This window comes from Tachyglossus aculeatus, chromosome 8 (genome assembly GCF_015852505.1).
Source record: "Tachyglossus aculeatus isolate mTacAcu1 chromosome 8, mTacAcu1.pri, whole genome shotgun sequence".
NCBI classification, from domain to species: Eukaryota; Metazoa; Chordata; class Mammalia; order Monotremata; family Tachyglossidae; genus Tachyglossus; species Tachyglossus aculeatus.
Window position 1 is genome coordinate 15649525 of NC_052073.1, and position 72089 is coordinate 15721613.

The 72089-nt window shown below is 42.8% G+C and overlaps 1 protein-coding gene and 1 non-coding gene across 2 annotated transcripts; one reads left to right on the forward strand and one right to left on the reverse strand.

Moving 5' to 3' along the window:
* Window positions 1–5536: 5536 nt before the first annotated feature.
* Window positions 5537–40808, reverse strand: APCDD1L (APC down-regulated 1 like). The gene is made up of 3 exons (XM_038749890.1): window positions 40632–40808; window positions 11290–11839; window positions 5537–8306 (listed from the first exon to the last, which is right to left on the reverse strand). The coding sequence occupies exons 2-3, from the start codon at window positions 11794–11796 to the stop codon at window positions 7536–7538; spliced, it is 1278 nt and encodes a 425-aa protein (XP_038605818.1). The 5' UTR covers window positions 11797–11839; window positions 40632–40808; the 3' UTR covers window positions 5537–7535.
* Window positions 39465–39575, forward strand: LOC119931880. The gene has a single exon (XR_005452185.1). It is a non-coding gene; the product is annotated as a U6 spliceosomal RNA (small nuclear RNA).
* Window positions 40809–72089: the final 31281 nt, after the last annotated feature.

The following is a 72089-nucleotide window of genomic DNA, read 5'->3' on the forward strand; positions in this document are numbered from 1 at the left end:
TTTGATGTGATTCCCCCTTTTAGTTTCTTCTTTACATACTCTAATGTTGACTCTTTCTGAGAACTTCCCGTAAAGATGCAAATGACCGCTAAGACACTGTTGAAACTTCAGAATGTTGCACAAAAGACCAATATGCAAAGCCGTGATGAATGATTAATAAATCAGTTAAATTGCCCATTTTGTGTGTCTTTTATCGGCTTATCTTTAAGCAATTTTTGTAATTGTTTTAAGGAAAAATAGAATCAGATGTTTAGGCGAAATGGTCTTCCGCCTTTTCAAAAATAAAACCACTCAACTAGAATGAGGAAATCATGCTGTGTATGTTTCTCACCTGAGGATTTGTGTGTGTGCGTGTTTGAAATGCAGCAGTGGTCTAAGAGGAAAATAATCTGTCTCGGGCATTTTGGCTCTGAAATTTTACCACCAGAATTAATGGATAAAGCTTGTAAATTGTATGTGAAACTAAAGCAATTTAGGACAATTGGTCCTTCAAAGCTTCCTGCTGATGGCACCTCTATTACCACAGGGACAGCATGGAAGTATACTACTGGAATAGAGCCAAGTTTGCTGTTATCCCTAATTTAGCACAGCCTTCCCAGAGACTAGAGATGGGAATGGTGAAGATCAGCTGAGTGGTAAACTGTGCATCTGTGAAAAACATATCCAACACTGGCCTTACAAATCTCAGCTCCGACAGTGTTCACACTAAGAATGGCCCTCCAGCACAATTCTCATGGAACATTTTGAGAAATGTCTTTCTATGAATGCGAGTGTATTTCACCTTTGTGCTGGGGATGCTGAATTCTCAACTTTGTTTCCCTTGTGAATTCTAATAAGTAGCATTTTGAAAATGTTGAGATTTAATTTATTTTCTTTACAACGGTATTGTAAAAAGTACACAGATCTGAGATGAGTATAACAGTTGAAACCAGAAAGGTGCATAGGGTTATCTTAATTTATGCACCTACAAATTTAGACACTTAAAAATGTAATTAGCTCATCTGGATAATGTTTTCGCTTGTAGGCATTCAAGGGAAAAAAACTACAACAGAAAACCTATCTTCTAACATGCCAGAAATGTTTTGTTATTATGGATACCTTGGAATGATGCCATGTTATAGATTGGCTTGATTAAAAGATGTCATTGGAATAAAATAGTATCACAAGTTAATAGTCTTCTGCTGCTAGATAAATACTAATGTTTATTTTTAAGCTAGGAAACATTGATCCCGTGACAATGTTCTAGTACTTTATTATACCAAAGGCTTGATATATGTTTAATCATTTTGCCTAATGGATGTTGGTGCAATACTGATGCTTGCTCAACTTTTCTGTTATTGACCGCATTCTAATTAGCCAACAGAACAGACAATGTACGCTTCTACAATTCAGATGCTTTTGACCCTAGGATTTTGGTTCACCGATAACATCTATGAATAAGCGATTTTCCAACTGGATGAAGTGGATTGTTCTTTGGGTTTATTTTAAGTAGCGTCAACAGCCAGACCGTTGGTGGTGACACATTTAATTTAGGACCACGTTAGTGTTAATGTGGATCTACTGCCCTTTAAAATAAGAGAAATCATTGTGCATGTTTCACATATCATCTCAACTGTAATACCAAGATCTGGTTTTCTTTATGAAATAACTGCCTGTGGTTCTTCATTTTTAAGATGTAAAGTCAATTCAGCTGTGGCCCTCTCACACAAATTCATTTAAAAAAAAGTTTTGCACTGAATCTTCCACTTGAAAATAAAGGTCAGAATTTATTACAGATAATACTGAGACCATTAGTACAGGGGCTACTTCTTTCAAAAACAGTCGTGCTTTTTGTAAACAGCAATCTGAAAACATCTATCTGAACAGCAAGAATGCCTAAACAGAAGTGACGTGATATAGTATAAAAAGCATACATTTTGTCCTTATTTTTGCTGCTGCTGCTAATGTTTGTCTTTATTATGCCATATGTAAATTGTTACCATTTGGAGCTTGCTATAAGAAATAGAAAAATAATCTGTTTTTTGTTTCTTCCTCTCCAGTCCCTTCCCTCTTTTTAAGTTATTGAGCAATGCAGTTGCTGTTAACAATACTGAATCTGATTCACTTTATTCTGTCTCGAAAATTCCAGGAGGTCTCATGTATTTTCCCTTTTATCCCTAATTTATAACTTTTTTAATGTATATTAACAAATCATTGTTTTGAAATTCAGATATTTTACAGATGCATTTGGATACTTTATCCTTGGCAGTTTTTTCCTATTGTGTATTTTTATTTTATATTTCATGTTCGACAACTAATTTTAAAATCTGTTCAGGGAAGGCCTTTTCCCTTATGTTTTAATCTAGTATATAATACATTCAGGTAGTTAAACTAGAGCTTTATACCTTGCAACTTCCAGTTTTACAAAGCTCTTTACAGCATTGTTTTCACACTTTCTGTAAAAGTCTAATGAAAGCTGCCTGCCAAAAGATAAACTTCTGTACTAGCTGTCTCAGTATTATGTTCAATAAATTCCATGCTCTGAATATATTTAAATGAAACTTCAGTGTAAAATTCTTATTTTGAATGGATGGTTTATGAGTTCCTAGTTCTGGTAGGGATTTTACTTGATTACATTTCTCCATTTTTATCTACATCTGATGACCATGAAGTATGTTGGAATTCATTTTATTTTATAAGAGGAAAACGGAATTGGAAATTCTATCAACTTAGAAAACACCCACAGAAGAAAATTTTTCAGTTATTAATGAACTCATGTATTTATCAACATTAAATGATTCTACATCTACATCACTCTGGCATGAACATCATATTTTACAAAATAGATTCATAAATCAGTGGGAATAGAGTTTGACAAACCAATGAGAAAAGTAAAAAAAAGTGTTATGGCCTTTTAAACAGCCACAGTTTTCAAGTCCCTGTGAATAGCCATGCAAGTGGCAAAATTAATATGACTTCTGGTCACCTGAAGAGCAAAACATAGAAGCGTATTCTATCAGGATGGAAGTCCCATTTCAAACTACACGGTCCCCAGTTGTCTGATGACATCAGAAATAGTCTCAAGACATTCATTGCTTAAATATGATTCTCTTTGTGTTTTGGAAGACACTACCTTGATTCTTCTGTCATAAATTGGGTTGTAAGTCTGGGTCCTTAATTATTTGAGAATAAGCTGTTCTCAATCATCTGACAAGCTGTAGTTTGAAAACATTCAGAAAAATGTTAGTTTTTCCCTTCTTCAGAATGTTATCTTAATGTCTGGCTTTCAAAAAAGCCAGTTCAAGGGAGAAGGCAATGCTAAAAATGTAAAAAAAAAAAAAAGTTTTTGGGAAGCTCTAAAATCCACCATTAGTTCATCAGAACAAAGAAGACTTTCAAGAACTGATAGTGTTAGGTAAACTAAAAAAATCACATTTTATTATATATTCAACCACATTAATTGTTTCAATACTGTTGCATAAATGGTAGTTCTTCAAAAGAATGGTACTGTAGAAATAATTGTAACAATCTCTTCATCCTCTTCAGGCACCTGAGCCTCTACTTGACCTGAAAAGGAAGCAGGATTAGAGGTGGAGAAACAATTTGTCAGGAATAAGAAAAATTAGTGCCAGGTTCCGTGATCCGCTATTCATAGACAGCAGCTGTCTCTAACATGCAGCCATCCCTTCTTTAGATAGCTTGGCTGGTAGAAAGCAAGCATCTTCCAAGCTCTGGTTTCTCAGACTCTTCCAGCCTCTCATCAGAAAAACCAATCAGGCATTCAAACTATGCGATCTGAATTTGTATTTCACCAACTTGAACCTGGTGTACAAATTTGCCATGGCTTACCAGCTAAGCAACCTGAGACCTTGTCTCTGAGTAATGCAAGTTTAAAGTGCTCAAGAAGTTGGGTCAGCACATTTCCTTCAGGCTGTCACTGCAGTCAGAGTGTGTGTGTGAGAGACAGAAAGGGCTCACCTTTCATTAATGAGTTTATCATGCAACAAAGCACTATCCTGACTGCAGGTATTTGCCATCAATCTCCTTTCCCTTCGGTACTTTTATGGATATGATGTTATTCATTTCCTTCCATTTATTGTTGCTCTGTTTTCTTCCTAAAGCTGTTGCCTTATACTCCTGTTATCCAAAAACTGCTATTCAGTCAAACATGGGTTAAAAAAAAAGTAACAACGTCTCAGGGTAATGTTAATCTGTTGTGGGAATGAAGCACCTGAAGAGATTCCTGTGAAAGATAGTGGATCTAAGTATGGTGACGTGCAATTGTAGGGGTCCATAGCATCATCCAAAAACCTAGAGACAAATGCAAGAGTTACTCTAGGCTAAGTCATTCAAAAATTGCTCTGTCAATAATTGTGACTTAAGAGGTATTCGCTTGGGAAGGACACCAAATTGTAAACTGCTTTGTCAAATCAGCCAGGCACTGCAGATTAATAAGAGAGACGAAGGCTGAAGTAACATCTCAACTAGCACCCAGGAAGCCTGGCTACCAAGAAAGATCTTCATTGACAGCAAGGAGTTAAAAGTATCAGATTCTGCCACCGAAGGACTACACAGGCCCAAGATACAGCAATAAACAAGCAAGTAGAAAAATCAAGGTCAGCATATATTTGGGGAAACTTCAACAGGGTGTGGCAATAGTGTGTTATGAGGCTTCATACCAAAATGGTCTTCCATCCAGCATTTTCTGTGGACACCGTATCTGACTCTGAGTGTTACAGTGGGGTCATTTATTGTTCATAGTCATAGTATCAAGACAGTGTCACCAAATGACAAAGTCAGTCTCCTAACACTGAAGCTATGCTCAACTCAACACAGCCTCATTGGGTGGGATGGGGAAAAGCATGAGTGACAGCATATCCAAACAGCATTGTGTGATGAGCTGAAAATGGGAGTCAACAAAATGTTTGAAGAGACATTAAGACAAAGCTTCGGGCAGTACCGCGATCCTGGCAAACAGAACAACTCTTTTTGAGCAAAAGCTCTACCAGGATCATGAGATGAACGGGCTGTACTGAAAATATTACCAACCACTGCAAACAACAAACATGGCAGTCCAACAAAGAAATCTTTGTGTGTGCACAAGTGTGGTCAGCACAGTAAATCCTGCACTAGCCTTTCCAACCGTCAGACATCTTCGAGTATGAAGGACAACTATATGTATGTAGGCGGGTATTTGTGCTCACCAGGTACATATTCTGGTTTACATACATTCAGGTCCTTTACCCTCTGAACTTCCATTCTGAAGGAGAGGGTAACAGGAGTAACAAAAATCAGATCAGGACCATTGACTCATTCCCTGAGTGTACAGTGATTCCAGTAAATACATATTTGCTTGGGGTTTTGTTGTTTTGGGTTGGTTTTTTTTTGTCTAAAGAGCAACTTCTCCTGCCAGGCAGGAGCCTTTGTAAAACTTTGGCATCCAAAAGTCCAGTCTGCCAGCCATTAAGACAATGGAACCAAGACATCTCTATGTCAGAGCTCTGAATAGTAGAAGCATTATTTCTCCTTTAATATCATCATCAATCGTATTTATTGTCTGAAAGAACAATGAAACAACTTCTAAAATCTCACCTAATTCCAAAGTCTATTTAATGAATTTGGGTTCCTGCTGGATAGCAAGCATTCCAAACATTTGCTCTGATTTGGGATTTGAACCTTACTTTAAAGAAACTCCCTGGATTAAAATTAGAACCAAAGCCAGTAGTCCAATAACCAGAAAGAACATTTTTAAGACTGTACTGGTGTTGATGTACATGATTTAAATTTTCTAACAAAAAACTGTAACGTCAAAGATAAAATGATTTGGACCAGAAACACTGATGTGCACAAGTCCTTTCCCTCCCCAAAACTATGAATTTATGAAAACCCATAAATAATCTAAGTCATGTAGCTGAAATATTTCAAACTTGCAAAAAATACTTCATTTTTAACATGGATAGATAGGAAACTTGGATGCATCTAATCTGACAGATGCTTTGGCCTATTATGGCTTTAGGAAAGTAAATTAGCACCAAAGTCCTGCAGGCACTTTAAACAGCAATCATTCACCTAGGGTAAGTAGAGCCAGGGACTGGAACGGGGTACCGTTGGAAGCTCGACACAGCATTTATTGAGTGCCTATTAGGTGCACAGCACTTCACTTGATGCTTAGGAATATATAATAGAAGGACATGAGCCTAGTCCTCAAGGAGCTCCCTGTTTAATGATGAAGATGAGTGTTCACACTCTCAAATGTGCAATAGGTAAAAAACGTATACGAATGTCGATGAGAGAAATTCATGGAAATAAAGTCTTGGCAACTTGGCTCCGCCAGAATTTAAATCATTCCCGGGAACACAAATCAAACCTCACAGTGAACCTTTGGAATACTAGAGTGTACGGGTCCCGAAACACCCCAATTAGAGTGTACAACAGGGTGTTCTGGGGTAGCTGTTTGGGAAACTTAGTACAGTTTTCTGCACACAGTAAGCACTCAATAAATACAATTTAATGAATGAAACAGCTTAAAGCCATAGAGGCTTCTAGGAAGCAGCAACGAGGTGTTCCCTGGTGTAACTTCATGTCGACCCCAGGGTATAAACGTACTTTTCCTGGGAAACCTGGTCCTGTTTTTAGTCTGGTATAAAGGATGATGGATTAATGCAAGAGGTCAGCATGCTGATGAATCAATGTTATGGGTATTATAAGTTAAAATAGCCCTACTGGAAGTATCAGGAAATGGTTAGAGAAGATGCTGGAAAAAGGGGTTCCTTCTTACTTTGCTAGTTCAGGGGTATCTTCCAAAGGTAGTTTACCCAATGGTAAGAGAGGAATAATACTCTTATTTACTAGTGGTTTGACACAGACAATCTCTCCAAGTGACAATTTTCATTGATTTCCAGAGGCTAGACATCTCAGTGAAACTAAATAGATCCATCTTCCTTTAATGCCTTAGAAGTGGCAGGGCTGCCCTACCCAGTTCTCTCCCCAGGTGCTGTTCTTTGTGAACCCTTGCTAGACTCTGCATGTAAGTGGAGGTCCAGGAGAGGTGTGTTTCTTAGGTGGGTTAAGAGATCTTGAGGCCTGAATTTGATAAAAACAGAGAGAGGAAACCCAACTTGAGGAATTAAGCTGCTGACACTTGGGAAAGCAGGTTTCTCCTTGGATAAGGCCCTTAGTTAAACTACAGAAATACTGAAAGCTAAAAGGAATATCCTTAATTTATACATTGAAAACTGCATAGTATGTAATGTAGTTTTGGAAACAAGTGTGCCCCAGATGCACAGTTCACTCTGGCAAATCGGCAGTCCGCAATCTAACTTTGTCCACTGTTGGATACTTATACATATGCATATATATATGTATACGTATATATATAGAGAGAGAGAGACAGTATACATATATGTACACACACATGCACATAGTAGGGTACAAAGTCTTAAGGATAAAAAACACAGTGAGGTCGTTTTGTGCTTAACCAAATATGAAATTAATGCATATGTAAACCTGACTGATTCAGATCCTTTTTCTGCCCAGGATCGAGCGCTTTCACCATTTTAAACCCCGTTTAAAAATGGCAGCACTATGACCGATAGCAGAAAGGTTGCAGGGCTTGCTTCTAACGACGGGCTTCCACCATTAGTGTATTTTTCGAGCCAGTGGCTCTGAAAACTGTGACGAGAAAACACACCGGTGATCCCCGCACATTGGATAAGAGGGGCTTGGTAGGAAGTGGGGCGCTTCTCTGGCCTGTCTGGGCTGGATCCGTCAGTTGGTCTTTCTCCGATAAACAGCAAGTTGCGATCCTTTGAGTCTTGTTCAATCTTAAAGAGCTCATATTCCACATGAGGGAGCTTGATGCCTAAGGGCACACATCCATTCGTCAGCGTAATGTCCCGCTCTATTCCGGCGGCCCAGGAACTGCCATCCCCACAACTCCCTGGCTCGGAGGAGTTCAGCATAGCGACGGTCATCTGATCCATGGGGGTGACCCGAGCCTGGGTCACTCTGAAGACCAGCTCCGTCCCGCCCTTCACCTTCGAAGACGGGACTCCTTTGGTGTAGTGTCCAGAAGCGTAGACGGTGAAGGTGGGCTGCCTGCAGGCAGGGTCGGAGAAGTGGTAATAGTATCCTTCCCACGTGCGGTTGCCGCCATGGAAAGTGAAGAGCCTGGTGAGAAACAGCACAGCCGGACGCACCTCACACTGGGCGCTGGCCCACCTGCCACTGAGCCGCATGGGCAGCGTCACCTGGTGTGGCAGGTGAGGAGGATGATGCTCATCAGATCTGTAGATGATGCCGCAGGCCGGACATGGATGGACGTGATGCTGTCCAAGGCAAAAGTAAACAAGTGAAACATCATTTACATACGAGCAACCTTTAGAGCAGAGGGAGCTGCTTAGCTTTTTCAAAAAAAATTTGTACAAAAAAAATTACACATGGCTTTTTTTTCCCTTCCGCTTCACAAAGATAGATATTGCAAATGTATTTGTCGAAGTCTAAAATGAAAACAGGGAACTTTTATTCCTGCTTTATTTTCTTGCTCTTTCCATGGCCCTTGCAAGAGAACGTGACTTCACCATCTCAATCCAACTTACCTTTGGACTTTCACCATCCCAATCCAATTCCTCACCTTTGGACTTCGGGTCTAAACTCCCCCAACGTTAAAAATGGATAGGGCTTGCTTGGTGTGGAAGTAGACCTTGGGGTGAAAATAAAACCAGAAGTCCAAATCTGAGTCACCAAAAAATGATACAGTGACTCTCCTCACTGAACAGGAAGCACAAAAAGCAAAGGAGAAGGATCAGTCTCCCTATTTTAATATTGGCTGAGATAGCTCGGCAAATCAAGAAATGACTGTGGGTTGAGGGGAAGAGGGAGAGGAAGTGCAGTGATCCCTGCACCGTATCTAGCATCAAATACGGTCAACAAATCTCTTAGAAGCAGCCTGCAATTTGAGCAGGAGTTTGGAAAGCTGAGGTTTCTGTGGTAAGGGCTAAGTGTCTTTGGAAAACCCGGTTGGAACGTTCCCTAAGTTTGTTGCACAAATTTTCCTCAATTGCGAGGAGATTTTCACAAAAGCTGTCAGAGGTAATCTCTTGCCAAGGAACTTTGTTCAGGGCCCAGTTTGTAAAAAAAAAAAAATGATCTGAAAATAAAATGTTCAAAAGACCTCTAGGTCACATGGAGATGTTAACATTTTATTGATTTTTATAAATAAACTGTGTTTTGTTTGGTGTGGGGCCTTTGAAACACCAGTTAATCGTTACTCAACTGTTTGCAAAAAAAAAAAAGTGAGGTTAAATAAATTGGCCATTAGCTGCAGTTAGTTATTTAAATGTTAGTTGATTGGGGTCCTCTGGAATTTAGTCATTTTCAGCTTGCTTTACTGCTTCTATCACACTAACGTGTAGTGACAAGTATGCTGGACATTATGTCTAAAAATTCCTGGAGCTGGCAAAAAAAATCCTTTGTAGGCAGGAAATTCTTTGATAATGGTTGATAATTTGGGGCAAGTGGGGGTTTTTTTGGTATCAGATACGGATTTGGATTGAGAGAAGAAGAGAAATGGTATTTCCTTATTGGTTTGGGGCAGAGAAAAACAAAACCCACCCTGTCTATTTCGTATGAATTACACTCTAGAGTAGCCTAGAGTGCCACATGATAATAAACTGGTTTCCACAAATTAACACATTGTAGCAGATGCCAAAATTTTGGTTTACACCAATTAGGCAAAATTATTTTTTATTCATGACGTCTGGAGGACACATCATATTCTAATGCTCTAGGAAGATGTGCTAGATGGTTAACTGCAGCACTACGTTTGGGCAGTGAATTTTGGTAACTCAAGTAGATTTTTAGTAAGGTTAAAATGTTTGTGTTATGCTTACCATCAGGTTTAGCTCATAACCTGTATGATTTTTGCCCAAGAAAATAGAAATTGATACCTATCTGAATATACAACTTGGAGATTGGTCCTTTTTTCCTTCTTGCATGAATCACAAGGCTGAAACCTTTTTTTTGGGACAAGTTTTTAATTTTAATGCTCTGGTACATCTGGTAGTGTTCATGTACATTTTGGCATATTTTGCCTTTCAATCACCATTCAGAATAGATTAGCTCTGATCTAGATGTTCTGGAAATAAGCCAAATTGGCTGGAAAAGGGGAAGGCAAAGGAGAAAGAAAAGGAAATAACCCTAGTTATATAGAAATGAAATTTTGATTCCATTGATTGATCCAGTGTGTTCCTGGGTCCCAGCCTATCATTGAGTTTGGTGCAATCCTGCCTTTGAAAATTATTATGAAACAAGGTAATGACTTCACTCTGATGCTGGCTTTTTCTCTTTTCTATGCAGGACTTCCATTTGCCAGCCATAAGACAGGACAGGGGATGTGAAGTACACAAATGATGCAGAAGAGTCGGAACTGATCCCCGGGCTGATTTTGAGACTACAAATAGCCGCTATGCTTCCTTTGATTGTGCAGTTTCCACATTCTAAGGTGAGTTGATTGAGAGCCTATTTCCACTGCCCTCTTCGGGAGAAGGTTCCTTCGGCAGCCTGAGGGAGGGCCCCCTCTGAGCCCAGTGAGGTTGAGAGGCAGGGTTTTGACTTCCTACAACCTGATCACCTTGTGTCCTCCCCAGCGCTTGGTGCAGCGCTTTGCACATAGTAAGCACTTGACAAATGCCATCATTATTATTATAGGAGGCCTTCCTAGACTGAGCCCCCTCCTCCCCCTCCCCATCCCCCCCTGCCTTACCTCCTTCCCTTCCCCACAGCACCTGTATATATGTATATATGACTGTATTTATTACTCTATTTATTTTACTTGTACATATCTATTCTGTTTATTTTATTTTGTTACTATGTTTGGTTTTGTTGTCCGTCTCCCGCTTCTAGACTGTGAGCCCACTGTTGGGTAGGGACCGTCTCTCGATGTTGCCAACTTGTACTTCCCAAGCGCTTATTACAGTGCTCTGCACACAGTAAGCGCTCAATACATATGATTGATTGATTGTAGCGCTTTATACACAGAGTGAGCACACAATAGATACTACTCAATGAGTGACTGAGAGCCCAGGATTGCCCAATAGCTCTCGAACCCTTTGTCCGGTCATTCAGTCCGGCCAGAGGTTGGGCTGTCCTTATGGTTTTCAGTTGAACCATTGATAATTGCAAAGGAATCCACGCACGCTTTTTTTAGAGGCTGGCCCCTTGATCTCTGCTGAACTAGGGGCCAGTCGAGAACCCGGGGCAGCATTCCTGCTCTAGGAGCCCATAGCCACCCCAAGCCTAGACCACTCTTACCAGGGCACTCTGCAACGGGCGCTGATATCCCGTTGGCCTGTAGCGGAGCCTCTCAGACCATTCTGTGTGGACATCCCCCAGGTACAGCTCCTCCACCACTCGACTCCCCTGCGGCTGGTGGAGCTGGTAACGTTTCTCCACACGGATCAGGCTGAGCTCGTGCATGGTAAAGCCCAGGGCTGCGGTGCAGTCCCGCTCGGACTTAGCGCTCAGGAGCTCGTAAACAGTTCCGGGGGCCCAGGTCTTGCCCGGCGGGAGAAACCCGCTACAGCCGCTGTGGCTCGTCTCGTTGATTCGGGCAGCCATCTCCCACATGGCGCTCTGGCTGTGGAAGACGATGCCCACTTTGTGGAGGTGGTAGTCCGCCTCGGTGGCCCCTTGGGTGATCCAGGAGGCCTGGCGCAGGCGGAGTTTGCCCTTGATGACCAGGGAGTAGGAGGGGTCCCTGCAGGAGGAGTCCCGGTAGTAGAACTGGTAAGCCTTAAACATGCGGCTGGAGTAGAACATGTATGACCTGGTGAGGAACTCTGGTCCTGGACGCACCTCGCAGCTAAGATGCAGGAGAAAAGGGAGAGACGGGAGAGAGACAAAAAGTTTGAGATTCTGAGTGTCTCAGAGTCTTTTCTGAAATGATAAAAAAAAAAAGTAAATCCTTCACCCGGAGAGAAATGCCAAGTAATGATAACCACACTGCATTTCAGTTATGTCAGTCAGTCTCACAAATAGTTCACAAAAAATCATTCAGCCTTTAAAAATTCAGCTTGGTCTGCAAAACATGCATAGGCTCTGCCTGCATTCCTGTAAGCCAGTGCTTCCCCACTCCAGTGAACATAGATCCTAGATGGAGGCTCACTTTTCCTGGTGTTCTCAAAACAGGGACAGAAAATAATAACAATTGTGGTAACTGTTGAGCACTTACATGTGCCAAGCACAGTACTAAGCACTGGGGCACATACAACATAATCAGATTGGGTACAATCCTGTTCCTTATGGGGCTCACAGGCAAAGTAGAGATGGGTATCAAAACCCTTATTTTACTGGTGAGGAACTGGGGCACGGAAAAGTTAAGTGACTTGTCCAAGGTCACACAGCAGGTAGGTGTCAGAGGCAGGATTGCTATTATCATTGTTATAATGATAATAATAATGTGCTGTTTGATAAGCACTTACTATGTGCCAAGCACTGTATTAAGCGCTGAGGTAGATACAAAATAATCAGGGCGGATGCAGGCCCTGTCCCACATGGGGTCACAGTTTAAATAGGAGGGAGAACCGGTATTGAAATCCCATTTTAATAATAATAATAAGGAAACTGAAGCACAGAAAAGTTAAGTGATTTGCCCAAGGTCACACAGCAGGCAAGTGGCATAACTGGAATTAGAACTAAGGTCTGTGCTCTCTCCACTAGGTCACACTCACAGTCTAAGTGGGAGGGAGAACAAATACTGAATCTCCACTTGACGGATAAGGACACTGAAGTTCAGAGAAATTCAATCACTCAATCAATGGTATTTATTGAGTGCCTACTGTGTGCAGAGCACTGTACTAAGCACTTGGGAGAGTACAAAATAGCAGAATTGGTAGTCATAATGATTTTCCCCAAGTCGCACAGCAGGCAAATGGCACAGACAGGATTAGAACCCTGGTCCTTTGGCACTAAAGACCAGTGAGCTTTCACCTAGGCCACTGGTGCAAACAGTGTCACCCTTCCTCTTCAGGGTTCCCTCACCATCTCCCACTGGATTTGTCCCTTTTCTCTGCAGTCCCTCCATCAACACCAGTATTTTTTCACTCCTCGCTGAGCTACAAATGATCCCGTTTGGGAAAGGGGAGTGTGGAGTTGGGAGTCTGTTTTGCCATGAGGTTCCCTAAGACTGGGGCAGCAGACTTCCCAAAACACAAATCCCTTCAAAATCCTACCCAACCCGGCCAATCCCCATGTCACCGGGCTGGGAACTAAGCATCTGCCTGCATCAAACATACCCAAGTTGTTCCTCAACACGGGTTTCCATGGAAACCAAACCAAAAGGGAAGAGGAAAAAAAAAACACATGGATATATGTGCTTATTTTTACAACTGGGTTATTAAATCAGGAGAGGACATACTTTGGAGAGTGTTACAAGGAAAAGGCCTGAAGGTGAGGGGCTCTGCTACCTTTCCTCATTTATATCATTTCCCTTTAATGACCACTACAAAATGTTGGGAAAAACTTATTCACTGCCACACCCCAGAACAGCTGCTCTCGGATAACAGGAAAGAAGACTGTGTCAAATCCACCCAAAGGAGGAGCTTGGAAATGTTTCCAAACTGACTTTTCTTGAATTCTTTTCCTCTTTTTGAAAGAACTTTTTTTCAGTATTTGTTAAGCGCTTAATATGTGCTAAGCACAGTTCTAAGCACTGGGGTAGAAACAAGTTAATCAGGTCAGGCACAGTCTCTGTCCCACATGGGGCTCACAGTCAAGGAGGACAGAACAGGTATGGAATCCCCATTTTACAGTTGAGGAAATTGAGGCATAAGGCAATTGTGACTTGACCAAGGTCACACAGCAGGCAAGTGGAGAGGCTGGGATCAGAATTCAGGTCCTCTGTCTCCCGGGCCCATGCTTTCTGCCTTTCCAAAAGATTTGCCGATGTACAAATATTCTCTCGGACTCACAAGATAGATGTTGGACACAGACATTGCAGCTTTTACAACAGCCAGCGCGGTTCATCAAGAGAACTGCCACAAACTCCCCATCCTGGCAGACAGCATGAGCAGGACAAAATCAGTCCAATTTGCATCTCACACTCACTTTCCTTCCAGCCTGCATCCTTCACTGCTCCCAAGCTAACCTTTTCACTGTCCTTTCCTCTCAACTCTTCCACCTTCACCTTTACAACCTGCTCCTTTCCACGGCTTAGAACTTCCTTCTCCTTCAAGTCCTCCAGATCACAGCTCTTCCCACCTTCAAAGCCCTCCTGAAATCCCACCTCCTCCAGAAAGCCTTCCCCCATTAACTTCCACCTCTCCAGGTCATGTCATCCCTAAAGCCACCATTAGCTCTTCTGCATATATCGAGAAACAACCACTGATTATTTATTCACTTGTTTATTTATTTTTACTGTCTTTACCAGTTGTATCTTTGTTCTTCCTTTTCCCACTACTTGTAAATCATATTTGGGTACCTGTCTACCCCATTAGCCTGTAAGATCTTGAGAGCAAGGACGGTGTCTTTTATTTCTTTGTACTCTCCTGTTCTCTGCATAGAGTGGGCACTCAATAAACAATTCTGATTGATTGATAATAATGAATAATAGTAATTTTGGTATTTGTGAAGCACTTACTATGTGCCAAGCACTGGGGTAAATATAATACAACACAATCCTTGTTAGAGCTCACAGTCTAAAGGGGAAAGAGAACACGTATTTAATCCCCATTTTACAGATGCGGGAACAGAGGTCCAGAGAAGTTGAGATAATTGATTAAGAAAAGGATGGCCCCCGTCATGCTACACAACTGCAGATTAGCAAGGATCTGTAGCCAGAGGCTACAAAAGAAAGCAGTTCATCATCATCAACATCATCAGTGGTATTTATTGAGTGCTTACTTTGTGCAGAGCACTGTACTAAGCATTTGGTAGAGTCCAGGACAGGTAGTGGAAGTGTAGGAATTTTGATAAAAAATAATAACCTTTCCTGGAAGAGATTTATACAAATAACAGGTGCTCTCTGGCACCAGTTGTCTTTCCTATTAGGTACATGGACAGATGGGATCTTTAAAAACTGTAAACTGCTTGAGGGCTGGGATCATGGGAAGCAGCATGGAAAGCCTGGGCTTGGACGTCAGAGGTCGTGGGTTCTAATTCCGACTCCACCATTTGTCATCTTTGGGACTTTGGGCAAGTCACGTCACTTCCCTGTGCCTCAGTTCCCTCAACTGTAAAATGGGGATTAAGTCTGTGAGCCCCACGTGGGCCAACCTGATGACTTTGTATCTACCCCAGTGCTTAGAACAGTGCTTGGCACATAGTAAGTGCTTAACAAATGCCATCATTATTATTATCATGCGTACCAACAGTACTATAACTCTACCAAGTGCTTAGTACCAGCTCTGAACTCAGCAAGTGCTCGATAAATACCATTAATTGATTAACTGAGACCACCTGAAAGACAAGTAAACGGAATGATTTATTTCCCACCAACACAGCATTTTTTTAAGTGCTGCGAAGTTGACGGGAGAGTAGCACTGTGGCTTAGGGGAAAGAGCCCTGGTTTGGGAGTCAAAGGTCGTGGGTTCTAATCCCCTCTCTGCCACTTAAAAGCTGTGTGACTTTGGGCAAGTCACAACTTCTCTGTGCCTAAGTAACCTCACCTGTAAAATGTAAAATGGAGATTAAGACTGTGAGCCCCACGTGGGACTACCTGATTACCTTGTATCTACCCCAGCGCTTAGAATGGTGCTTGGCACATAGTAAGCGCTTAACAAATACCATTATTATTATTATTATCATCATCATCATCATTATTATTACTACTTTTGGTTTTCCTTCCCGGCTAGCCCCATTTCGTGGTCCCTGACCTCAGAGGAACGAGTAACCCTCTAATAAGTTGCCTGTGCAGCGTGGTTTAGTGGAAAGATCCCGGGCTTGGGAGTCAGAGGTCATGGGTTCTAATCCTGCCTGTGTCACTTATCAGCTGTGTGACTTTGGGCAAGTCACTTAACTTCTCTGGGCCTCAGTAACTTCACCTGTAAAATTGGGGATTAAGACTGCAAGCCCCACGTGGGACAACCTGATTACCCTGTGTTTACCCCAGCGCTTAGAACAGTGCTTGGCGCATAGTAAGCGCTTAACAAATACTATTATTATTATTACTCTTGGTTTTCCTTACCGGCTAGCCCCAAAGTACAGTGCAAGCGCTTACTGCAGTGCTCTGCACACAGTAAGTGCTCAATAAATACGACTGAATTAATGAATTTCGAGGTCGCTGTTGCCAGAGAAACGCGTAACCCTCTAACAAGTTGCCCGAGTGATTTCCGGGGAAAAGGAAATCTGAGACGGCCACACTCCTTGGCTGGCAAACTCCGAAGAGCCCGTTGTTGGGTAGTGACAGTCTCTATATGTTGCCAACTTGTACTTCCCAATCAATCAATCAATCAATCAATCGTATTTATTGAGCGCTTACTGTGTGCAGAGCACTGTACTAAGCGCTTGGGAAGTACAAGTTGGCAACATATAGAGACAGTCCCTATCCAACAGTGGGCTCGCAGTCTAAAAGGGGGAGATAGAGAACAAAACCAAACATACTAACAAAATAAAATAAATAGAATAGATATGTACAAGTAAAATAAATAAATAACTAGAGTAATAAATATGTACAAACATATATACATATACACAGGTGCTGTGGGGAAGGGAAGGAGGTAAGATGGGGGATGGAGAGGGGGGCGAGGGGGAGAGGAAGGAAGGGGCTCAGTCTGGGAAGGCCTCCTGGAGGAGGTGAGCTCTCAGTAGGGCCTTGAAGGGAGGAAGAGAGCTAGCTGGGCGGAGGGGCAGAGGGAGGGCATTCCAGGCCAGGGGGATGACGTGGGCCGGGGGTCGATGGCGGGACAGGTGAGAACGAGGTATGGTGAGGAGATCAGTGGCGGAGGAGCGGAGGGTGCGGGCTGGGCTGCAGAAGGAGAGAAGGGAGGTGAGGTAGGAGGGGGTAGAGGTGATGGACAGCCTTGAAGCCCAGGGTGAGGAGTTTCTGCCTGATGCGCAGATTGATTGGTAGCCACTGGAGATTTTTGAGGAGGGGAGTAACATGCCCAGAGCGTTTCTGGACAAAGACAATCCAGGCAGCGGCATGAAGTATGGACTGAAGTGGGGAGAGACACGAGGATGGGAGATCAGAGAGAAGGCTGATGCAGTAGTCCAGACGGGATAGGATGAGAGCTTGAACGAGCAGGGTAGCAGTATGGATGGAGAGGAAAGGGCAGTTCTTGGCAATGTTGCGGAGCTGAGACCGGCAGGTTTTGGTGACGGCTTGGATGTGAGGGGTGAACAAAAGAGCGGAGTCGAGGATGACACCAAGGTTGCGGGCTCGGGAGACGGGAAGGATGGTAGAGCAGTCAACAGAGATGGGAAAGTCAGGGAGAGGGCAGGGTTTGGGAGGGAAGACAAGGAGTTCAGTCTTGGACATGTTGAGTTCTAGGTGGCGGGCAGACATCCAGGCGCTTGGTACAGTGCTCTGCACACAGCAAGCGCTCAATCAATTACGATTGAATGAATGAATGAATGAATGTACTTTCCAGGCGCTTAGTACAGTGGTCAGCACACAGTAAGCGCTCAATCAATGCGACTGAATGACTGAATGAACTCCTTACCCGCTGGAAATCCAGGGGCCTTCGAGGCGCGGAGGCAGCACAGCTGCAATTCTGGCGCCGTCCTGGAGATGGCGCAGCTGATAGTGACACGGCGACTCCCAGTGCAGCCGGCCGGCGCGGGGCGGCGGGGGCGGGGGCGGGGGCGGCCTCGGAGGGGAGGCCCATTGCGCACCGCCAACTGCGCAGGCTGAAGGCAACACAGGCGCGTTACGAGCTCGCTCATTCATTCATTCATTCAACTCCTCACCGTGGGCTTCAAGGCTGTCCATCCATCCCCTCGCCCCCTCCTACCTCACCTCCCTTCTCTCCTTCTACAGCCCTCCGCTCCTCTGCTGCTAATCTCATCGTCCCTCGTTCTCGCCTGTCCCGCCATGGACCCCCGGCCCACGTCCTCCCCCTGGCCCGAAATGCCCTCCCTCTGCCCATCCGCCTAGCTAGCTCTCTTCCTCCCTTCAAGGCCCTACTGAGAGCTCACCTCCTCCAGGAGGCCTCCCCAGACTGAGCCCCTTCCTTCCTCTCCCCCTCGTCCCCCCCTCTCCATCCCCCCCATCTTACCTCCTTCCCTTCCCCACAGCACCTGTATATATGTATATATGTCTGTACATATTTATTACTCTATTTATTTTACTTGTACATATCTATTCTATTTATTTTATTTTGTTAGTATGTTTGGTTTTGTTCTCTGTCTCCCCTTTTAGACTGTGAGCCCGCTGTTGGGTAGGGACTTTATATGTTGCCAACTTGTACTTCCCAAGCGCTTAGTACAGTGCTCTGCACACAGTAAGCGCTCAATAAATACGATTGATAGATTGATTAAGCCCTCCCTCTGCCCATCCGCCAAGCTAGCTCTCTTCCTCCCTTCAAGGCCCTACTGAGAGCTCACCTCCTCCAGGAGGCCTTCCCACACTCAGCCCCTTCCTTCCTCTCCCCCTCGTCCCCCTCTCCATCCCCCCCATCTTACCTCCTTCCCTTCCCCACAGCACCTGGATATATGTATATATGTTTGTACATTTTTTTTTACTCTACTTATTTTATTTGTACATATCTATTCTATTTATTTTATTTTGTTAGTATGTTTGGTTTTGTTCTCTGTCTCCCCTTTTAGACTGTGAGCCCACTGCTGGGTAGGGACTGTCTCTATATATTGCCAATTTGTACTTCACAAGCGCTTAGTACAGTGCTCTGCACATAGTAAGCGCTCAATAAATACGATTGATGATGATGATTCATTCATTCATTCATTCACTCACTCATTCATTTAATCACTCATTCATTCGTATTGATTGAGCGCAAGACAGACGCGTTACGAGCCCATTCATCCATCCCCTCGCCCCCTCCTACCTCACCTCCCTTCTCTCCTTCTCCAGCCCAGCCCGCACCCTCCGCTCCTCTGCCGCTAATCCCCTCACCGTTAGGCCTCGTTTTCGCCTGTCCCGCCGTCCTCCCCCTGGCCCGGAATGCCCTCCCTCTGCCCATCCTCTGCCAAGCTAGCTCTCTTCCTCCCTTCAAGGCCCTACTGAGAGCTCACCTCCTCCAGGAGGCCTTCCCAGACTGAGCCCCTTCCTTCCTCTCCCCCTCGCCCCCCTCTCCATCCCCCTCATCTTACCTCCTTCCCTTCCCCACAGCACCTGTATATATGTATATATGTTTGTACAGATTTATTACTCTATTTATTTTACTTGTACATATGTATTCATTTAATTTTGTTAGTATGTTTGGTTTTGTTCTCTGTCTCCCCCTTTTAGACTGTGAGCCCGCTGTTGGATAGGGACTGTCTCTATATGTTGCCAACTTGTACTTCCCAAGCGCTTAGTACAGTGCTCTGCGCACAGTAAGCGCTCAATAAATGCGACTGATTGATTGATTCATTCATTCAATCGTATTGATTGAGCCTTCCCAGACTGAGCCCCCTCCTTCCTCTCCCCCATCCCCCCCCCCCCGTCTTACCTCCTTCCCTTCCCCACAGCACCTGTATATATGTTTGTACATATTTATTACTCTATTTATTTTACTGGTACATATCTATTCTATTTATTTTATTTTGTTAATCAATCAATCAATCGTATTTATTGAGCGCTTACTGTGTGCAGAGCACTGTACTAAGCGCTTGGGAAGTACAAGTCGGCAACACACAGAGACAGTCCCTACCCAACAGCGGGCTCACAGTCTAGAAGGGGGAGACAGAGGACAAAACCAAACATACTAACAAAATAAAATAAATAGAATAGATATGTACAAGTAAGGTAAATAAATAGAGTAATAAATATGTACAAACATATATACATATGTACAGGTGCTGTGGGGAAGGGAAGGAGGTAAGATGGGGGGATGGAGAGGGGGACGAGGGGGAGAGGAAGGAAGGGGCTCAGTCTGGGAAGGCCTCCTGGAGGAGGTGAGCTCTCAGTAGGGCCAATGTGTTAATATGTTTGGTTTTGTCCTCTGTCTCCCCCTTCTAGACTGTGAGCCCACTGTTGGGTAGGGACTGTCTCTATATGTTGCCAACTTGTACTTCCCAAGCGCTTAGTCCAGTGCTCTGCATACAGTAAGCGCTCAATAAATACGATTGATTGATTGATTGAGCACTTACTGTGTGCAGAGCACAGTACTAAGCGCTTGGGAAGTCCAAGTCGGCAACATATAGAGATGGTCCCTACCCAACAAGGGGCTCACAGTCTAGAAGGGCATATTTACTATTCTATTTATTTTGTTATTGATGTGCATCTAGCTTTACTTCTATTTATTCTGATGACCTGACACCTGGCCACATGTTTTGTTTTATCGTCCGTCTCCCCCTTCTAGACTGTGAGCCCGTGTGCAAGCTTCTCTGTGCCTCAGTTACCTCATCTGTAAAATGGGGATTAAGACTGTGAGCCCCACGTGGGACAATCTGATGATCCTGTATCTCCGCAGTGCACATAGTAAGTGCTTAACAAAAACCATTATTATTAATGAATGAATGACCATTCATTTTTGGTTTGTTTGTTTGTTTGGTTGGTTTGTTTTGGTTTGGTTTGGTTATGTTTGGTTTTGTTCTCTGTCTCCCCCTTTTAGACTGTGAGCCCACTGTTGGGTAGGGACTGTCTCTATATGTTGCCAACTTGTGCTTCCCAAGCGCTTAGTACAGTGCTCTGCACACAGTAAGCACTCAATAAATACAATTGATTGATTGATTGATTGACCAAAGTGGAGCTGGAGTACCATGCTCGAAGAGGATGCAATGTCTTTCTGGCCTCCGAGTTTTAATTCTTCCTAAGGTGGAACAGCCAGGGCCTTCCTTCACCTGGCTAAAGTACAACGATTCCCCAGAAATGGTCCCAGTCATTTGAAAGATGTCATTTCTGAGGCAGCACAGACATGTTGATTTCGTGGGAACCTTGAGCCAGAAGTCATGGCATCTCTGGATCACAGAGAAGGTCGGTTATCATCCCAAGAGAAGCAGCATGGTTTAGTGGAAGGAGCCTGGGCTTTGAGAGTCAGAGGTTGTGGGTTCTAATGCTCGCTCTGCCACTTGTCAGCTGTGTGACTTTGGGCAAGTCACTTAACTTCTCTGTGCCTCAGTTACCTCATCTGTAAAGTCGGGATTAAAACTGTGAGCCCCATGTGAGTTAACCTGATTGTGTTATATCTCCCCCGGTTCTTAGAATAGTGCTTGGCACATAGTAAGCACTTAACAAATGCCATAATTAAAATTTGTTAAAATTTTCTACAGAACCTGACTGTCAGTACCGAGGTGTAGTCATGTTCAATAATCTTTGCATTTGCCTGGTTGAAAAGTCATTTTAGGTTAAGGAAGCAAAGGGGGAGAAATGGTGTGAGGGATAAGTGCTGAAGATTTTAATAAAGAATAGGGATAGGATTTAGTACTTAGAAGCAAAATCTGGCTACCAAGAAGCAACATTATCGTCCTACTGCTACAATAGGGAAACTAAAGTACAAGATCAAATAATAATGATGGTATTTGTTAAGTGCGTACTATGTACCAAGCACTGTTCTAAAGGCTGGGGTATTCAGGTATTCAGGTTGTCCCACTTGGGGCTCACAGTCTTAATCCCCATTTCACAGATGAGGTCACTGAGGCACAGAGAAGTTAAGTGACTTGCCCAAAGTCACACAGCAGATGAGTGACGGAGCCTAATTAGAACCCATGACATATAACTCCCAAGCCCATGTTCTTCCACTGATCCATGCTGCTTCCCATAAGATCAAATCCATATGCATTTGTCACAGGTCGATAGCAGTGGCTTATCACGTATTCTGCATTAACACAAATTCACCGGTGTTTATTAAGCATCTAAGTGTGATTGTGTATGGCTTATTAGTTCAAAGTTTGAGCAATATCGTATTTCTGGTAGAGTAGGTAGCAGCAACACTGATCTTTGATTTGAGGATGGCGCAGCTGATGGTGACAAGAAAGATATTTCAGGTGTACAGCAAATCTGACTAATTTTGAAACGTTAGAAAACCTCATTTCGAAATTGTGCTTTATTTGAGAGCCTTTGTAAACAATTTCTTCCTAATTGGGATGAAAGTTTGGGTGTTCTAGATTTAATTTTGCAGGTATTATCCAAATTTAATATTTTTCTGCAATATGGACTTCATGGAAATGGTTCTAGAAAAAAGAGAGTAAAAAACAGTAGGAAGGGGAGAGAAAACGAAATAGTTTCAAGTCACACATTAAAATATGTCTCAAAGATGGATTTGGCATTGTTTCTATGAAATAGGTATATTTTTCAAGGAAACAATATATTGAAATTTTTCTCAATGATAGATTATGTTTTATGTACTTTATATTTTCTCTTGCGTGGATAAGATACGGTGTATTTCTTCTTGTGTTATTTATTAAGGTTTATACATCTAAATGTTTGTATTTAAACACTTTTAATTTTTTGTTATTAATTAGGATCGCAAAAGATTCTGGATTGGCAGCTCTAAAAGGACTTCATGATTTAAGAAAAAAATGGAAACTGACCATTAGAAAAAGACCCTAACTGAAAGGCAAAAAAATGTTATCGCCAACACCCCAATTCACACCATATTTGAATTTGTTTTTTTTTTTGCACTTACCCAGGCTTTAGTGTAGTGCTCAACATATAAGTGCTGAATAAATTCCATAACTAACCCCAAACTGACTATTCAACGTTGTGAATATAAAATGTACTGCACAAGACAGACAATTGCACCTTCCCTTATGAATTACTCTAATTCTAATTGTTGAGGTTTCTCCTGATTTTTAGCGAGAAAGTAAAAACCGAAAGCAGATGACTAAACTAATAAAGCCCATCTGGCAATTTTTCATTCTTTTAATATGGATGTGAGGAGATAAAGTTAAAAGCACAAACTGATCCTTAATAAATGATTAACATAATTACTGGAGATTCCCAAAAACAAATCTACTGTATAACTTTTATTTGTCATTAATTAGTACATTTGTACCAATATCCATTAAAACTGTTAGATCTTAAACTATCCACTGAGATAATTCACAGAGTAACCCTATTCCAAAGCAGAGGCACCCATGGTATAAAATCCATGGAGATATAACCTATCTTGTTTGATACCGTAATTTCACATCATCCCAGCCTGATATTCCATCCAAATGCTACAAGTAAGTCTCTCTCAGCCTGCTTCACACCCAGGCTGATATTAAACAATAACAATACATGGATTTGGATCTTGGAGAAAGCGCTGACCACGGTTTGAGTCAGATTTTCAAGGTATCAAAGACACAAACCCCTAAACAGATAACCAAAGGATCTGTTCAGCTGGAGAAGCAATTTAAATTTGAAATAGAAGATGTAGCTGCCTTATTCAGAAATATTGTTGCCCAAAGAAAACATCATGGGCCTTCAATAATCCAGTGCAACACTGCAAAATGCCAAAATCAGTGAGGAAGTTATTGTTCCTCATTATCAGCTAGAATCTAGGGATTTAAAAGTTGGCAGCAATTTTCAAGAAAGAAGATGAATATATAATTACGATTGAAGATCTGCTGTTGTGACTTTGGGCAAGTCACTTAACTTCTCTGAGCCTCAGTTACCTCATCTGTAAAATGGGAATTAAGACTGTGAGCCCCACATGGGACACCCTGATCACCTTGTATCCCCCCCCAGCGCTTAGAACAGTGCTTTGCACATAACGCTTTACAACTGCCATTATTATTATTATTATTATCTACTTTGGGGAACAATCTCAAAAACAGGGCATTGGCATCTATCTAAGCCAGAGACAACTGACCAATACTGTGTTTTTTGTCTCCCCCTCCATTGATTAATGTTTCCCTCTATCTGAAAAGATTTTCCACTGCCCAGCAAACAAAATAAATCTGAAGGGAGCAGAAGCACAGGTCAATGCCCCCTGGATTACCTTCTGTGGCCTGAACTCCCAGCAGGTTCTGAGAGTTTCTGAGCTTGGCTGAATGGATCCCTATCTGGTTTATAGTTAGCTTTCCCCTGTCAGTCTTGACTGCTGGTCCACCCACCTCCCTCCATAAACACCATACTCTCTCCCTTCCCTCTCACCCACAGTACAGGACCCTATAGTATTATGCGTAGATAAGCAAGCAAGTCTGGTCAATATTGATCATATTCTTTTAAGGTTGCATTCTACCCCTCTCTAACCCTTTTTTCTGCCCTGTAGAATCCAGCATTCTCTCCATTTCACTACTGTTTCCACTGCTGCTTAGACCTGGAGAAAGGTCATTGACTCCTCTGTGTTTAAAGTAGGGAAGCTGAACTTCCAAAGTACCCAGGGTAAGTTTGAGATGTACATAGAAAACTGTCAGGAGACTGTGACCTCCCACCAAGAGCCCTAGGATCAACGAGTTTGTAAAAAACTGCATTGAACCCCAGGCTGAAATCGATTTGGCCTGTCCAGCTATAAGCAACACAAAGAGGTAACTAGTTAATTTTGAATAATGGACAGATGTACCCAGCCCAAGTAAACCAATTTCCAATCTAATTGAAAGGAACATGACCAATCCTTGCTAATGGAGCAAGCTCTTTTGTTCTCCAAATAGGAACCATACTGCACTGAACTTACTTGGTCTCTCAGTTAAACCAAGGATTTAGCTATTTGTCCTTCTACACTTCACAAGGCTTTGGACTGAATTCCACAACTAATGAAGGTTTTGGGTCCATCACAATTTTGAAGAATGAAGTTTGATTTGTACTTAAAGCACTAAAATGAGGTTCGTCTATTTAATGCTTTTGAAAGTAATTCTGAACTTTGCCTTCTACCAAGTAATTCAACAAAATTCTGGACAGTTAATACACACCCAAAGAGATTTATTTTCTAGATTTGGGACAGTTCTAACACAAGGCAAGCCAAAAAGTCTTAATGAGGATCTCAGCTCAGAGCTCAGTTAAATGCTATCTTATCCTAAGTTAAAGCTGGTTAAAGTAGAATAGAATCCTCCCTTACAAATGACCTGCTATGTTTTCAAATAAGCCATCTTATAAAGACATGCTACATTACATTTTTAAGCACTCCAAATGAGATTATCATTCAGAAAGCTATAATCAACAACATCAGCTTGGACAAGCAAGAGAATTTTAAAACAACACATGGAAGCCACAGAGTTTATAAAATCTCCATTCAAATACCCTATATGTCCCCAGTTTGCCAGAAACAAATAGTCTAATTCAAGGAACCACTTACTCTGGAAAGCAGTGGAGTAATACAAGATAATCCATTATTTGTTAATTGATTACTGTTTGGGAATAGAGGCATTTGTGCAAGCAAAAATTTACCTTTTTGTATACCGTCTCCGAAGACATATGCAACATACTCGCATGGCCTTGAAACATAAAGTGTTCTGAGAAATCCTAAAGGAAATAAGTAGCTGAAACTGAAGTGCTGGACTCCAGATAAAGAGGAAAAACATTCAATTTGAAAGCTGTGCCCGTAACAAGGCTGGCGGAAAGGCCTCCAACTTGCCCTAACTACAATGTTCGCTGCTAAATCCAGAGCCTTGCTGGAAAGAAGAATGATTGGTGGCGTGGGGTCATGCTTGGACCAAGCCCATAGAAATATTGTTTATATAAGCTTTTTGTGACCTGAAGTTGGATGATGCATGTACTAATGCTCCTAGTGTAGTGTAGCATTTCCTGTTGCGTGCCACTGTCCAGTCCTGCACAAGGAATGTGATAGAAATAATTGGCTGTGGTGGGAAAAAATGTTGGACATCGTGGCACCTCGCTCATCAGTCTTTTTGTGTTGGAATTTTTCAGCATAAGAGCAGCTCACATCAAACTCACACTTAACCCCATGATAATGTAAATTATGCCCTACTCTTCGCCTAATATAGAGAACCCAGATTCTGCTCTTAGACTGATATGACCTCAGCCTAAATTGGTCACAATCCCACCAGTCCTACTTTCCATTCATCCATTCTTGAATGCATGGGTGAAAGTGGAAGTTGCCCAGAATACCACCATGTGAAAGTGTTTAGAAATACCATTAAATAGGATCCTTTGAGTTGCGACTGGGAGTTGTGGAGTTAAGGTCTTTTATTCGCTAAACACTGTGTGTGTAGAAGTCCACCATTTGATTGAATCCTTATTACTACTTTTGGCAGAAGTACGAAGCCTGCATAGTTTTACAGTCTAGGCACTTGGCAAGATAATCACAAGGTTCTGACATATTCAATAAGAAAAAAGGACACTTTTATAATCACAGTTAAGAATCCACTGAAAAACTTTCAAAACTGTACTCCCAGGGGAGTCCTTAGGATGTTGTCTTGTAGTGATTAATGCTTATTGTGACCCACAAAGAGAAACACTGAATTTTACTTCGTCTTATTTCCTCTCCCTGGAAGAAACCGAATGAAAAAGTGGGTTGAGCACTAATTCTGGTTTCAGAAGGCATGGCCTCTGTTCCTGGCACTGCCTCTGACCAAACAGCAAGCTCCTACAGGACAGGAACCACGTCTTTTATGCCAATTTCATGTTCTCGAGTTTTAGAGCATTATTTTTTGCACACTATAAGCTCTCTAAATGACGTTGTTGTTATTGATGAGGATGGTGCTGCTGCTGCTGATGATGAAAGTTCTCTATGCTTCTCGGATCAGAATTTTGTAACTCATTAGTTTGTTCTGATCTGCTGCCCAATCTTTCCTTCAAATCATATTCTTATTTCCAGTCACAAAATATTTTATGAAGATAAGGCTGGTGACAACAGAGCTCTAGAATGATAAATGCTTTTTTACAGAGGAATTCTCAAAATAACAAAAACTTTATTAAGAACAGAAGAAACGAAGGTGAAATATATTTGTGTATGGTACTTTAATAAAAATAAAGCTAAATAGTGCTGCTGTCCAAGAATTTCCCCAGAGGCATGGAACCTGAATTTTGGATTAGCCACTAAAGAAATAGCAAAACTTTTCAATGCAATAAAATTATTTCAATTAGCAAATCAATATTTCTTATCTTTATGTTTGGATTTAGTTAGTGGCTCTTTAATACATTTAAAATAAGGAATTTCCCTGGTGCATAAATGTGTATGAAAACATGTTAAACTGTTTTACTTTGTGTTACAAAATTTAAGGACGTGACAATGTTAAATATCAAATTATTTTACATTTTGAAAAATGTAAATTCATTGAGATATTCAGAGGGATGAGCTATAAAACCAAAAATGCTCCAATTTGTATACAGCTATCTAAGGTGACTAACATAATTCTCTACGTTAAAATGGTGGAGTAAGTTTCACGGCAAAATGTATTTGCTTCACAAATGTTAAATGAACGTTTTTGAACTTCTGAATTTGGTAAGTTCACGGTCAGAAGTATTTGTTCAAATAGAAATTTCATTAATTCATTGACTTAAAACTCCATCCAAAGGTAATTTTAGATTTCTCTACAGCTGCTATGGAAGTCTACTTTGTCAACCCTCAGATGAAATTTAAAAATGGGGAGAAAAGCAAAGCAACTCTTTCCATTTTCTAGCAGCATTTTTTTCTGGCTTAGGCTACTTAGTTAAATGATTTAATTCTTCTCTCGAATTAGTTAGTGTTAACTGCTACTGTAGTTCTGACCTTCCTGTCTTTTCTTCCTTCAGGTCATAGTGGATTCACCAGCATCTGACTCAGGCACTGCCTTTTGAAAAATGTTTTATTAAGCCTGTGTCAACATGAGGGAAATATTTCTGACCGGACTATATTATTTGTCCAAAACACTTCTTCCTTCTCAGTACTGCTTATTTGTACAGCAAGCATAAATCCAAAGAGAAACATTTTGGGACAAATAACTCACAACAATTATGGGAAGTTCCTGGAAGTCAAACCCTACGACAAATTGAAAAGTAATTTCTGGAGTCTTCCCAGGTCACCAAGGGGGTCACGCACACTGATCGGACGCTGAAGTGTTCCTGTGTTGACTCTGGAAGTGAGGGCACGGGTACCCATCCATCCTACAGAACTGCTAAACAACTCTCACTGTTGTCCAGACAGCTGAGGAAACAAGTGGTTCCCATGATGGTTAGCAACCTTACTACCCATACGACGGCAAAATCTTAGTTTGGACACGAAGAGGGCTAAGGGGCACCAAGATTTGCACTTCTTCCATAGCTAATGCACCCAAAACACGAAAAACAGCATGGCCTAGTGGATAGAACATGGGCCTAGGTGTCAGAAGGACCCGGGTTCTAATCCCGACTCTGCCACTTCTCTGCAAGTCACTTCACTTCTCTGGGCCTCATTTACCTTGTCTGTAAAATGGGGATTAATGATGATGATGATGGCATTTGTTAAGCGCTTACTATGTGCCCAGCTCTGTTCTAAGCGCTGGGGGGGATACAAGGTGATCAGGTTGTCCCACGGGGGGCTCACAGTCTTAATCCCCATTTTCCAGATGAGGCAACTGAGGCTCAGAGAAGTTAAGTCACTTGCCCAAGGTCACCCAGCAGACATGTGGTGGAGCCGGGATTAGAACCCAGGACCTCTGACTCCCAAGCCTGGGCTCCTTCCACTGAGCCACAGTGAAGACTGTGAGCCCCATGTGGGACAGGGACTGTTTCCAACCTGATTATTTTATATCTACCCCAGTGCATAGTATAATGCCTGGAACATAGTAAACGCTTAACAAGTACCATTAAAAAACAAACAAAAAAAACCCCCCAAAACCTAATTCAGCCCTCTCATGGCCAGATGGCTGGAGGAAAATGAGAGAACTGGAAGAGGGGAAGCATCTCTTTTTCAGGCCCAAATGCTGCGGGCCATGTCAGGACATTCCATGGGGATATGTCTACTCCTCATGACATGGAGCATAGAAATATTCCATAATTATTGCTGTACTACAACGTTAAAACTGTTTCCCTTTCCTGCCAAAATTCGGAAGCCAGGCTCCAGACTTCAGTTGGTCCAAGACAAGCTAAACCATAAAGTAAATAAACACTGTAAATCTTGTAAATTTACATTGAATAAAACTCAAACCTATTAGATTAATTCATTCGATCGTATTTATTGAACGATTACTGTGTGCAAAGCACTGTACTTGGTACCTGGGATTCAACCAGAAGTTTTACTCAAAGAGGAAAGTTCTAACTTCTGAGTAATTGAAAATGACATTTTGATGATTACAAATTCCAGCCTTTTCAAACTGAAATCGATTTTGCTGAATCAGAGCGGATTAAAATAGATTTAATGTGCTGGTCCAGGATCTCAAAGAAATATGCACGATCATAGCAAAAATGAAAAAATAGTCAAAACTATGCATGGCATCAGTATAATGAGGACAGGTAGGAATATGATTATATGTGTATCATTATATAGTCATTGTTCATATATATCACATTTCTCAGCCAGCTGTCATTAAATGAATCTGTAATATTCAGCTTTCAATGCAAAAAAAAACTGCAGAAATCAGTGTTGCCATGTGGTCTAAATAACTTGTCAAGTTCAATACAATTGTAAATATTTGACTGCTTCCTCAGAAGGCTCCCAATACTATAATTAACAAACAATAAAAGGGTAATAATAGCTCAGACACTCTCCTTCCAAATGCTTCTCTAAATAAAAATGAAAAGTCTTACTTGGAGTTATGACACAGCAAAAGGTTACTTGTTCTTTTGTAACACACAATTAGGGTTGCTTTAACATGTGCTTTAGGAGTTGGGTGTGGCTTCTAGATATTCTGCAATTTAAGTCCACAGTTTAGGCTGTCAGCATTAGCCAAATTTTGATACTTTTAACCTCCTTTAAATGAAGCTGACAGTTACTAAAGTTAAATCTGGCATTCACACTACATGCTATAGGACACAATAACAGGCCTTGAAAGTCTTTAAAATTTCATTTTGGAATTATTTCTCACACTTTTTTGGCTTTTTTGCAGTTTCAGGTGGTCCAATTTAAGGCAGTTGCTACATGGAAGGAATGAAGTGTCACCATGGTTAGTGTTGAGGTATAATCAGGGGCTGAAGCTGACATCAAGGGCCTGCCTCTATCTATACTTTCACACTGGGATTTCAAGTGTAATTTAATTCAGGGTTGGAAGGCATTCATGCATGCAGGCAATCTGAATGATTTTATTGATATATGAAGTTTAAAAATCACACATCACCCCAAAACGTTGACTTGAATTTTCTGTATTTTGGTGCTGAGAAAGGGAACTCCTGGCAACTAACCAATTGTTGAGAATATTAATAGTAATAGTAATAAATTATTGTATTTGTTAAGAACTTAATATGTGCGAAGCACTGTACTAGTACTGGGATACATAAAAAACAATCAGATCAGACAAAGTCACTTTCCTACACAGGACTCCCAGTCTAAGTAAGAGGGAGAACAGGGACTTCATCCCCATTTACAGAGGAGGAAATTGAGGCACCGAGGAGTTAAGTGATCCTCCTGCACATAAGCAGCCCTCTACTTTTATTACTTTTTGGTACTCAGAGTAGGTAGTAGTCAGCTGGAGGAGAAAAGCACTTTATTTTTTCTTACTAAGAATGGCACATATTCAGTGGTTAACACTTCTGGAGCACTTTATATTTGCACGATGCTTCCTTCTCATTATTGCTGAAGTTCCCTCAGTACTTTGAGTGGGAGGTGGATGAGATTTTAATCCTCACTTATGGTGGGGGAGACTGAAACAGAGTCATTCATTGCACTACCCCAAATGATATGGCACTGACAGAGAGAGAACTCACCCTCTGATTCTCTGTAATTTACTCTCCCTGGGCCTTGCTGTCCACAGTGGACCACACAGACCACAAAGTGATTAGAAGGAAAAGGATGCAGAACAAGATGAGATGCATTTACTTTGTAGTAAGGAAATAAACATTCAACGAGCAGAAGAAAGGACCTTTAAAGAAAAGATGAAGCAGGAGCAAAGGCACTAATTCATTCAAAACAGAATATCGAACAGACATGTTCTGCATAATTTAATCCAATTTGACTTTTGTAAATCTTGTTTATGGGCATCTTCAACACTTTACAGTTTTGTGGTGGCAGGATTAAAGGCTCTTCAATCCACTCGCTAGTCTGAACTTCCACTGTATTATCAGAGACTCAGTTTGTTTCGTTTCTCAATGATTGTGAACTATCACACCTGATACAACTCTAACTTTGGGGTCCAAGCGTCAATGGCTCTAGTATCTACATTTCCTAGAAGCACAAATTTCCCATCTTGTTGGTGTCAACTAAGTCTCCCGGTTTTGTGGCTGATTAGTTGAATAATATGCAGTTTCCCAGACAAAGGTCTTTCGGGTGGAAATCTTAAATGCATAGGGCTTGTATGCTTTGCCAAAAAATATTCTATAGTGATTTTTTTTGGAAGAAAGATTACTCTTTATCCCTTAGCCAAATATTCGGGAGACCAGTTCCTAATTTAAGAATTGAGTTCTTTTCTTCAATTTGTCCATTACCCCACAAAAGCTTAGTCACTCCAAACTCATTCAAAATGATTTTATAGCCTTATTTTCTTTGAATTAGGTCACTGATTTTAGTTTCAAAGACTATTTCTTCAAAGAACCACTGCATCTTGGGAAATTTTAACACAGACCTGTTTAGTTTCTGCCTAAAACTTTCATGACTTTAATTCCAACAATACATTACACAAATCTTTTTAATGTGTAGTGTCTACCTGGTTTGGATACCAGATGGTTTTAAAATCAAGAAAGCTATATTTGCCTCGAGGTGCTTATTTTGAGTTTGAAGATCATGGGTTCGGGCAAAAGATAAGTCCAGAAGTTCTCTACAAAGATTTGATTGCTGAGGAAGCTTCTTAGAGGGGCCACAGTAAGGCTAGGTTGGTGATAAACTTTGTTTTTAATTACCAATAAGATTACTGATCTCTACTGACATTTAATTTTATCCATTTGTTAATTTTTTTCTGAGATTTTATGCTTTTTATTTCAAAAACCAGCCAAAAATCAACAACTAATTCCTTATACATGATCCTGTGATTTTGTTCTATTTACTCTTTCTATAATGATAACCTTGCCATGTTACAAAGTATATGGCAATAGATAAAAACAGGGCTGAAATGAAAAAAAAATAGAAGTGAAAAAATATATTGTGGTTTCTATGCTTTCCCCTCAAGCATAAATTGTTGAGTAAGGAGATTTTCAAAAGCCAGAAATTGCTATGGAGAAAACCAAAGCTGGAATCCAGAACTAGAACAAGATGCATCTGGCAGAACAAAGTTTGGAAGAAGTTTTGCTTTAAGAGGGTAACTGCATTTTCCCCCACAACCTTAACACATGTCATTTATGAAGACAAAGCATTCATATATAAGGATGATATAGAACAAACGTGGAAATCAACATCTAAATTAGAAACTACCAAATCATTGTTGTTATTCTTAGGGTTCCAATGCTTCTTTGATTTCCAGATATACTTGAAAAAATATTACAAAATAACTCCAACCTCAGGATTTGGAAGAAATTTATCTGAAACTGTTAATTTTTTTTGAGCAAAACACAAGAGTGTCCCCAGTAATTGAATAAAAAACCAGACATGCCTCTACTTAACCTAAATTATTTAGATATCTGAAGGATTAGCATAGTTCTGCTTCCTTCAATAAAGTTAAAGAACCACCGTCCAAAGATGAGACCCCTGGTGAAAATACCTTAGGTGGAAAATGGTGTCCAGCTTTGGAAAGTGACTTTCAAAGACGACACAAAGGTTCAGATAGGAAATATTCAGCATTTTCCTCATTTGTCCTTCTGAATGTCAACACGGGAAGAATCTGGGTGCAGGGGCTGGTGTCATTTCACAGCCCTGCTTCACCACTTTCAATTAATCTTGGCTTCCCTCCTGCCTGACTTGTGGCAAAAGGTCACTGAAATAGAGAAAGCACAGACTCTGAAAGAGCTAGCTGAGATGCTATAGTTTCAATAATTTTATTGGCATGTTGAGGTGCTCAAGGACTGCCAAAGTCAATAGGCTGGATCAGTGTGTCCAGAGCTGCAGGTTTTACGGAGGTAATATGTCCCCATTTCTCATTACTGTCCCATTCCAATTAGGTGGAAACAGCTGCCATCCACTAGCTGTTTTTCCCATCTTTCCACTCCCCCTTCCCAAAGTTACACACAGCCTTTGCTTTTCAGTAGTATGGGCTTTTTTCCCCCCTGCTTCAGAGTTTCCCTGTAGTTTCTCTCTCTTAACCCTCTCCTCCCTCTCCCCACTCCCCTCCCTTCAGGCACTGGAGGAGGGCAAACAATTAAGCAGGTCAGTCCTCTGAACTCTCCCATCCCGTCCTGGAGTTTTCAACATTTTGATGAATGCACCTACCTCCCCTATGGGGCTTCAAACAGTTAAATTACCCCTATCCTTGACCTTACTTCCAACTCTCCCACCTCCTGACATCACTCACAAGTTTAAAAAAAGCATTAGGTCTTGGGAAAGAACACAGTGATTGAGCTACTGCTGGAAGAATATTTCTCCCCAAGCAGCGTGGCTCAGTGGGAAAGAGCACGGGCTTTGGAGGCAGAGGTCATGGGTTCAAATCCCTTCTCCGCCAATGTCAGCTGTGTGACTTTGGGCCTTAATCAATCAATCAATCGTATTTATTGAGCGCTTACTATGTGCAGAGGAGTGTACTAAGCGCTTGGGAAGCACAAATTGGCAACATATAGAGACAGTCCCTACCCAACAGTGGGCTCACAGTCTAAACTAAAAGGGGCTCACTTAACTCCCCTTCTAGACTGTGAGCCCACTCTTGGATAGGGACTGTCTCTATATGTTGCCAACTTGTAATTCAATCAATCAATCGTATTTATTGAGCGCTTCCTGTGTGCAGAGCACTGTACTAAGCGCTTGGGAAGCACAAGTTGGCAACATCTAGAGATGGTCCCTACCCAACAAAGGGCTCACAGTAGAAGGGGGAGACAGACAACAAAACAAAACATGTAAAAAATCTTTTCAAGGTGGACTCTGAGGAAATCCCAGGTTTCTCTCTGTCACATTCCCAAGCACTTAGTACAGTGCTCTGCACACAGTAAGCGCTCAATAAATACAATTGACTGATTCTCTGTACCTCAGTTACCTCATCTGCAAAGTGGGGATTAAAACTGTGAGCCCCCGTGGGACAACCTGATCACCCTGTAACCTCCCCAGCTCTTAGAATAGTACTTTGCACACAGTAAGTGCTTAACAAATACCATTATTATTATTATTATTATTGGGTTTTTTTTAAAGGTGTTAAATGTATGCTCATTAACATTAAAATTTCACTACATTGCATTGCATTCTGAGGATATTAAGACATGGGTGGGGGGGAAACGACAGAGAAAGAGGTTGAGAGGACAGAGAGAGATGGAATCAGAGACCCACACAAAGGCAGGGACAGAGGGTGGCAGAGAGACACGCTTTCTATTTTGGGTAGGGACTGAATGGGCTGCTCCACGGTGGTCTGCGATTCCTAGAGGGTTTCCTGGCAAAACTGAATTGGGAGTTATGTTGAAGTGGATCTGGGGAAACCTCGACCATGTTTGTACATATTTATTACTCTATTTATTTATTTTACTTGTACATAGCTATTCTATTTATTTTATTTTGTTAGTATGTTTGGTTTTGTTCTCTGTCTCCCCCATTTAGACTGTGGGCCCACTGTTGGGTAGGGACTGTCTCTGTATGTTGCCAATTTGTACTTCCCAAGCGCTTAGTACAGTGCTCTGCACATAGTAAGCGCTCAATAAATACGATTGATGATGATGATGACCAGAGCAGCAAGGAACCCGCACCCGCTCCCTCACACGCTTCTACTGTCACTTGCGATAACATGTACCGTCATAATAATAATAATAGTAATAATGATGGCATTTCTTAAGTGCTTACTATGTGCAAAGCACTGTTCTAAGCACTGGGGAGGTTACAAGGTAATCAGGTTGTCCCACGGGGGGCTCACAGTCTTAATCCTCATTTTACAGATGAGGTAACTGAGGCCCAGAGAAGTTAAGTCACTTGCCCAAAGTCACACCGCCGCGTGCGTACGCAACCTTTGTGCTCCTTGGAGGAAAACGGTGTACAACGCAGCCAGCCGACCGCATACCACCCCCCACCCCTATAATAATAATAATAATAATGATGATGGCATTTATTAAGCACTTACTATGTGCAAAGCACTGTTCTAAGCGCTGGGGAGGTTACAAGGTAATCAGGTTGTCCCACGGGGGGCTCACAGTCTTAATCCTCATTTTACAGATGAGGTAACTGAGGCCCAGAGAAGTTAAGTGACTTGCCCAAAGTCACACAGCTGCGTGCGTACGCAACCTTTGTGTTCCTTGGAGGAAAACGGTGTACAAGGCAGCCAGCTGCCCGCATACCACCCCCTGCCCCTATAATAATAATAATAATAATGGCATTTGTTAAGCGCTTACTATGTGCAAAGCACTGTTCTAAGCGCTGGGGGGATACAAGGTGATCAGGTTGTCCCACGTGGGGCTCACAGTCTTCATCCCCAGTTTTACAGATGAAGTAACTGAGGCACGGAGACTGTGAGCCCGTTGTTGGGTAGGGACTGTCTCTATATGTTGCCGACTTGTCCTTCCCAAGCGCTTAATACAGTGCTCTGCACACAGTAAGCGTTCAATAAATACGACTGAATGAATTAACCGAAGGCGCTGGCGTTTGACCTCTACGCGGGGTTTGCCGGAGAGCGGAGATGACCCGGTGGAATCAATCAATCAATCGTATTTACTGAGCGCTTACTGTGTGCAGAGCACTGGACTAAGCGCTTGGGAAGTACAAGTTGGCAACATATAGAGACGGTCCCTACCCAATAGTGGGCTCACAGTCTAAAAGGGGCACCGGGGAAGGCAGGCACCGGGGGCTCCCCTGCCCCTCTCAGTCTCAATCAATCAATCAATCGTATTTATTGAGCGCTTACTGTGTGCAGAGCACTGTACTAAGCGCTTGGGAAGTCCAAGTTGGCAACATATAGAGACAGTCCCTACCCAACAGTGGGCTCACAGTCTAGAAGGGGGAGACAGAGAACAAAACCAAACATATTAACAAAATAAAATAAATAGAATACATTTGTACAAGTAAAATAAATAGGGTAATAAATATGTACAAACATATATACATATATGCAGGTGCTGTGGGGAAGGGAAGGAGGTAAGATGGGGGGGTGAGGGGGAGAGGAAGGAGGGGGCTCAGTCTGGGAAGGCCTCCTGGAGGAGGTGAGCTCTCAGTAGGTCCCGGTCCCGGCGCTGGCTGATCCCCGGGATCCCGGGCTTTCAATCAATCAATCAATCGTATTTATTGAGTGCTTACTATGTGCAGAGCACTGTACTAAGCGCTTCCAAGACTGTGAGCCCACTGTTGGGTAGCGACTGTCTCTCTATGTTGCCAACTTGTACTTCCCAAGCGCTTAATGCTCTGCACACAGTAAGCGCTCAATAAATACGATTGATTGATTGATTGGGGCGAAGTGGTCCTAAGCGCGCAGTACAGTGCTCTGCACCCAGTGGGCGCTCAGTAAATACGAGTGAATGGTCTAGACGCCGCTTCGGGTCCCGCGGGAGCGCGCGCGGCCCAGCGCCGGGAGCGCGCCCGCCTCTCGGGAACGCGCCCGCCCACCTAGGCGGCAGGTGCTTCCCTCCGCCGCAGCCTCCAGCCCAAGGAGGGAGGGAGGGAGAGGAAAGGCAGAGGAGGCGAGGACAAAGATGGGGAAGCAAGAGGCTCGGCCGAGAAAAAGCGCCAGGACGGTTTCACCTGCCAGCGGCCGCCACGGGAGCTGACAACATCATCATCAATCGTATTTATTGAGCGCTTACTATGTGCAGAGCACTGTACTAAGCGCTTCGGAAGTCCAAATGGGCAACATAGAGAGACAGTCCCTACCCAACAGCGGGCCCACAGTCTAAAAGGGGGAGACAGAGAACAAAACCAAACACACTAACAAAATAAAATAGATATGTACAAGTAAAATAAATAGAGTAATAAATACGTACAGACATATATACATATATCCAGGTGCTGTGGGGAAGGGAAGGAGGTAAGATGGGGGGGATGGAGAGAGGGGGACGAGGGGGAGAGGAAGGAAGGGGCTCAGTGTGGGAAGGCCTCCTGGAGGAGGTGAGCTCTCAGTAGGGCCTTGAAGGGAGGAAAAGAGCGGGCTGGGCGGATGGGCAGAGGGAGGGCTTAATCAATCAATCAATCGTATTTATTGAGCGCTTACTGTGTGCAGAGCACTGTACTAAGCGCTTGGGAAGTACAAGTTGGCAACATCTAGAGACAGTCCCTTCCCAACAGCGGGCTCACAGTCTAGAAGGGGGAGACGGAGAACAAAACCAAACGTACTAACAAACTAAAATAAATAGAATAGATATGTACAAGTAAAATAAATAGAGTAATAAATATGTACAGACATATGTACATATATACAGGTGCTGTGGGGAAGGGAAGGAGGTAAGATGGGGGTGATGGCGAGAGGGGGACGAGGGGGAGAGGAAGGAAGGGGCTCAGTCTGGGGAGGCCTCCTGGAGGAGGTGAGCTCTCAGTAGGGCCTTGAGGGGAGGAAGAGAGCGAGCTGGGCGGATGGGCAGAGGGAGGGCATTCCAGGCCCGGGGGAGGACGTGGGCCGGGGGTCCATGGCGGGACAGGCGAGAACGAGGGACGATGAGATTAGCAGCAGAGGAGCGGAGGGTGCGGGCTGGGCAGTAGAAGGAGAGAAGGGAGGTGAGGTAGGAGGGGGCGAGGGGATGGACAGCCTTGAAGCCCACGGTGAGAAGTTTCTGCCTGATGCGCAGATTGGTAGCCACTGGAGATTTTTGAGGAGGGGAGTAACATGCCCAGAGCGTTTCTGGACAAAGATAATCCGGGCAGCAGCATGAAGTAGGGATTGAAGTGGAGAGAGACACGAGGACGGGTGATCAGAGAGAAGGCTGATGCAGTAGTCCAGACGGGAACAGTGCTTTGCACATAGTAAGCGCTTACCAAATGCCATTATTATTATTATGCTTCCCTCCAAGTCCCCCGAGCCCTGTACTGCTCCGCTTCCCCCGGACCCAGCGCTCCTCTGGTTCCCCGGGGCGACGGGCGCTGCCACGCTTCCCTCAAAGTGTCCCGAGCCCTGCACAGCTCTGCTTCCCCGGGCCCCCGGGCGGCTCTGCTTCCTCCGGACCCATCGCTACCCTTCTTCCCCCGGGCCCCCTGCGACTCGGTTTCTCCGGGGCCAAGTGCTGCTCTGTTTCAATCAATCAATCATCAATCGCATTTATTGCGCACTTACTATGTGCGGAGCACTGGACTAAGCGCTTGGGAAGTCCAAGTTGGCAAGTTTCCCCCGCCCTCCGTGCTGCCCTGCATCCCCCGGACCCCTTGCGACTCTGTTTCTCCGGGGCCAAGTGCAGCTCTGTTGCAATCAATCAATCGTATTTATTGAGCGCTTAGTGTGTGCAGAGCACAGTACTAAGCGCTTGGGAAGTCCAAGTTGGCAAGTTTCCCCCGCCGTCCGTGCTGCTCTGCATCCCCCGCACCCCTTGCGACTCTGCTTCTCCGGGGCCAAGTGCAGCTCTGTTTCAATCAATCAATCAATCAATCAATCAATCGCATTTATTGAGCGTTTACTGTGTGCGGAGCACTGGACTAAGCGCTTGGGAAGTACAAGCTGGCAAGTCTCCCCCGCCCTCCGTGCTGCCCTGCATCCCCCGGGCCCCTTGCGACTCTGTTTCTCCGGGGCCAAGTGCAGCTCTGTTTCAATCAATCAATCATCAATCAATCGTATTTATTGAGCGCTTACTGTGTACAGAGCACTGAACTAAGCGTTTGGGAAGTACAAGCTGGCAAGTCTCCCCCGCCCTCCGTGCTGCCCTGCATCCCCCGAGCCCCTTGCGACTCTGTTTCTCCGGGGCCAAGTGCAGCTCTGTTTCAATCAATCAATCATCAATCAATCGTATTTATTGAGCGCTTACTGTGTACAGAGCACTGAACTAAGCGCTTGGGAAGTCCAAGTTGGCAAGTCTTCCCCGCACTCCGTGCTGCCCTGCATCCCCCGGCCCCCTTGCGACTCTGTTTCTCCGGGGTCAAGTGCAGCTCTGTTTCAATCAATCAATCAATCAATCAATCGCATTTATTGCGCGCTTACTGTGTACAGAGCACTGTACTAAGCGCTTGGGAAGTACAAGTTGGCAAGTTTCCCCCGCAGTCCGTGCTGCCCCGCATCCCCCTTGCGACTGCGTTTCCCCGGGGCCAAGTGTTCCTCTGCATCCCCGGCTCTTCCCTGTTGCCAACCTGGGTTGCAGAGTGGACGCCCCCGTTCCCCCCGAAAGGCCGAGCCCGAATGGGGCAAGGAAGATTCCCCCCTCCCTCCGCCTCCATCATCATCAATCCTATTTATTGAGCGCTTGCGGTGTGCAGAGCACTGTACTGAGCGCTTGGGAAGTACAAGTTGGCAACATATAGAGCAGCACATATACTAAAATTGGAACGACACAGAGAAGATCAGCACGGCCCCTGGGCAAGGATGACACGCAAATTCGTGAAGCGTTCCACATTTTTACCTCGTTCTCGCCTGTCCCGCCATGGACCCCCGGCCCACGTCATCCCCCGGGCCTGGAATGCCCCCAATCCCTCTGCCCACCCGCCCAGCTCGCTCTCTTCCTCCCTTCAAGGCCCTGCTGAGAGCTCACCTCCTCCGGGAGGCCTTCCCACACTCAGCCCCTTCCTTCCTCTCCCCCTCGTCCCCCCACAGCACCTGTATATCATCATCATCAATCGTATTTATTGAGCGTTTACTGTGTGCAGAGCACTGGACTAAGCGCTTGGGAAGTACAAGTTGGCAACATCTAGAGACAGTCCCTACCCAACAGCGGGCTCACAGTCTAAAAGGGGGAGACAGAGAACAAAACCAAACCTACTAACAAAATAAAATAAATAGAATAGATATGTACAAATAAAATAAATAAATAAATAGAGTAAAAAATATGTACAAACATATATACAGGTGCTGTGGGGAAGGGAAGGAGGTAAGATGGGGGGATGGAGAGAGGTACGATATATGTATGTACATATTTATTGCTCTATTTATTTATTTTACTTGTACATATCTATTCTATTTATTTTATTTTGTTAGTAGGTTTGGTTTTGTTCTCCGTCCCCCTCCCTTTTAGACTGTGAGCCCACTGTTGGGTAGGGACTGTCTCTAGATGTTGCCAACTCGTACTTAGTACAGTGCTCCGCACACAGTGAGCGCTCAATCAATACGATTGACGATGATGATACAGAGACAGTCCCTACCCAACAGTGGGCTCAGGAGGCCCCCGAGTCAATCAATCAATCGTATTGATTGAGCGCTTACTACGTGCAGAGCACTGTACTAAGCGCTTGGGAAGTACAAATTGGCAACACATAGAGACAGTCCCTACCCAACAGTGGGCTCACAGTCTAAAAGGGGGAGACGGAGAACAGAACCAAACATACCAACAAAAGAAAATAAATAGGATAGAAATGTACAAGTAAAATAAATAAATAAATAGAGTAATAAATAGAGTCTCCGCGCTTGGCCTCCCCCCTGCCAGCCTTGGGCCCTCCTTGGCTCGCCCCGATGCCACCTACCTCCTAGGGCCACGATCCACCAGCAGCGCCAGCCCATGGCCTCGGGGTTCCCCTGCTCGCCACGACGGCAACCGGTCGCCCGCCCGGGGACAGCTGTGGCCCGCGGGGCGAGTGCGGAGGCCCCCGGCCACGCTCCCCACTCCCTCCGGCCTCCCGCCCGCCGGGGCCGCGGAAAGACGGGCCGAGCGACCCCGGCTTCGGCAGCCCGAGGGCGGAGGAAGGAGCCGGGCCGGGCCCCGTCCCCGTCCCTCCCTCCGGGCGGGACCTGTCCCTGCCTCCCTCCCTCCCTCCCTCCGGGCGGGACCTGTCCGGGCGGGCGGGCGCCGCTCGGAGCCGTCAGCCCGCTGGCCCCCGCTGGCCCCCGCTGGCCCCCGCTGGCCCCCGCCGGCCCCGCCGACCGACGCCTCTGCAGCGAGGGTGAGTGTCCCCACCGGGCCCGGCCCGGTGACAAGTCAGTTGTAAATGGATCTTGGCAGTCATAGGTTCAAATGGCTACAAGAGGTGGAGACTCCTCCGCCTCCAACGCGAAGGCAGCTGCGCAGCGCGCGCGCGCACACATCTCCCCCATTCATCCTTTTGCACCCCTACCGTATCCTAACACATACACACACACACAAACACACCCCTTCCCCCCCCGTTCCTCAGTCTTCCTTTCACATCCCCACCCTACCCAACACACTCCCTTCTCCCCATTCCCCGTTCATCCTCCCCCATAAAAGGTATTTAAGCGCTTATTGTGTGCCAGGCTCTGGACTAAGCCAAAAACACACATACCCTTCTCCCCCATTCATCCTTTTGCACCCTTGCCGTATCCTAACACATACACACACACAAACACACCCCTTCCCCACCCCCCGTTCCTCAGTCTTCCTTTCACATCCCCACCCTACCCAACACACTCCCTTCTCCCCATTCATCCTCCCCCCAAAAAGGTATTTAAGCGCTTTATTGTGTGCCAGGCTCTGGACTAAGCCAAAAACACACATACCCTTCTCCCCCATTCATCCTTTTGCACCCCTACCGTTTCCCAACACATACGCACACACACAAACACACCCCTTCCCCCCCGTTCCTCAGTCTTCCTTTCACATCCCCACCCTACCCAACACACTCCCTTCTTCCCATTCCCCATTCATCCTCCCCCAAAAAAGGTATTTAAGCGCTTATTGTGTGCCAGGCTCTGGTCTAAGCCAAAAACACACATACCCTTCTCCCCCATTCATCCTTTTGCACCCCTACCGTTTCCTGACACATACACACACACACACACAAACACACCCCTTCCCCCCCCGTTCCTCATTCTTCCTTTCACATCCCCACCTTACCCAACACACTCCCTTCTCCCCATTCCCCATTCATCCTCCCCCAAAAAAGGTATTTAAGCGCTTATTGTGTGCCGGGCTCTGGACTAAGCCAAAAACACACATACCCTTCTCCCCCATTCATCCTTTCGCACCCCTACCGTTTCCTAACACATACACACACACACAAACACACCCCTTCCCCCCCGTTCCTCAGTCTTCCTTTCACATCCCCACCCTACCCAACACACTCCCTTCTCCCCATTCCCCATTCATCCTCCCCCCAAAAAGGTATTTAAGCGCGTATTGTGTGCCAGGCTCTGGACTAAGCCAAAAACACACATACCCTTCTCCCCCATCCCCCATTCATCCTCATCTATCTATCATCTATCTATCTATCTATCTATCTATCTATCTATCTATCATCTCTCTCTCTCTATCATCTATCTATCATATATCCATCTATGTATATCCTCCTATATATATATATATATATATATATATAGGAGGGTGAATATATATATATGGTATTTAAGCACTTATTGTGTGCCAGGCTCTGTACTAAGCGCTGGACGCTGGACTAAGCCAAACACACACACACACACACATTCCCTTCTCCCCCATTCCCCATTCATCCTCATATATTTATTTGATATCTGTTAAGCGCTTATTGTGTGCCAGGCTCTGTACTAAGCGCTGGACGCTGGACTAAGCCAAACACACACACACACACACACACACACACACATTCCCTTCTCCCCCATTCCCCATTCATCCTCATATATTTATTTGATATCTGTTAAGCGTTTGTTGTGTGCCAGGCTCGGTACTAAGCGCTGGACGGTGGACTAAGCCAAAAACACACATTCACACATCCCCTTCTCCCCAGTTCCCCATTCATCCTCCTATATATATATATATATAAATTTGGTATTTAAGAGCCTTTTGTGTGCCAGGCAGTGTACTAAGCGCAGGACGCTGGCCTAAGCCAAACACACACATGCACACGTCTTCTTCTCCCCCATTCCCTTTTCATCCCCTTTTATCCCCCCGTACCCAGATGAAGGAGTGATATTTACCGAGCGGTCAGTTAGGGCTGAGCACTGCCCTGAACATCTCGGAGAGTAGGCGAGGCACGACCCCCGCCGTCAAGGCGTTTACAGTCTAACTAACGGGGGACACGGAAACTAAAGGAAATTACAGGTGGGGGAAGCAATCGGGGACGAAGATGAGGACGTACGTTATCGCCGGGGGGGGTGGGGGGAGGGGGGAGCGGGGTGTGGCGCGTGTATTTAGGTGATTTAGGGGGACTGACTCAAATGCGGGGGGGCTGGGGCGGTTGGTAATGGAGACGGGGTGCGGGAGGTCCCCGTCCCGGCCGGAGCAGCGCCACCAGCCAGGCAGCAGCCGGTTCGCCCTTCTCGGCCCCGCTGCCAGGCGGTCCCTCCCCTCCCTCCCCGCAGACAGCCGGCCCAGCGGCACTTGTGGCCCCACGGGAGCCTCCTTCTTCCCCCCCTCCTTCCCCCCGCCCAGTCCCTCCCCGTCTCCCTACGGCCCTTCTCAGCCCCCGCAGCCCGCAGGAGTCACGTCCCGCTCCCGAGGGGGGCTGTGCGGTGGCACAGGCGGCTTGCTCTCTCTCTCTGTTCCCGTTTTTCCTTTCTTTCTCTCTCTTTCTTTCTCTCTTTCTCTCTCTTTCTTTCTCTTTCCTTCCTTTCTTTCCTTCCTTTCCTTCCTTTCTTCTTTCTTCCTTCCTTCCGTTCTTTCTTTCTCTTTCCTTCCTTTCTTTCCTTCCTTTCCTTCCTTTCTTCTTTCTTCCTTCCTTCCTTTCTTTCTCTTTCCTTCCTTTCTTTCCTTCCTTTCTTTCTTTCTTTTTCTTTCTTTCTTTCTTTCTTTCTTTCTCTTTCCTTCCTTTCTTTCCTTCCTTTCCTTCCTTCCTTTCTTCTTTCTTCCTTCCTTCCTTTCTTTCTTTCTCTTTCCTTCCTTTCTTTCCTTCCTTTCCTTCCTTTCCTTCCTTCCTTCCTCTCTTTCTTTCTTTCTTTCTTTCTTTCTTTCTTTCTTTCTTTCTCTCTCTTTCCTTCCTTTCTTTCCTTCCTTTCCTTCCTTCCTTTCTTCTTTCTTCCTTCCTTCCTTTCTTTCTTTCTCTTTCCTTCCTTTCTTTCCTTCCTTTCCTTCCTTCCTTCCTTTCTTCCTTTCTTTCTTCCTTTCTTTCCTTCTTCCTTTCTCCCTTTCTTCCTTTCTTTCTTTCTTTCTTTCTCTTTCCTTCCTTTCTTTCCTTCCTTTCCTTCTTTTCTTCTTTCTTTCTTTCTTTCTTTTTCTTTCTTTCTTTCTTTCTTTCTTCCTTTCCTTCCTTCCTTTCTTCCTTTCTTTCCTTCTTCCTTCCTTCCTTTCTTCCTTTCTTTCTTCCTTTCTTTCCTTCTTCCTTTCTCCCTTTCTTCCTTTCTTTCTTTCTTTCTTTCCTTCTTTCTTCTTTCTTTCTTTCCTTCTTTCTTTCTTTCTTTCTTTTTCTCTTTCTGTCTTTCTCTTTTCTCTCTCTCCCCTTCTCTGCCTCTGTCTCTCTTTCTCCGTCTCTTTGTCTTTGTCTCTGTGTCTCTCCGTCTCTCTCTCTGTCTTTGTCTCTGTCTCTGTGTGTGTGTGTCTCTCCCTCCGTCTTTGTCTCTGTCTCTCTCCCTCCGGCTGCGGGGCTTGGGATCCGAAAAGTCTCCGGAAACTGGAGCGCAAAATACCGCCTTGAGGGTCTAGAGGCTCAGTGGACAGACCCCAGTGTGGTTTTAAGTTGCCCTTCCTCTCTTTTCTTCCCCCACGATTGCTCTTGCCCTTTAGAGAAAGACTCAGCTGAGCGAGAGGAAACCAAGAGAAGCCGGCGTCCAGCGCTCACAGCCCAGATCTCAAACCTGTGGGGCTCCTCCCTTCGCTGGTCACTGGCCCCGGCCCAACCCCCAGCCCCCCCAGTTCTTGTCCTCACTTTCTGGGGGTGTCTCTACTCCAGACCAGGGGGAGATGCAACGGCTTTCACCAACCTTATGGGGAGTGGCCGAGGTACACTGGATTTAAGCAAGGGAAAGTCCAGGAGATAGATTCCTAGGGCAGTGAACAGTGCAATTTACAATTGAGATAATTATCCGGATTATCCAAGCCCAAAAAGGATTTGGACTGAATAGCTAAATAATAGCGTCCAAGTGGGATGGATTTTTGGAGCATTTTCTGGATAATAGCCTCAATTTTCTTCCCGGCAGTAGGTTAGATCTGGCCCTCCAGAGCCAAAGAGCGAGGAGGATTAAGGTCTCAAAGCCAAATAAATGTATTCCCTCTGTCTGGTTGCTTAAGAGAGTCAGCGAGGCCCCCAAGGAACCTTGATTCGAATTTCCAATTTCGCTTGCTCAAAAGATTGATGCTGAGAACGCCTCCTTATCTTTTAATTCTACCCGCAAAACCTGGTTGCGGTTCTTAGGAGCCTGTCAGCCACTGCCGCCCCTGTCATTACCAAAGCATCTTAAACACGGGAATCCTGGTCTCTCTTTGGTTTTCAGAGGTTTTTTTTTTTTTTAAGGGCAAATATAACTAGATTTGGCACGAATTAGTTTTTAGAAATTTACGTCCATATAGAATGATCCATTTTCTTCCTGAAAACAACCTTTCAGTGGCCGTTTTATATTAAGAAAAAGGGACCGAAACAAAGGCCCAGATTTAGGGAAAATGAAATTGATGAGAGCGCCTTCTTAAAGACAAAAGCAGAGTGGCACAGTCGTCTAGATTTAATTCAAATCATCATCATCATCAATCGTATTTATTAAGCGCTTACTGTGTGCAGAGCACTGTACTAAGCGCTTGGGAAGTCCAAGTTGACAACATATAGAGACAGTCCCTACCCAACAGTGGGCTCACAGTCTAAAAGATGAAAGGAGGAGTTTTTGTTTGTGGTAAGGTGACTATGACAGTTATTCCAATTTAACAATTAAAAATGAACACTGTGCGCAAAATGTGTATACAGTAATTAAAGGCTGTCAAGCCTCACCTGCTCTGCCTGCCAAAATTTGGCCCTGGAGTCATAATTATATGGGTAAATCATCATCATCATCATCATCAATCGTATTTATTGAGCGCTTACTATGTGCAGAGCACTGTACTAAGCGCTTGGTAAGTACAAATTGGCAACATATAGAGACAGTCCCTACCCAACAGTGGGCTCACAGTCTAAAAGGGGGAGACAGAGAACAAAACCAAACATACTAACAAAATAAAATAAATAGAATAGTTGTGTACAAATAAATTAAATAAATAAATAAATAGAGTTTAAAAAAAATATGTACAAACATATATACATATATACAGGTGCTGTGGGGAAGGGAGGGAGGTAAGATGGGGAGATGGAGAGGGGGACGAGGGGGAGAGGAAGGAAGGGGCTCAGTCTGGGAAGGCCTCCTGGAGGAGGTGAGCTCTCAGCAGGGCCTTGAAGGGAGGAAGAGAGCTAGCTTGGCGGATGGGTAAATCTATTGTTTAACATCACAGAAAGAGGTAAAAAGAAATTTTGTATTTGAATATCCTTCTGGACTATAAGCTCCTTCTGTGGCAGGGAAAGTGTCTACCAGCTCTGTTGTAGTGTACTCTCCCAAGCAGTTAGTACAGTGCTTTTCGGTAAGTGCCATTGAGTGATTGAATTTTGAGTAGATATTAATAAATTGCCCATTCAGTTATATGGGGCTGTTTGCTCACAATCAGATGCATCCAAACCCTAGTGGCTTATTCTGGCCATATTAGATGAATAATATACAAATACAAACCGACACAGCATTTTACTTACTTATTAATTCATTCAGGCATTCATAAATCTATATAAATTTCAACGAACTCATTTGCTGATGAAGACTGGGTTGTGGTACAGTTGTTCAGTAATAAAAATAATGTTATGTTAAAAACCACCGGTACATAAAAAACAAATGGTCATTTACATTTGAAAATGGCTAAAAAATCTTGATCTAAAATATTTGGGCAGGAAAATACCTCTTAGGGTCTGAGATTATAAATGTCTTTATCCTAATCTTAAAAATTAAGCAAAAAATAGTTTGGGGTAGACAAAAGAGGGCAGAACTGGTAAATTAAAGTCATAAAATAAATCAAGAAGAAACAGAGTAGGCATTTAATCCTGGACATGGGAAATGAGCTTTACCTGGCTCTCAGAATGTAAAAATGTGGAAATGCTTCAGCAAAAAATATATATTTGATAAAGGGAATTGTTATAGAATGCCAAGACAGGTATAATCCTGATAACATAAACTGGCAAATCCTCATTTTGGATTAGTTTTCGGGTTCACGGACTTCTGATCCTCTCTTCCTCACATCAGTTGCCTCGAGCAACTCCCAAAGGCTATTATTTTTCAGAGAAACTATAGTGTATTTAGATGAAGCATGGCATTAAAGGGACATTCAATGTGTAACAGATTAGGTAACTTGTATCTTGAGTTTACAAAAATAAAAAAACCCTCAAGGCATATATTGCAATATAAAATTCTATAATACCTTCCTTCCCCATCTCAGTGTTTCCAACAAATAATGTAATTCTAATATTTCATTAAAATTATGCATTGAAACATCATAAAGGAGATTCTTTGAGTTGCTAACTTTGGTTTTTATCAAAGGGAAGCCATTCTTGATGATCTAATAATCAATCAATCGGATTTATTGAGCGCTTACTGTGTGCAGAGCACTGTGCTAAGTGCTTGGGAAGTACAAGTTGGCAACATATCGAGACGATCCCTACCCAACAGTGGGCTCACAGTCTAGAAGGTGGGCTCACAGTCTAGAAGAATAAATGAATAAATCATATTTAATGGCTTATATGGACATATAGGCAATCAAAAAGCCTAGTGAGAAGCTACCTGCGACTTAATGGAACGTCATAGTCAGCTAATTATTTGTAGGAATCTTTCACCTCTTTTTAAGAGCAATTCGGCTTAGGACTTAAAAGCAATACATTACTGGGGCAGCTGCAATATTTTTGCTTGGGATAGGGTCCTTATACATAAATCCTAATTGATCAATTATCAGCTGCTGCCTGAGATGTCTCAGTTCTCTTCCCCAACCTTCCTCCCTCCACCAGCCCTGCCTGGATGTTGGAGACTGCCATCAGGCTACCCTGGGCAGCAGAAGGGTAGGGGAAAGGGCAGAAATGCAATCCATCAGTCAGGCAGACACACTAATGTCTGGGTCCCAGGGGCAAGCTCTGAGTATGTGGCTCCAAAAACATCACCTTGTCTGCATGGAGCAGTGATCACAAACAATATGCTAGTGCCTAATATTACGTTTTCCCCATGTAGATTCAGGCCCAAACAATAATTTTTTAAAGGAAAATTCATCAGGTAAATTATTTTCAGAAAATACACCAGTACTGACCCAGCCAGTGAACTATTTATTCTGTTTAGAAGAACCAAAAGAGTACTACAATTTTGGGTCCGTTTTAGTGTCCAGATAATGTTTTCCCCCAGAATAACAGGCAGCCATCTCTTATTGCAATTTGTGACATCCGGTTTGGAGAAGTTTCTGTTTCAAAGAATACCTCTAACTTGGTGGCTAAGCAGTTCAGCCTTGAAGAATCCTAATAATTCAATAAGGGTTACCATAAAAATCACCTGGATGCAGCAAAAATAAATGCATTTATTTATTATTATTATTTATTATTTATATGCCAACTTGTACTTTCCAAGCGCTTAGTACAGTGCTCTGCACACAGTAAGCGCTCAATAAATATGATTGATTTATTGATTGATTTACTGAATATACACATAAAGGAATTGCCATGATTGAATAGCTAAATAATAGGGTCAAAGTGCGATGGATTTTTGCTCGAATTTGGCAGTTGAGTTATTCATTCATTCAGTCAGTCATATTTATTGATTGCTTACTGTGTGCAGAGCACTGTACTAAGCGCTTGGGAAGTACAAATCAGCAACATATAGAGACAGTCCCTACCCAACAATGGGCCCACAGTCTAGAAGGGGGAGACAGACAACTAAACAAAACAAGTAGATAGGTAGCAATACCATCAAAATAAATAGAATTATAGCTATATACACATCATTAATAAAGTAGAGTAATAAATATGTACAAATATACACAAGTGCTGTGGGGAGGGGAAGGGAGTAGGGCAGAGGGTTGTAAATCTAAATGAAAGAAGTTCCTTATCTGAAACTCAAAGTGGCATCAAGGGAGTTAGTAGCCACTAGACATCATAGACTTTTTTTATGGTATTTGTTAAGTGCTTACTATGTGCCAGACACTGTACTAAGCACTGCGGTAGATTCAAGCTAATCAAGTTGGACCCAGTCCATGTCCCACATGGGGATCAGTCTTAATCCCCATTTTACTGAGAAGGTAAACTTGTTGTGGGCCAAGAAAACGTGACCAACGCTTGTTATGTTGTACTCTTCCAAGCGCTTAGTATGCTGCTCTGCACACAGTAAGCGCTCAGTAAATATGATTGATTTTTGAGGTAACAGAGGCACAGAGAAGTTAAGTGACTTGGCCAAGGTCACCCAACAGACAGTTGGCCAAGTTGGGATTTAGAACCCAAGTCCTTCTGCCTCACAGGTCTGTGCTCTATCCAACAGTTCACATGGCTTCTACCTTTGACTTTGGAGCAAAATGACTCGTCCAAAAGGTAGAAACACCCTTCTTCCCCCCAGATTTCCTTTTTTTTCTTTCCTTGGATCAGCAAGGAAGGGGTAAATCCATAAGGTAGGAAATTATTTTACAGTAGAAAAAAGATAATCTTGTACTAAAGTGTTCTGAACATTTTGTATCAGGGGTAGAAAAGGTGAAGCACAGCTTTGGCCTTTCTAATGACCAGATGAATTTAGCCCCAGCTACAGGAGAGACCTGACTGGGTTGCGTGCACGCTTGAAGAAGCTGAAAAGACAGATGTTTGTTCTCTACTTAGATTTGTTCTCTAAAACTGAGATGAAAGTAGAACAAGAAGTCACAAGCATAAACTGTAAAAAGTACTTTATTCAGCAAATAATTCACATCAAATAGAGAAAATGAAAGAAAAGAAGATTAAAATGCAATGATAAAGGAAAATTATCAGGGTAGTATTTAAGAGAAAAGTACTTGAGGGCACAATTGCTAACTCAAGGGTGACAACAGATGCTGGTTTTTAATGTAAAGTAGATTGGTCCACAAACATTAGAAAGGTTCCATGAAAGATTATTGTCACTTGAACTACAATCCATTTAGAAGGCAAATTCCTCTGAGATGACATAATAAGCAACAGTAGCATCTAACCACTTCATCCATTGTACAAGTGGTTCAAAGGAGCAGGCAGGTCATCAGTACCCACTAGGATCAATCAATCAATGGTACTTATTGAGGGTCTGTGTATGGGGAGCTGTTCTAAGAGTTTAAAAGAGTAGTAGGTGCAGTTTCTGTCCTCAAAGAGCTCAGAGTCAAATGGAAGGAGAGAGAAATCACCAAACGATCCACAAATAGGAGAAAGAACAATGCTACAACTTTAGATAGCATGAATGAGGCAGATAAAATAGAAAAACAAGCAGTAATTATTAAAATCTTACTGTGTGCCAAGCACCAAGTTAGCTGCAAGACTGTCAGGTCCAACGCAGTCCCTCTCCCATGTAGGGCTCACAGTCTGAGTATGTGTAAGTAATTCCAGACAGGTGCTAAAATTAGTGGTAAATGTAAGTGCTAAGGATGGTAATTAATAATACTTAATAATTATGGTATTTGTTAAGCGCTTACTCCTTTCCAGGCACTCTATTAAGGGGTGATTGATACAACCTGGGAAGGAGGCAATTAAATCAGGGGTTGGGAGGTAATGGGATTTCAAGAGAGCTGAAGATGAGAATTGCTGGAGTCAGAATCATTGGAAAGGGAAAGAGTTCAGAATGAGGTGCAATGAGAGTAATGTGGGAGGAACGGAGCGGGTGAGCTGAAAGGTAACAGGTGAAGAAAGTTTATAAATATAAGGGAGTGAGCTGTAGGAGTGCCTTAAATCTAATGGTCAGGGTTTTCTTCCTGTTGTGGGGAGAAATCAATTCTCCAGCAGGGTATTTGCCAGGTCAAGACAGGAGGCATGTGAGTAAGGTTTCTCATTTTCCCTTGTGCCATGGATTCAGTGTTCATATGAATGGTAAGGAGGAAGTCACTGCCTTAGTAATGGGCATCTGAGATTTCCTGGAAGAAGCTTCCGGGAATAATCCAAAGTGAACAGGAGGGAATACATTAGATCATTTTCTTGTTTGTAGGGTTGGTCCTGTGGGCTCATGCTGGCTGAATGGATCAAACTGAGGGTGGAGGTTTGAGTGCAAAAGGGTTCTTATCGAATCATTTCTTCTACATACATACACACAACCCATATGCACACTTATAGGCATATTTATATATACATTTTCTAAGTAAAATGATCCCTGAATCACATTTTAAGTAATTTTTCCCTCCAAACATAGTTGGGAGTTATCTTATTCTCTTGGATTAAAAAAGGACTACATATTTGAATTGTATTTATAAACAACAAAGCACAACTGGCTGTAAAACATATAGTAAATATGGAATGAGGTTTTTTTTTACTTGAAAAAATTTATGCTAAAGTGCATAACATTAGTCCTGCTCATAACTCAACAATAATGATTCCATGGTTTTATTGAAATGTACTACAGACTGATAAGACACCCTAGGATTGTCACTGACTCACATTAATTTAGTGATTATCATAATTTTGGGTATTAGATTATAGAATGCAGACTGTGAGCTCTTTGTGGGCAGCAAATGTCACTATTTATTGTTGTACTTTCCCAAGTGCTTAGCACAGTGATCTGCACACAGTAATCACTTAATAAATATGATTGATTGAATGAATGAATAATTGCAATTTTCCAGATCATTAAACTCACACTGAGTAGCCACCAAGTCCTTAATGAAATATAGGAAGCAGTTTCCAAGGCTCCAGCCATATATACAGGCAGAAGTCATCTCTCCTTAGCACATTCGGTATTAGTTTTACTTGTGTAAAATGAAAATGGGAACTTGAGCAAGGAGTCTCTTATAAGGGCATCATTATCATAATGATCATCAGCCATACTTAGTGGCAGAATGAAGAAGGTCGTTCTGGGATGGAAGAACATAATAAAGAATTGAGAGAAAGAAAGGAAGGCTTTTCTCTCATCAGTGAGTCCCAGAAAGGCACCTTCCATAGGAGAATACAGGCTTCATTGATGCCCCATTTTACTTGTGTGACACACAACTCACACAACTGTGGCTTCACTCACCAAGCACTATCCCTGTCCCAGTTAAAGGAATAGTGAATGAACTGGCAAAAGATTGGCATATTGAAAGTCTTAGAAAGTTTGGGAGGAAAAAAGCAACACTTTTATGGGTATTTAAATGTAAAACATTTCTCCTGGAATCTCATTCCCCATATATTCCAACAACTGATGTTGGTCCAAATTTGAAATCCTTCAATGTCCTAATTTTGCCTATTTTCTCATACCTCTCAAGACCCCGGTACCCTTTCCACATTTACATCAGAGGTAAAGCTTATTTAATTGTCGCAGCAGAACGTAGCCATTGATAGCCATTGGACTGCCTCCTCATCTCTTATTTGTGCTTAAAATGTCGACGATATTCAGAGACCGAGGGCACTGGCTGACTATATCCTGAGGAACTTGGTCATCATGAGTCTACTTTTACCATAATACTTGGTGCCTGCCTCATCTCCTCACCAAGGGGAGCCCAGGATTCATTTTGGAAAGAAGGATAATAATCACAAGTTTGAAATGGAAAACTGAGACATAGGTCAGTTAAGTGGTGGTAGAGTGAGTCACACCTCACTCTAATTCTGAGCTTTTAGTCTAAAATGTACATAATGCCACTAGGTTTCTGAAATAATTGACTTTTAACATTTTTCCTAAGTGAAAAAGAACAGATGAATGTGATAACAGATTTTATATGACATTTCCTTAAAGACGACGTAACAGGTATTGTTCAGAATTTACAAAATAGCCATTGCCTGGATTAAGTCCTTGCTATCAATCAGGTTTCCCCAGAGTCTTTTTAGACTCAATGCAAGTCCTTGGGAAAATACAGTAATAGAAATGTATAGTAGAAATGCTGGGTGATCCATGGGCAGGTTTAGGCACCTTGCTAAAGGACATCAAGCTGCTGTGGAGAGAGCTAAATCCAGTGGTCTTTTGGGCTGTTGCCAAGTGTCAGAATCCTGAGATTGGGGACGGCAATGGCAATAGGGAAATCATGAAACTGCTTTAGGGACAACAGAAGACCCAGGTCACCCCCTCCCCCCACCTTTTTCTTTGGCTCTAATTAGCATTCTGAATTTAGCCGAGTTTAGATTTCTGTTCTGAAATGGAATATTTATCTCTTCATTCTAACCACAAGATAAAATCCCTGTTTATTCAGTTGCATGAATATTGATAGCCTCTTTGCAACTTGCCAGGAGCAACTTAACAGTGGCCCTTTGATGCCCTGGATCACCCCAGTAATTTCCTGATAGCCAGCATGTGTTCCTCGTAGAATTCCTTTTTGTTGAGGTAGTATGGTAAGTCAATCAACAAGTATTGATTACTCTTTTTGGAAAGGTTCTTTAGACTGATTTCAGGGAGGAAAACCCTGCAGGATTTTTATTTTATGCGAGAACATTTGTGAAGACTACTGACAATGAATGCAATCTGGCATTTGGTTTAAGTCTTTCTAGATTTTACACCATTAACTTCCTTTCGTCTATTTACTGCCTGAATATTTTTTAAAAAATCCCACCACATTTCCAGTTTACATATCTAGTGTGCTTTACAAGATAACAATAGGGATATGTGAATAGGCCTTTTAGTGTACCTGGCTCAGTATATGTGTTTCTATGATAAAAAGCACCAGGGTATTATTTACATGCTTAGCTGGGGTTTATCCTTTTTAGACAAGTCTGGACTGCTACCTGTTATACTTGGCTCATGATGGTTTCAATAATAATTCATAGACCCTAAGCCATCTGCAGAATGTCCCAGTTCTTCAGAGCCAATGTAAATGCAATGAGGGGGAAAACAACCACACAAAGGAAAGGTTAACAAGTTATTTTTTTCTCTTATTCTGCTTCTTGAAACTTGATTTTATGGTGACAAATCATTATAGTTTGATGCAGGTGAGACTAACGGGACACTTCTATCTTCGTGAGCAATTATTTAGGACAGAATTCACAGCAAATGAGAGGGAACTCTGTTTTCTTTTAGACTTGTTGAAAGGAAGCTCACTTCAGGATCCTTCCTAGATCTCTAGTCATATCTCAACGTGAAAGCAACTAGGGGGGATTTATGCTACTTGAATTTTATCAGTCAGAGGCATTAATTCAAGGTTCTTTTACATTAGAGATGTGGAGTGTAGAAAATGAATCTGATCCAGCTTTCCAGGTTATGCAAGGTTCCTGCTTTCCGTAGCACAAGAAAAGCAAGAAACATATCATTACTTTCACCAAGCTATTTAAACAAATAAAACCAGATACTACTCCCTCCCCCAACCCCGCACCCCTGCAAAAATTGGAAGTAGCAGTGGAGGATTTAGGCTTGGGTGCTTTTGCCACCTTTCAGAGTTTGGCCTTTGTTGAAGAAAGCAAGTTTAAATTAAAGTACATATTGAAACTATGAAACACGCTTTCTTACGTATGACATATTTTCCCTGCCTTTGGTTCACCACATTTTGTAGAACTTAAAAACTGAAGTTGTCTTCCCACCAGCAATGGGTGGGAAGGACATTTATGGCCTCCTGGCTACAGCAAAGGGCTGAACCACAGTAGGGATGTTGGTTCAGGTTTGGCCCCAATTTGACACACTGGATCCTGAGACGAGTCACTTGGCTTCTTTGGGCCTCATTCGACACTCTGAAAACCTTAATCTAAACTATGCTTTTTTGAAGAATGTGGCCAGAACTATATGAGATAAGTGTGTTTGTTGATTTATTTCGACCAATCCGTTTAAGCGCCAACCCAAAATGCACATTTTGGGGAGACAAGAAGCATGGTAGCCCAGTCCTCAGAACTCCAATGTCGACACATTCATCTGATTGACAGATTCATTCATTCATTCAATCGTATTTATTGAGCGCTTACTGTGTGCAGAGCACCGTACTAAGTGCTTGGGAAGTACAAATTGGCAACATATAGAGACGGTCCCTATCCAACAATGGGCTCACAGTCTAGAAGGGGGAGACAGACAACAAAACAAAACAAGTAGACAGGTGTCAATACTATCAGAATAAATAGAATTATAGCTATATACACATCATTAATAAAATAAATATAGTAATCACATTTCATTCTTGGGTTCCGCTGCAGCCAGCCTCACCAATATTCTTTCTTGACCCCATTGGTTTCCCCTGGATTGGTTCAGGGCAGCACCAGAGCCCAGGCAGTCTGGCGGTGAGCCCAGAAGGGTCTGAAGGCTGTCTGCTTCCTTGCCTAGCAGCTGTCATTTGGACAGATGCCCAGGCCAATTAGGAGGCCACACGGGTATGTAATCTCATGACAAAATACCCCCTCCGCACGAGCACAACCCTTCACTTTTCAGTCCTGCTGTGCTGAAGTACAACAAAAAAAAAGATTTAGTAACAAATCCCACTCATATTATCTGGTTAATCAGTCAGATCCTGTGAGTACCTTTAAGACACTGGCTGAAATGCCGAATTTTTTCAACCCACTGGGAGATTGGCCCCATTCAGATACAATCACTGAATGAGAACTGAGTTCCCTGCCTCACAGAATTCAGTCCTAGAGGACAGAAAGAACAGTGAAGATTAATCTGGAAAAAATTCTGCAAAATTCAAGTTTCTTAGTAAAAATTCTTTGTCCAATTAGAGGGAATCACCATAAAAAACTATATGCTCAGATTGTCCAGTGAAGAGGCCTGGGGCTCAGGATGGGGAATTCTTCTCCTTGGGGAAGCCATTAATTTTCCACTGCTCCAGTGCTCTTGTCTTGCTATACTGGGGTTAAAAGACTCCAGAACCAGTCGTGGGGTTCTGCTCATGTCCCCAGTTCACATTAAGGCTTGGTGTCTCCTGGTTGATGAAGAAGTCTGCTATATGGATAGATCACACCTCTGCCTGCCTGTTGGATTCTGGAAACTGCCTTAAGGACCTTGAGGATAACAATAAGGTGGGGAAACCTATCTGAGCGCTGCAAAGAAAATGCTGCCTCTCTGTCTGAAAGGTTCTCTCACAGCAGGAATCCAGGAGTCTTTCTAGAGGTGGAACAACTGGCTGGAAAAGCACCAGCTTCCTGCCCAGATCAGTAATACTTTTACTACTCACTTGGTTTTTGAAGTTAGATTGGCCTTTTGCAAATCTAGCACTCAAAAGAAATTCATTACAGGACAATTCCTCTCAAAAATGATTCCTGTCCTATACAGTCTCTGTCACGCTGCACAAAGACCATCATATTGTTAATATTGATTTGCTTAATGGTCAAATTTATTTCTTCAGGCATGATCACCTGTATTTCCTTCACTAATTTAGTGATTAAATAATCAACTACTCTGGCTTCGCCCCCACCTTGTTACTAGAGGGAGAGATGAGCTTACAATAAGAGTGCAATAGACAACGAACAATAAAGGGAGGGGCCCAAAAGAGCAAACATTTAAGCTAGAAAAATCAATCTGTCCTATTGAGAGCTTATTGGGTGCAGAGCACTGTATTAAGCACTTGGGAGAGTACAGTACAACAGAGGTGGTAGACTCGTTCCCTGCCCACAATGAGCTTACTATGTTGGTAAACAGTAAGAGGAGGGTATTTTTTAGAGCTCTCCAACCCCTGTCCTTATGACCAGCATTACAGACGTCTGTCTCAGACCAGGAAATTCGGTTCTGGGACTCTTTTTCACAGAAAAAAAAACAAAACCAAAAACTGAATGTGTTCATAATGCATAGGATGCAAGCAAAAGTATATATAGGGAAGTTCTGTGGACTTACTGGCTGTTTCCACATTTGGAAATTTGGGCCCAAAACAGTAGAGAGAAAATCCCAGCGGATGTATGTTTGGAGGCCTACTTGAAGTCAGGGAACTGATGGGGAAATAGTAAACTTATTCTTGCAGCATCTGATGCCTAGGAACTGCATTTTCCAGAAGCCAGTCAGGAAGCTGGCTAAGTATTTTAAATTCAGGAAAGAGAACCCTGGCTGTGAATTTTCACCTGGATAATTTTTCCTCAGTGTTAGTGCAATGCAAAGGAGGTGCTTAATAAATGCCATTACTACTACTCTGGTAGCTTTGGTCACTTCGTAAATTCAAAACCTCGGAATTCCATGGGTAAAAAGAAGTTTGCTTATGTACTGTATTTGTAATAGTTTGTGGGTAAACTGTTATCCACAGGAGCATGCTGACATTTGGGTCTGGCTTAGTTTTACCCTTTCTCCCTCCCTAAGCATTATATTTACCTTCTGTGTTTTAAGTTCTGAGTGTTTGGTCAACGTTTGGAGATAATATTATTTACTCTCAGGTTCCTCTCACAAAAACCCTGATAGACCAGCTTTCACATGGGTGGCTTGTGGCTTGAAATAATGATCTGAGACATCCTAAAGCACCCAGAATTCCACAAGAGGAAATGGACATGCTAAGAAAGTATTACTTAATTCCCATCACTATGACTTTCCGTTGTGGCCAAATCAAATTTAAAATAACTTTTACTGATCCAGATTTAGGCTGTGAAGTGATAATTCTAAAGTTAGAAGGCCAAGCGGGCTTTTGTTCATTCATTCATTCATTCATATTTATTGAGCACCTACTGTTAAGTAGAACACCTAGGGTAGGTGCTTGGGAGAGTAAATTAAAAGACTTGGTCCATGCCTTTGATTGTGAGGCTTAGAGCAGAGCTCTGGTCGATGACCCTGGAATCTCAAGGAAAGGAAACAGAGAATGTTAAATAGAATTCAATCTATTGTTGCTTGGACTTGTAATTCTCATGAAGGATGGAGTACTGAGCCTGTGCAAATTAAAGGGATCTTGCTCAGAGGTCTGTTATCCTAACAGAATGTAGAATCCCTTAGGAAGTTGTGGCACATGTGCAGCTGCGCTCATTAAACCAAGATAGTTATGTCCCTGTACTGAAAGTGTTTCTCCTGCACCTGGTTATGTCCTATTGGATTTGTTTCTATAGCAAGTTACCTTTAAAGCCAGAATGTCAGCAGTTGTCAGAGCCAGAGTATATATGTATGAGTTATAAAATCAGTGAGATCATATATTCAGTACCTGCTCTTTGATCTTGGTTTGGTACAACTAGCCCTGGGAGCTGCAAGGGAAAATACCATCACAAATCTTCCATATTAGCTCCCTTACAGCATGTATGCTAGTTGTTGTCTAAAGGTAAACAGAGAGAAGAATTGTACTCTTGGATCTTACAGGTAATTTAAGATAATCCCATTGTAAATAATGGGACAAAAATTTGTTCTAATGCAAGCTCTGCTATAGTATAACTTCAACAATAAAATAAAATAAAATAATGATTTTTGTTAAGCAATTATTCTGTGCCAAGCCCAGTACCAAGTGCTGGGGCAGCTATAAGATAATCAGGTTTCCCATTTTGCAGATGAGGGAACTGAAGTACAGAGAAGTTCAGTGACTTGTCCAAGGTCACACAGCAGGTACTTGGCAGCCAGAATTAGAACCCATGTTCTCTGACTCCTAGGCTCATGCTCTCTATGATGATGATGATGATGATGTCATTTGTTAAGCGCTTACTACGTGCAAAGCACTGTTCTAAGCACTGGGGGGAAACAATGGGATCAAGTAGTCCCACATGGGGCTCACAGTCTTAATCCTCACTTTACAGATGAGGTAACTGAGGCTCAGAGAAGTTAAGTGACTTGCCCCAGGTCACACAGCAGACATGTGGCGAAGCCGGGATTTGAACCCATGACCTCTGACTCCAAAGCCCGGGCTCTTTCCACTGAGCCACGCTGCTTCTCAAGCCACTTCTCTGGGCCTAACGCAATATCTGAGTTCAGGTCCAAAGCCAAGAAGGGAGAGTGGTATGAGGGTAGTGGGGAACTGTAGTATAGATAACTAAATTTTGCAACTGCAAAAACCCAAAAATAACTTTAAAATATAAGCTTTTAGGAGGCGAGAAATATGTCTATTTATCTTACTTTGAAAGGTGCCCACTACAGCACCATGTGATGTGTGCTTTTATCAGCTGCAACTGGATGAGGACCCAGGATAGATATCTTTGACTTTTTAAGAAAATGTGCCCAGTGTTCACTCTAAGTAGCACTGCCTTCCCCACATCCTCCCCCTTGCACCCAGGTCCCCTTGCACATTCCCAATCAATCAATCAATCAATCGTATTTATTGAGCGCTTACTATGTGCAGAGCACTGTACTAAGCGCTTGGGAAGTACAAATTGGCAACATATAGAGACGGTCCCTACCCCACCAACATAACATTGCTACACAGAGAGAAAGGCTCATGGTAGTTGAGTGGTTCTTCTGGGGAAGCTGAGAACAGCAGATACTAGAGTGGGTGACAAGAAAAACTTACTGCTCTGCCTCAGACCTGTGGAGCATGAGCATGAGCAAAGCATTTTTTTTTATTGCCTGCTCCTGCTGCTGCATCTTGCTAGCCTTTGTGGAATTCCCATTATTGATCCCTATTATTGATTATCGTGGCTGTACCCCCAAGGGTATGTTTGCTCCCACTGAAAGCCTCTGAGAAGAGATTGGGGACAGATTACAGAGCCAATTTCTGCTGAGTAAAGTCCAGTAGGAAATGAGCTGACATTTGCTATTTTTAGTGGCTAATGATAAATGAATGAATTCAGAGCTCCTTGTCAACCGTAGATTTGCTTGACCAAAAGTGACACTTCAGGTGAGGATCAAAGGTCATGGGCAGACTGGACTGGAAGCTTTCACTTAGTGCTAAAATCTGGTGTCAGAGGCTCTCCCCAAGCTAGCACTCATTTCCCCATGATTCCATGGCTATGGAAAAATGCCATCTCTCAAGTGATAGGAGGACCTTTGACCTGCTGAAGATAGTTCAAGCCATGGATTCTTCTCACTCCATGGAGTGTCTGGTATTCCATTTCTTTTGACAGGGGTAGTCCAGATGTCAATGACAGATTCTTTTTACAGCCACTTTACATTCCCTGCCTTACTTTTCGCACACCAAACTTCACCTCCCCTCCCCACTACTGTTTAGTTTGTTTTATTTCCTCATATCTGACTCTCAAATAAACCAGTGCCATTTTTGAAGACTCGCCAAGGAAAAAAATACAGTTCTTATATGGGACTAGATCATAAAATAATAATTAGACGGTGATTTTCCTTCTTCATTAGCTTTATTCACAATAAGCATGGTCTAGTGGAAAGCCCTTAGTACCAACAGTCAGTAAGACGATTTGGATTTTACTCCCAGCTCTACCATTGGCCTGCTGTGTGACTCTGAGCAAATCACTTACCTAAGTCTCAGTTTCCTCATCTATAACATGAGGGTAAGACACCGCGTTGTGTGCCTTGGGTGGGACACGGACCATGTTTCATCTGCTTATCTTGTGACTGCAACAAGGCTTAAGCACTTGCCATATGCCAAACCACTGAGCTAATGCCACAGTTAATTATTATTATTATTGAACAGCTTCATGCTTTAAGAAGAGTTACCCAGCAGCTGGCATTTTTAGTGGGAGACTTATTGAACCCACCTTTTCCTGGGGCTCAGCAATGGCAGTTGAAGAGCAGAATATTCCCTCCACCCTGTTCCTGACTCTCTGCTTGGAGCAACAGGCCCATACCTCTTTTAAGAAAAGAATTGCTATAGGGAGGCTCCAGGTAGTACTGCTTCCTTCCATTGTGCTAATTTGAGCTATTATGGACTTACAGGAGAGCAGGTTGTGGTGACCCTGCAGACAGTTGTCTAAGTTGTCTAAGAAATAGAATTTGTCTGTCTCACCGCTCACCTCTCACCCACATCCTCCCTCTGGCCTGGAGTGCCCTCCCTCCTCCACATCCTGCCTCTGGCCTGGAGTGCCCTCCCTCCTCATATCAGGCAGATAATTGCTCTCCCCCACTTCAAAGCCTTGTTGAAGGCACATCTCCTCCAAGAAGCCTTCCCTGACTAAACCTTCCTCTCCTCTTCTCCCACTCCCTTCTGCATCACTCTTACTCCCTTCATTCATCCTCCCTCCCAGTCCCACAGCTCATGTCATCCCCCGGGCCTGGAATGCCCTCCCTCTGCCCATCCGCCAAGCTAGCTCTCTTCCTCCCTTCAAGGCCCTACTGAGAGCTCGCCTCCTCCAGGAGGCCTTCCCAGACTGAGTCCCTTCCTTCCTCTCCCCCTCATCCCCCTCTCCATCCCCCATCTTACCTCCTTCCCTTCCCCACAGCACCTGTATGTATGTATATATGTTTGTACATATTTATTACTCTATTTATTTTACTTGTACATATCTATTCTATTTATTTTATTTTGTTAGTATGTTTGGTTTTGTTCTCTGTCTCCCCCTTTTAGACTGTGAGCCCACTGTTGGGTAGGGACTGTCTCTATATGGTGCCAACTTGTACTTCCCAAACGCTTAGTACAGTGCTCTGCACACAGTAAGCGCTCAATAAATACGATTGATGATGATGATGATGATCTTTATTTATATTTACATCTTTCTCCCCCTTTAAACTGTGAGCTTACTGTGGACAGGGAATATGTCCGTTGTTGTACTCTCCTAAGTGCTTAGTACAGTGCTTTACACACAGTAATCGCTCAATAAATATGACTGAATTGAATTAAGCACCTGCAGGCTGCCCTGCCCTTGGCCTCCTCCCAGGTGTGCCCTCAAATTGGCCTGTGTGACCTCAGGGTTGCCACCATATATACCCCTCCTACCTCACCTCCCTTCTTTCCTTCTACAGCCCAGCCCGCACCCTCTGCTCCTCTGCCGCTAACCTCCTCGCTGTGCCTCGGTCTCGCCTGTCCCGCCGTCGACCCCCGGCCCACGTCCTCCCCCTGGCCCGGAATGCCCCCCCTCCACACATCTGCCAAGCTAGCTCTCTTCCTCCCTTCAAAGCCCTACTGAGAGAGCTCACCTCCTCCAGGAGGCCTTCCCAGACTGAGCCCCCTCCTTCCTCTACCCCTGCCCTACCTCCTTCCCCTCCCCACAGCACCTGTATACCGTATTTGTACAGATTTATTACTCTATTTTACTTGTACATATTTACTATTTTATTTATTTTATTTTGTTAATATGTTTTGTTTTGTTGTCTGTCTCCCCCTTCTAGACTGTGAGCCTGCTGTTGGGTAGGGACCGTCTCTATATGTTGCCAACTTGTACTTCCTAACGCTTAGTACAGTGCTCTGCACACAGTAAGCGCTCAATAAATACGATTGAATGAATGAATGACCCCGTGTAGTAGAGATCAGGTCTAGTGCCTAGGTAAAGACAATCTCTCCTCCTGCTTAAGGTTGCAGAAGTGTCCTTCCATGGACTCACTGTTGTCTAGACACCTTTTACAAGAGGAGAATTGGGTTCAGTTCAGTCATTTGAAATTTACCTCTTAATCGTCGAGAAAACAAGGATAGCAGTGAGGCAACTCCTGAGATTTATGTAAAGAAGAGTGTTTGAAAAAATGATCCAATTTTTTTGCCACTGCTAACACTCAGCACTGTTCTCCCGTGTAGCTTCCAGGAACGTTTTAACCTGGGATTATTGCCATTTTTGACTGTCCTTTGATTCCACAGTCTCCTCATGAGCAAGAGTGTAGCAATAGCTAGACAAGTAGTGTTTAGGGAAAGGGGGATCATTTTCATATTGAAAAGCTAGTTTAGCTATTTTTGTTATACTGGAACCCAGTACTGGTCCAGTTCTCTACACTAAGCTAAATGTGGGTAGGGTCTACCAATTCTGTTACAGTCTACTTCTCCAAGTGCTTAGTACAGTGCAATGCACACCGTAAGCACTCAATAAATACAGTTGATTGAGTGATTCTGGTCTGTTTCCATATCTAATAGCAATAGAGCTGGGACAACCAAGTTAGGAGAGGAGAACTCCCAAATTCTAAAGTTTTATTAAATAGGGTGTGAGGGCACAAACAGATACCTTTCTGCCCCTGGGAGGAGTTATATGGCATATCTGGCTATATGGAGAGGTTCTATTTGCATGTCCCAGGGACTAGGTCACCTGGGTGCCTCATCAGCTGGAGCTTAGCCAATTAGTAGGAAGGATTGAACAAAGGAATAAGGAGGAAGGATTTAAAAGAGCCAAAGCCAGTTCCCTTCCCTTTTGCCCTCTTAGAGTCTGCATTTGCTGAAGCTTGTGCCTGGAATTTAGATGCCAACATGGTGGAATCTTCCCCCCAAAAGAAGAAGATGAGTGGATGTTGTGAACTTTGGGAGTGTCATAGGTTGAGTTAAAATTTCTTATAGGCAAAGGGCAAACTTGTGGTTAAAGCCACATTTTAGTTCTAAAATTTCTGTTACCTCTCTGATATTGTTGCTGTGTTTACTCCTGGTTAAGGAAGTCTTAAATTCTGCCTTATGTTTTTGATATAAATCCACTAAATATTCTTTCATCTCTTCAATAAAAAAGGTACCTGTGCTATATGGTCCCAAATTCACCAACTCTAGGGAAAGCTACATTAATTTTCCAGAGAGGTAGTTGAGGCTTTTTTGCCTTCTTCCCCATTTGATTGCTTGAAACTGAAGGGATGTAGGTCAGCAGTCTATTTATCTCTATCCCTTTCTTCTTCTCCTCTGCCACCTGCAGAAGAAAGTCTTCTATGTCTTTTGGGGTTCAAATCTGGCAAGCCAAGGATGGGTGGTAGTTAGTATACTACCTGGTAACTTTGGAATGCGCTACCTGGAACTACTCCAGAGTGCATGTTAAAGGCAAGGCAACCCTAATAACTCTCCCTTTTTGGGGTAGATTTGATGAGGGATGTTGCCCTAGGAAATGTTATCGAGTCTGGATCATGACAGGTAGCAGGATCCAGGGAGTCTTGGTGGGCTTTGAGCCATGTGACCATAGGGCTGGGATGAGTTTTCCCCCAACCATTCCTTCCAATGGCTGTAAAGTGCTGGCTGCAGGAGTTCCAACTACAAATCCGGGACAAAATGCCTGTGATGATGATGATGATGATGATGCTGACAGCGTAGTTCTGATGGCATGGGGAATGGGAGGCCATGGTCCTGTTAAGAAAAGCTAGTAGGATGTCATTTGAATGTCATTACTCCCATGTTATATCACCACTATTCAATCAGTGGTATTTATGAAGCACTTATTGTGTGCAGAGCTCTAGATTAAAAAGGTGGGAAAGTACAGTACAGGTAGTAGACATACTTCTGTCCCATAAGGAGCCTACATTCTGGTGGGGGAGGCAGGCAATAAAATAAATTACAGCTAGGGGAAGTAGCAAGAGTATAAGGATATTGGGGTAAGGGTGAATGCCTTAGAGCTCTGGAGTATAAACTCAAGTGTACAGGCCACTCAAAAGGGAAGGAGACTAGTGAGGGGAGATGAGAGGTTAGGGAAGGCTTCCTGGAGTAGTGCTTTGAAGAGGTGGGAAGAGTGTTGGTCTGTCTCATATGAAGGGGGAGGGAGTTCTAGATAGATGGGAGGGTCAGATTGTTTAGTTGCCTCATACAAATTCAGGCAAAAACTATCTGCACATTAATTATAAAATCCATCTGTTTACCCAGGAGAGCAGCATTTTTTGAAAATCACTTCTAGTGGTATCTTCCTTGAAGAATGTAGAATTGACACAGCACCAACCCCACTCCAGAGGAAGTTAAATCTGGGTGAAAAGAAAGTTTCCTGATTAACGGATCAGTGGAGAGCTATGGCAGAGACTCTTGGTCTACACAGAACTAATATAAATTATCTTTCTTAATTTATTGGGAACATTCTCCTTTGAAAGTGGGAGATTCATGATCTCATTCTGCATTTGACTCGATCAAAAATATGTCCAGCTGGAAAAGCTGCCAAAAACTGGGCTTTCCACTGCTTTTAAGACCTCACACAGTTCAGAGAGCTAGGTATATTGTTCTTATGGAATTTCTTCAAGCTTTCTTCCCAGGCTTCTCTGCCCCGCTGAGTTGTAAATTGAAAGACCATCAGAGAGTCTAGCTGTGCTATGGTACGCCTACACTCCCTGATTTGTTTAAAACTCCCTGTATCTATTCTCTACTTGTGCCTTGGAGCATCTTTTTTGTACAAAGCGTCAAAAAGGAGGGCTAATACGAGTTGATAAAGTGAATTGGAATTTGATTTTTTTTTAAGTGTTCTCCTCGTGGCCATCTTCATTTTGCAGTTAGAACCAATTGGGGCTTTGTCCCACAGGTGAGGAAGGTCAACCGTGCCTGCAGGTCTGGTGGTTAATCAGCTAACCACTACTTCTTGGCAGTGCAGCTGCCTCAGCAAGCACACAATTAACAAACTTGCACCCACAGTTGGGTGCATATAAATAGAAAGGACACAAAAATTAGTAGCACGATAAAAAAAAAAATTGGCCTTCAAAGCTGGAATTGCATGCCAAAGATCACTACTGCTACTACTACTGTACAGCTCCAGTATATGCTGCTGAATTTTATTGAATCAGGGTAGGTGTGTGTGGAGGTAAGGGAGCAGGCTCTTATTAGCTTTTGGTTATAACAGAATGTCTCGTGTTTGGGGGAAAAAAGCAGGCGGGCCACCCATTTATTTAATGCAATGAATGACAATTAACACTCTGGCAATATGGATGCCAATATATACCCCTTGGAGAATGTAGACCTTAACTGGGGACTTTTATTTGCATTCTCCCTTTCCTTGGAGTGAGTCAAAGCTTATAAAAACTCAACCAACAGGATAGGGGCTGATACATCTGAACAATCATTCTCACTTCTGGACGCCATTCCCAAAGTCAGAAGTGCTTGTAATGGCTCTTATAGTCACTTGAAGTTTTATTTTATTATTATTGTAAAAATAATTTGAAGCAGCTGTAGAACCACATGTGCATTTTCTGAACATCAAACACTACTTTGTGTTCCTTATTTCTTGATTAAATCATTGAACATCAACTTTCTGTTCATTCCTATGCTTTAATCACTGGGAAATTACAAAAAGCCAGGCACTGCACTTTCCTTTGTTACAGGAGACAAATAGAAATTATGTGAGCTTATGACAGTTTAAAAGCAGTGAGAAAATAAGGATAATTGGTGTGGCATCTGCTAATGAATTAGGAAGTGGACACAAAGTGGAATTTGCCACTTAAAAAGCAAACACGTCATGACTGGTAGTAATGTGAACTTTTAACTTTTTCTTTCAGGTGTACAGCATAGAGTAGTCTAAATAGTATTCCTAATTTCCTACTGAGCATGGTCCTGGGAGTCAGTGGGTGTGGGTTCTAATTCCAGCTCTGCCTCTTACCTCTGGGAGACCTTGGGCAAGTCACTTAGTTTATCTGTGCCTCAGTTTCCTCATTTATAAAATGGGAATTAAACACCTGTTCTTCCTACTTGTACTGTGAGTCCCTTTGAGGGACAGGAACTGTCTGACTGGATTATCTTCTACCCCAGGTATTAGCACAGTGCATAATCAGTGCTTAACAAATACCATTATTATTAGAAAACAAGTATATTTATGATGGTATTTTCACTGTTGGAATTATGACAATTATTGTTGTAAGTGTAAACAGATGTTAAAATTGAAGGGAGTCTCATTTATAAAAGATTAGGTAAGAAATTCCATCAAATGTTTTTAGTGACTGCAGTAAAATTAAAACAATATATTTGGAGCTAAATTGTTTCAATAGGGGCTATTCTGAGCAAGGACTTCAAAGGAATAATCTCGTTTTGTATGATGGATTTTAGTTTAATTTTAGTTGCCTTTTTTCTAATATGAAATGGGTCTATTTAGCTGAAACTGTTGTCAGCTGTCAGCTTGAAATGTGAAATGGTTTCCTGAGGAGCTTTGCATTTTTCTCTTTCCTTTTTATTCCATTTTCCCGGGTGGCTGAAATTGTCGCAACTAACAAATTAATCACACTTTGGTGGTAGCCAAGAGTAGCATTGGGTCCAGTTGCACCAGGGTGATAAAAATATTTTCTCCACACTACTAGGTGTGAAGTAGAGCTTCGTTTCAATGTCCCCTTATTATTTTTGACCAAAAGCTGAATTCATGTTCTTCCAAACACATGCCCCTCAACTACACTCTTTAGATGAGATGCCAGACCCTCAAGGAGTTCACAGTCTTATTTTCAGGAATTACAGATTTTAAAATGCCTTATTTCATAGCATTTGTCAAAGAAAGTTCTGAATCTGAGATTTTATGGCTGAAATTTCTTGGGATTTTTTTTCCTTAGGATTTGTTTTGCAAAAAACACCTTTTTCTAAACCACCGCAATAAAATATGCCTCTTTAACCAGCAGACATGGGGCAAATTTGGGGTCAATTTGGAATAGAAGGATCTAAAAGCATTAGCAGGGGAGGGTGGAGGCAGAGCTTTTGCAACATAGCTTCTGCCTGGGGATGGTGGCAATTCTGAACTGCTCCTTTCATCCCATTCCAAACCTTTCTAAACTTAGGGAGGTCTTCCTGAGCCCCTCTAGGATGGCATGTGGGCTGAAGATAGAGCTAGGGGTGGGAAAAGCCAGAAATGCCAGGCAAGTGTGTTGATGCCTTCATCTTGATGTAGGAAATGTATGGAGGTGGATTTTTACTAGAGTGTTGAAAGAGAAAAGAACATTGAAAAGAGCAGTGGGGAAGGCATTGTAGACAGGAAGGAGGGTATAGAGGTGCAAGAGTGGAAAGCAGGGGACAGTAGGATAGTTTGGTGGCTTTGACCAGAGACTATTTTAAGAGGATAGTAAAACTTGTGGGCAGTTACAAAAGGTCAATAAAATTTTGTTCTAGGTGACCTGTTTTCCAAAGAAAAGGCAATATATTTGCTTTTCTTCTATCATCCTCCCAAATTTTTGATGAGATTCAAGCAAAGGATTACCCCCTATAAATGGAATCTTTCTCTTATTTAATTCATTCTTTCAATCATATTTATTGAATGCTTACTTTGCAAAGCACTGCACTAAGCACTTGGGAGAGTACAATATAACAGACACATTCTTGTCCACAGTGAGCTCACAGTCTAGAAGGGGAGACGGACATTAATATAAATGAGTAGATAAATAAATTACAGATATATACAGTCATATACATATGTGCTGTGGGAATGGGAGGGAGGATGAACGAAGGAGCTAGTAAAAGTGGCACAGAAGGGAGTGGGAGAAGAGGAGAGGAGGGTGTAGTCAGGGAAGGCTTCCTGGAGGAGATGTGCCTTCAATAAGGTTTTGAAGTGGGGGAGAGCAATTATCTGCCTGATTTTTTTTTTAATTTTCCCATATGTTCTCAAAGTTATGCCTTACACTGGAACACAATTCTATTTAGTCTAAATGTAATGTAAAGGAACCAACAAAGTGGTTATTGCCTAATGATTTTCTCTTTACCTAAAAAGAGCACTTTTTAAACAATGTAAAATGAGATGAAATGAAATTAATCCCAAATTTCCTGTTGCAATAAGATTTCTAGTTTTTCTGCCTCCTCTCCTCTTTGGGTCTACTGCAATGTTGATGATGGTATTTAAGTGCTTACTATGTGTGAGACACTGTTCTAAGCACTGGGGTAGATTCAAGTTAATCAGGTTGGACACAGTCCCTGTTCCTCATAGGGCTTACAGTCTTAAACCCCATTTTACAGATGAGGTAACTGAGGCCCAGAGAAATTAGTTGCCGAGGATCACCCAGCAGACAAGTGGCAGAGGCAGAATTAGAACCCAGGTCCTTCTGACTTCCAGGCTTGTGCTCGATCCATTGGCCGTGATGCTTCTCGGTGTATAATGTTCTTTTGTGCCCAAGTGAAGCATCATATTAATAATTTGGAAATTCTGTGTAGCAAAGAATAACCATTTTAAAGGTACAAAGACTTAATTTTTATAGCAACCACATCAGGAAATAAATATATCAAAATGATAAACCTAATTTGTATAGAATCTCATATTAGCAATAGTAAATCACTTAAACACTTGTGCCTAATGATTTCCTTTCTGCCTTTAATATAGGACTTGAAGATTTAAGAATAAGTAGCTAACCAGTACTAAAGTTGGGAAAATTTCAAAAAACGAAACAAATTTGGTATAACCATAAAATTTCCCTTTAAGGATTTGTTATTCACCTCACCCTCAGCCCTCGAGCACTTATGTCTATCAATCAGTAGTGTGTATTTAACACTTACTATGTGCAGAGCACTGTACTAAGCACTTGGGAGAGTACAATATAACAAAATTGATGGACACATTCCCTGCCCAAAACGAGCTTACAATCTAGAGGGGGTGACTGACATTAATATGAGTAAGTTATGGATAAGTACATAAATGCTATAAGACAGAGAAAGGGGTAAATAAAGGGAGCAAATCAGGGTGACATAGAAGGGAGTGGGAGAAGAGGAAATGAAGACTGAATGAGGGAAGGCCTCTGGATGAGATGTGCCTTCAGTAAGGCTTTGAAGAGGACGAGAGTAATTATTTGTCCAATATGAAGAGAAAGTGGGTTCAGGCCAGAGGTAGGAGCTGGGAGAGAGGTTGGCGGTGAGATAGACAAGATCAAGTTTCAGTGAATAGGTTGGTATTAGAGGAACGTAACATACAGAGTAGGTTGTAGTAGAAGAGCAGCAAGGTGTTAGAAGGGGAAGGTGAATGAGTTCTTTAAAGTTGTTGGTAAGGAGTTTTGATATGGAGGAGGATGGGCAACCACTGGGCAAACTGCTGGTTGATGTGGATGTTCTTTCATAAATGGGGAAACGTGGACTGAATTTTTTTCAAAGAAAAATGATCTGGGCAGCAGAGTGAAATATGGACTGGAGTGAGGAGAGACAGGAGGCAGGGAAGTCAGCAAGGAAGCTGATACCTTCATCAATGCGAGATAGCATAAGTACTTGGATTAACGTGGTAACGCTTTGGATGGAGACGAAAGGGTGGATTTTAGCAATGTGAAGGTTGAACTGAGGATTTAATGACATTGAATATGTGGATTGAATGAGACAGATAAGTCAAGGATAAAGCCGAGGTTACAAACTGGCAAGACAAAGGATGGTGGTGTTGTCTACAGTGATTGGAAAAATCGGGGAGGACAGGGTTTGCGTGGGAAGATAAGGAACTAGATACGTAGCTGTAAATTATTAATTTTAATATGTCACCACCTCTAGACTGTAAACTCATTATTGGTAAGGGAATAGGTCTACCCAAATGCTTGGTATTGCAGTCTACACAGTAAGCGCTCAGTAAATACCACTGATTGATTCATAGGTGGTTTTCAAGTGTTTGGACTACTTTAGGAAGTCTGAAAATGAGTGTGTTAGTAATAGAATAGAAAAAGTATGAGTATATCACAGGATAGACAGTATTATTCTAAGTGTTTGAGGTAGCTATGGAAGAATGAATATGGTCCCTGACTTCAAATGGTTTGCAGTCTAATAGGGAAGATCATTATATAATAAATACAAATATATTCATATATAGTCAATAATTTAATTTTAAATCCACCAGTCCACAGCTTTCCCATCTTCAAAGCTCTTACTTCCTTCAGGAAGTTTTCCCCAGTTATTTTTTCTTCCCTTGGACATAACTTCCTAGCTACCTCCTAGGCACTTTTGCAGCCACAGCTACCCATCACACTTTTGAATATACCATACTGCATTCTCGAAACACGTCTTTATCCACATCCATCTAGCCCTGTCTAGCTTGAAGCCTTATGATTTCCTGACCAGCAAATAGAAGCTCAGACAGGAAGAGATGAAATCAGACAAAGAAGTATGCTCACTGCCTCATCAGCTGTTAGATGTCTGTCTGCCTTGGCTTTTAGTATAAGATTGCCTTGTCTTATGCCAGTCCACCTTCCACCAGATTAAAAATAACACATCCAGTAGTCAAAAAACTGACTGATTTTGGCCAAAGACTAAATTTTCAGAGAAACCTTAGTCATTACTTCCAGACTGTAAGGTCATTACGGGCAGGGAATGTGTTTGCTAATTCTGTTGTATGGACTGTGCCCAGCCAGATTTGCTTGTATCCACCCTAGTGCTTAGAACAATGCTTGACACATAGTGAGCACTTAATCAATCAATCAATCGTATTTATTGAGCGCTTACTATGTGCAGAGCACTGTACTAAGCACTTAAATACCATAATTACTATTATTATTCTCCCAAGTGCTTAGTGCAGTGCTCTGCACAGAGTAAGTGCTCAATAAATACCATTGATTGATTACCTGAAGGTTGAATATTCAGAAGGAATAAGGCCAGAGAAAGAAGCAGCAAAAGGGGACTGTGATTAAAAACTAAGGGTTAATTCCCTTGAAATTAGGATGTTGAGGAACCACTAGTACCCATTTCCCTCCCTCTTACTTTTCTGATCCAAAGGACATTTGAGTGTCACATGGTCTATGCATTACTACTGATTCTTCTCATGGAACTACCCTTCTGGGCTGCCTAGTCTGCTCTATAGTTTAATGGGAGTGTAGAAAATATTTTCAGGGATAGGATTTTATCAGGACCATCTAAAATTATAGTTATCATTCCTTTGAAATTATTTTTAAGGAACTAAAAATGCATTTTCTAAGAAAGCAGCAAATAGAAGAGGATTCTCCTCCATGGATGAGATCATAATCAAATCAGTTGCCTCCCTCTGGTATTTTCCATTTAAGTAAAAAATCAGCTTTTGAAGTAGAAAGTGGGGATCTGAAATGGCCTCGGTTACGTCACATATGAAGAGATCTAATTGCAGGGTAAGATTCTTCAAATATGCCATTACCTAATGTACCAAATGGAAATTTCTACCATTTTATTACTGTATGCAGCAGCACAATTGATGTCCTAAGCTAAACCAGGAAATCTGGCACCACTGATTTCATGCCCATTTGGTTTAGTTCATGCTCACTCCTTCAGTTTTCTAAGGTAAATGCAGTAACCGAGAGATGAAAAAAATACATTTTGGACTCCTCCTGGACATACATTTCAGCATCTGACTTGTTAGGCACCTAACAAGCAGAAGCTTTACTTCTAGGCCTTTTTAAATATAATTAGGATTTCTCCACTACCAAAATTTTAAAACCTTGGATATAAGGGGAAACTTAAGACCCACACCCTACCCTTCTTTCCCCTCTCT

Coding starts and splice junctions, on each gene's coding strand:
- APCDD1L (XM_038749890.1), bottom strand. CDS start 11,796: ATGTTCTACTCCAGCCGCATGTTTAAGGCTTACCAGTTCTACTACCGG. Junction 8,307..11,289: donor GCCCGTTGCAGAGTGCCCTG/GTAAGAGTGGTC, acceptor TGCCTTGGACAG/CATCACGTCCATCCATGTCC.